Here is a 70763-nt window from a genome sequence, read left to right as displayed (position 1 = left end):
GAGTTTGACATGCAAGCGGCCGACCCAGGACCAACAGTGGTTTGAATGCTGGCATCCCATATGGTCCCCTGTGCCTGCCAGGAGTGATTTCTTTTTTTTTTTTTTTTTTTTTTGGTTTTTGGGCCACACCCGTTTGACGCTCAGGGGTTACTCCTGGCTATGTGCTCAGAAATCGCCCCTGGCTTGGGGGGACCATATGGGACACTGGGGGATCGAACCGCGGTCCGTTCCTTGGCTAGCGCTTGTAAGGCAGACACCTTACCTCTAGCGCCACCTTCCCGGCCCCCAGGAGTGATTTCTTTTTTTTTTTTTTTTTTTTTTGGTTTTTGGGTCACACCCGGCACGCTCAGGGGTTACTCCTGGCTCTATGCTCAGAAATCGTCCCTGGTAGGCATGGGGGACCATATGGGATACCGGGATTCGAACCACTGTCCTTCTGCATGGAAGGCAAACGCCTTACCTCCATGCTATCTCGCCGGCCCCAAGGAGTGATTTCTGACTAGAGAGCTAGAAGTAACCCCTGAGCGCTGCCAGGTGTGACCCACAAACAAACAAAAAAAAATCAAATTCTTGAGGGCGCAGCTGTAGAGCATTTGCCTTGCACATGGCTGACCTATCCCCCGGCATCCCATATAATCCCCCAAACCAGGAACAATTTTTGAACTTGAGCCAGGAGTAACCCCTGAGTGTCACTGAGTGTGGCCCCCCAATAGAATCAAATTCTTCACAAAACTAAACACTGCTTCTTTTTGGACTGAGGGCACGTGCCAGTGGTGCTTTGGCTACTCAGCACAATATTTAGGGGACCAGGTAGTGCCAGGGATCAAACTATTTTGAAAGTCATTTCTTGGTGAATTCAAATACAAAAACATTAAAAATCTACATATAGGGGCTGGAGAGATAGCACAGCAGTAGAGAGTTTGACTTTCACACAGCCGACCCAGGACTGATGGTAGTTTGAATCCAGGCACTCCATATGGTCCCAGAGCCTGCCAGGGGCAACTTCTGAATGCAGAGCCAGGAATAGCCCCTAAGCGCAGAAGGGTATGACCCAAAAACAAAAGCAAAAATAAATAATAGAAATAGAAATAAATAGAAAGTCTGTCTCGAGTACGGGTGTGGGTGGGGTGAGGAGGAGGGAGATCTGGGACATTGGTGATAGGAATGTTGCACTGGTGAAAGGGAGGTGTTCTTTACATGACTGAAATCATACAACTACAATCATATTTGTGATCATGGTGTTTAAATAAAAATAATTAAAAATAAATAAATAAAATCTAAATTTAAAGACCTCTCTTCTTAGTTACATATAAATTCATCCTATTTATTCTTCTCAACTAAAAAGCTAAGTGTTTGGAACAATAGAAATGTTTTGCCTTACACACAGCCATCCCAGGTTCTGTCCTCAACACCATTTATGGTACCTTGAGCCCACCAGGAGTAATTCCTGAGTACAAAGCCAGGAGTAACCCAAAACCCAATCTCCTCACCAAAAAAGTAATAGGGCCAGCGAGCCAGTACAGAGATCCAGTCACTTGCCTGGCAGGCAGTTGACTCTACTTTAATCCTCAGCACCCTGAGCTGAGCACTGACTATGGTCAATGATGGATTTACCCTCACTCCTCCAAAATGGCAAGTAAACAGTATGTGACAGGAAGCTGAGAAAGGGCCCAGAGTCTCAGGAATGTGCTCCATTTTGTGTGATCATCTCATTTCTTTTTGTTACTGACCCTCAGTCCTGCCCCAGTGCTTAGCAACACATAAGACTGAATGTCCTGGGAGGCAGAACTGTAGTATAGCAAGTAGTGTGCTTGCCTTGCATGTGGCAGACCTGGCTTTCATCTCTGGCATCCCATATGGTCCCCTGAGCCCACCAGGGGTGATTCCTGAGTCCAGACCCAGGAGTAAGCACTGAACACTGTTGACTGTGGGGAAAAAAAAAAAGATGAAATGTTTCCTTCCACAGAAGGGTCCAGTAACTCCTGACAGAATCTAAGTGGAAGTGAGGATGGCCCCATTTTTTCATCCTTCCTCCTGCATGAGGACCAAAACAGGGCAAGAGATATTTCTGTCCAAGGAACCTCTGAACTATTCTGGACTGTTACTGAAGAGAAATGAGTCTAGATGTGATAAGAAATAAAAGCCCTGAACCTAATCTGAGACAGAAGTTTTCCCACTCCTTCTGGGAAGATACCAGGTCAGTCCTGGACCCAAGGCTCAGCAACATTCTCATAAAATGAATTCAAGGAAAACCCCTTCAAGGAAGCGAATTTCCGGCTCACTTCACCATCGGTCACTTGAGCCATGAAGAGGCTGTGCCAGACTCTTCTTGCCTCTGGTCAAAACAGTGACTATAGAATCTTGAATTTTTTCCCTTACAGTGGAGAAAAAACTCCTGGGGCCAATGGGGGTCCTAAGCCTCTTTCCCCCTGGCAAACTTGACAGAAAGTGTCACATCTGATCCGAGTCACTCTTCAGACTTGTTTGGGCCCTGACCTTGAGGCCTCTGTTGCAGCATCTGAGCTGTGGGTTGATACCTAGAGAACAGCTCTGTGGCCCACCTTGGGCAGAGTGATTCCAAATTTATAAAGGGAGCCCATGGTGTCTGCTCATTTCAGCCTCAATACACAAGCAGCTTAGATTCCAGGCCCAAGCACTGTTCAGGTCTCTAGAGAGCCTGAAAACCCATCCAGTCTTTGGGTGTGCCAAAGATGAGGGTGTTTCTCCCGAGCTTTCAAAGCCCCAGGGAAGCTTCTGAAGCCCCGGCAAAAGGTTGAACAGCATCCCACCAATAGCTGTTGACCAAGACAGACTCACTTCAGCCTACTAGCTACCTTCCCTGATGAGGCTGGTTTTGGTTTATTTGGTTTTTGTTATGCTGGGTTTATACCCATTGTGCTCAAGGCTTACTCCTGGCTCTGAGCTCAGGAATCACTCACTCTTGGTGAGGCTCCGGGTGGCAGAGATTGAACATTTAATGTAAGTACTTTACCACCTAAACTGCCTCTCCAGCTTCTGTTTTCCTTTTCCTGAGGAGAAAGACAAACTCATTCATGAATCCTATATAGAAAACAAGGGCCTTGAGGAGTACCCACTGGGGCAGATAGCAGGAGGCCAGGCCACAGCCTGGGTGAACAGGACACATGGGGAACCCAGGTCCGAGGGTGAGTAGGGTGTCAGGGCAGAGATGTTCTGGGGTAAGGGCATGCTGACCTTCTGCCTGTGGGTACTCAGAACTGCAGCGAGCCAAGCTGGGCCCAAAGGCAATCCAAGATCAAGGTCCTCAGGCTGCTTCTGTGTGTGTGTCTATGTGGTGTCTGGGAGATTAAAAAAAAATGCCAGAAATAGCAGGAGCAATAGCACAGCAGGTAGGGAGTTTGCCTTGCATGCAGCCAACACCTGAGTTTGATCCCTGGCATCCCATATGGTCCCCCCACCCCCCCCCCGACTCTGCCAGGAGCAATTCCTGAGCGCAGAGCCAGGAGCCCCTGAATGCCTCCACGTGTGGTCCAAAACTAAAAAAGAAAAAGAAAGAAAGAAATGCCAGAAACAGCACTAGGAAGGCAATGGTGTAGTGAAATGTTTACACTTGCCTAATTAACACTTTGAACACACACACATAGGCACACGGTAGACTGCAGTTGTTCTGCTCACAAGATAATTACAGGGTTCGTAAAGGGTGTTGACTCAGGGTGTCACATGGGGCTGAGGGAGGATGTGGTCTGAGAAGGATGAGTCTGAATGTCCCACAGATGGGCTTGGGTCTCCATCCTGGGGTAGTGTGGAGTGTGGGATGGCACTGCCGGCTCATGTGCCCGGCTGCAGGTCAGAACAGCAGTTTGCATGGAGGCTCTTAGGAACCAGAGATCAGGTGGCCTATCCCACCCTCCAGCAGGCTTGGGAGCAGGAATGTCTGTGATGCCTCCCTAGACTAACCTCCAGGCCTAGAGCTGAAGGTCAGACTAGAGCCTCAAGGGACTGGGAGAAAGGGGAGCCTATTGGGTCCTGGACTCCGAGGTTCCAGCCTATGTGTAGAGTCAGGGCTCTGTGCTGTTCTCTCTCCTCCTCTCTTCAGGGTCGGGGAGAGAAAGAGGGCGCCTCAGCTACCACAACTGTGCCTCAGCCTCCATGTCCCACTCAGGCAAGACAGACAGTTTCACAGCCATGAGAATTAAAACTCATTGATTCTCCCCATTAGCGAGAGGCCATCAGAGCGCATTATAGCCAGGCACAGCCCCAGCCTCATGAATAATTAATGTCCACAAATGACAATGAGGAGGGGTGGGGTAGGGCGTCTGAAAGCCTGGGTCACCCCTGCCCCTCGGACTCCCACCCCAGGGAGCCATCGCCTGACCTGACCTCCCCTCCCCACTCCTCTATCCTCTCCTCCAAGAAACCCCCCTTGGAGACAAGTGACCCAGGCTTGGGAGCAGAGTCCCCACTAAAGCCAGGCCCCGCTAGGTACCCCAAATCCCATTCTAACATCTTTGTGGATGTTAGAGAGAACCCTCATTTTGTTAGATTCCTCTCTGGGTAGTTAGAAAAAGGCCACAGATTGTCATTACAGTTCCAAAGGTGTGTGTCTGACGTAGTTAGGCATCATCACCCCTTTCGAAACCTTGCCAGGCTACCCTGGGGCAGTGCCCATCCTGAGCAAAAAGTGCATGGACTTGCCTTGAGCCTGTTCAAGCCAGTGGCTTCAGCTCAAGAAATCTAGACTGTTTCTTTTGAGATGTTATGGCACTCCACCACTATCACCACCATTACCATCATCACACTGCCTCAGCCCCTCAAGTTCAGCCCCACCTCCAATCCACTCAACATTCCTCCACAGAGTCCTGAGCAGGGCAGAGACGGTCTGAGCACTTGCTCTTTGCTGAGGCTGCTCACCTTATGGCTCCCAGGTATGAAAATCATCCCCTCTTTCCCTCTCTCTGCCTCTCCGTTTCTCTAGGTGCTGCCCCATAACCTTTGCACCTGCTGCACCTGCTGCTGGCTTCTCCTCCCTCTCATCTCCAGGCTCCTGCTGTGCTAAGTTTCAAGCAAACAGTCTGTGAGGGTGCCCTGAGCCCCCTCAAACCAATTCCCCATCAGCCTCCCTCACACACTCTGCTTCCTTCTCCCACTCGGCTCTGAGGCACCATCCACTGTCCTGCACAGAGCAGCTGCGCCACAATCTCGTCATAAGCAATGAATTCCCAGGTTTCCCAGCTTTCCCCGGCTTCCCTCTCCCCACATGCCTCAACAGAGCTGATGACTGTGGGGACCTTATCTGAGCTGGGGGGCCACAGGCCAGGTCCCGTGGGTCTTGGGAAAAATCAGCCAGCAGCTGCACTGGGTTTTACAACACAGGTGTCGGGGATGTGGAGGGGTTCAGGGGTGGAGGTGTGAGTGCAAGAGTCCTGGGGGTGCTCTTGAGTTCACCCCATCTGGGTCCCAGGGGTGCTGCCCTGAGGCCCAGCCCCTTTTGCACTGTACTATTAGCCTGGGATGCTGGGCCAGGACCTGGTTGTGGGGTCGTCTGTAGGGCAGGGGATGGCACCCAGGTCCCTGAAGAGATGGACATAAGAGATCGGGTGAAGACACGCCCTGCCGTGCCCTGGGCCTCCTTCTGCTGCCCCACATGCCCCCCCAAACGCCCCGCTGAGTCTGCCCAGCTCTGGCAGAGAAGGAGTTAAGCTCCCGGCGTCTCAGCGTGAATGTGGAGCTATTAATACCCACAGCCAAGCCGGTCTGAGCAGACAGTCAGTGAGGAGCAGTAGGCAGAGCTAGAGGGCTGGCCCGGGCAGCCCTTCTTGGGGGCCAGCACCTGGTCCAGCTCCAGGTCCTCCCTCCGGGCCCACCGCTGCCTGCCCGCCTTCGGGGAGAACAAACTTTCTCTGGCAGGGAGCAAGGGGACAGACAGACTGATGGATGGGACATCTGTAAGTCGGACCCCTCAGTCTCATCTCTAAAGTGGAGAGACCGGTCTAGGGTCCGAGGGTCTGAGAGTCCGAGCGGCCACAGGCAGACCAGCGGCGGTGAGATCCACGCAGACCTCCACGGAGCCTGGGCTCTGCCCCGCCGAGGCAACGGGGAACCTCAGTGGAAAGGCACAGGTGGCGGGCGGGCGGGCGGAGGGCCCCGAGGCTCACAGGCTGCTGACCCTGGAGTGCCCAGGCTCCGGGCCCCCTGGCCAGGCTGAGGACAATGTGGCCGAGGTCAGTGCCGGCCACCCCTGCCCTGTCCTGGAGCTGCCCCCGGCCTGGCCCCTGGGCTGTGGGGCTGAAGACGTCCCCGCCTTCTGCTTCGTCTGCTTCCACAGAGAGGAAGAAGAGGAGGAGCCCCTGCAGAGGTCAGTGCTGGGGGTCGGGTGGGGACAGGACCCTAATGTCCTGGAGCTCCTGGCTCACCGGGATTCCTCCCACTTCTCCCACCCCCACCCCGCCCAGACTGACCGCCCTGTCCCTTTGCCCCAAGTGACCTGTCACTGTGCATTCAAGGCTGGAGTGATCGGGTGGTGCCCTGCTCACTTTACCTCACTCTGCTATCCTGTATGCACCTGGGAAACTCTGCCTAGCAATTTTTCCATTCCACAGAAATAGTTTCTCCTCCAGGAAGCTCTCCAGGAAGTCCCTGCCCCATCTAGAACTGAGGACTGCTTTTCCTTGTAGCCTCTCATTGACACTTATTAATATCCATCTTTATAAGTGAAAATATCTGTGTGTATACATGCCAATACATGTGTGTGGAAGATAAAAGGTTTGTGTTTTTGTTTGGTTGTGGGTATTTGGGAGTGAGTGTGTATGTCGAGATTGTGGGTCTGTGTGATAGTGGGCATTTGGGGTGTGTGTATATACTTGCGTGTGTGTCCAGATTGTGGGTCTGTGTGATTATAGACACCTGAGGTATGCATATACACCTCAGGTTGTAGGTTTGTTTGACTATGACACCTGAGGTATACATATAATATTGCGTGTGTGTGTGTGTGTGTGTGTGTGTGTGCGTGTGTGAGGATTGTGGGTTTATATGACTGTGGGTACTCAGGGTGTGTGTGTGTTTGTGGTTGTTGGGGTCTGTGTATACCGGGGTCTGTGTGTTGTTTGATTGGGGTGTCTATGTGATTGTGGAATTGTGTGTGTGTGTGTGTGTGTATGTGTGTGTTTGTGTGTGTGTAAGGGTCAGAGACCAGGCACTCACATGGGAACATACCCTCCCCCCACTGAGTTCAAACCTTTGGTCCTGGGTCTTTTATCTGTATCTCTCCCCACCCCCACCTATAAGGAGGTCTGGACTCTGCCAAGTACATTACCTGTGGTGACCACAGGCTCTGGAAATGGACAAAATGTGCTGGGGATCAGGGGTCACCCTGTTGTTGAGCAGCCCGCCTGAGTCAGCAGCCCTGGCCTGCATGAAGCCATATGGCTCTGCCCTGAATGGTCAATGGGACCCTGGGTCAGTCATTTTCTTCTATGGGCTTCTGGCTCCTTTCCAGGAGATGGAGGCTGATGGGGACCAAGTGCTCACAGACCCTAGGAGAGACATTCAGCAGGGATGGGGGCACAATGCTTGGAGTAGACAGAAAAGGCTGTGGAGCCCCAGGAATACTACCCGCCTGTCTGAGCCCACACCCCCTCCATGGGGTCATGCCAGCACCTGGGCTAAAGCAGAGACTCGGAGACTTGGAAAACGATGTTTCTTGTGTACAGATGGGGAAACTGCCGGCTGCAAAGGGAAAAAGGTCACAGACCAAGCCTCAAGGGGCCTTTGCCTCAGGACACATGTGGGAGACACATGGTCAGGGACAAAGTGCTGCCTGTTGGCCCAAGGGGCCTCTTGACCATCTAAGCAAAGTGCTCCTGAGCAAACCCCCAGGTGGCTGTAGTGAATGAAGGTGAGGAACCAACTCCAGAACCACCTGAGAGCCCTATTCCCCGAGAGCAAAGACACTTGCCAGGCCTGGTTGAGGCCGAGTCCAGAGCCCTATGGCAGGATTGTTGGTTCCATCAGGCCCAGGGCTGCAGGGCTGCATTGCATCTTGAGCTGGTTCTGATCTTTGGGTCAGACTCCAGAGAGTTCCCTGCCTGCCCCCATGCTCGGGTCCTGAGGATGCAGCCAGCGGGCTTGGGCTCTTTAAGGCCTGGGCCCAGGACATAGCCAGGCTGGCCAGAGACAGTGACCATAGGTGCCAGGTGGTGAAGCTAAAAATACTGAGTGATGTGGACGTCCAGGCTGTGCTTTCGGGGTGGGGGTAGGGGGTGGAGTGGAAAGACAGTTCTGGACCTGTGCCGCCCTGGAGGATGGGCAGGGAGGCCTGCGAGTGTCACCTTGGGGGCTCAGAGGGGATGCCTCTCCCCTGCTGCTTTCCTTACCCCTGGGGCCTGGGGACACACTCTGCCCTTTGGCTTCTGCACATACTCTCAGAGATAGGTGGTTATGAACACTTTTAGGGGCCCCAGGGGCAATCGGGGCATTAGAGCATTTGAGGTGTCAACCCTTTCAGGCCCCAGAGATGAACAAGGCAGGGCTCATCCCTGGAGCTGTGTGAGTGTGGGGTGCTGACTTTGCCCTCCCCACACTGGTCCACTCTCAACAGAGTGCCCAGCACAGAGTGGCTGCTGGCCTGGGAAGATTCTGGCGCATCTGCTTGAGCTGAATTTCCTCAGCAAGAGCGGCTTCTGGTATTGCTCAGCCCCACCCACAAAGGGTTCTTTGGAGTATGAATTAGGGTGAAATGAGCTGCTGTAACAACCAAGTCCAGGAATAGTGACTAAGCACAGGGCAGAGGGTTCAATAGCCTTCAACTGCCCAGGACTTGATGTAAAACTGAAGGAAACCAGGAACCCAAGGGTCAGCCCCACTGCAGGGACCCAGACTGGTCCCCAGAGGCTTGCAGGAGCTTCCACCAGGGAAACAGAATACTGAGGTGCAGGCACCACAGTCTCCTCCAGAGGTTGTGATGTAGAAGCCTCTGTGTAAGGGAGACCTTGTGTACATGCATTATTCACTCATTCATTTGTTCTTTCAGACTCAGTGAGCACTATGGGCTGAGCTGGTTCGTTGGTATGCATGAGAGTCAGAGATTCCGTACCAACAAATGGAAACCAGAAGCAGAGGGGGGTGGGGAGAAGGTGCCCTTTACACAAGGGAAGGTTCACTTAAGACTAAAAGGAGGGGCTCTGGACATGTAGTTAAAGATCCAGTCAAAAGAAAGGAGAGGGGGCAGGGCAAGCCAGAGAGCACAAGGGACAAGCCTCAGGGCCCCTAAAAGTGGGGGATGGGGAGACATAGGCGCTGGCTCCTCCTGGGCTCTTTGGGGGGTTTGGAGAGCATTATGTCATTGGAGGGCCTGAGAGATAGCATGGAGGTAGGGAGTTTGCCTTGCATGCAGAAGGACGGTGGTTCAAATCCCGGCATTCCATACGATACCCCAGCCTGCCAGGAGCGATTTCTGAGCATCAAGCAGGAGTAATCCTGAGCACTGCCGGGTGTGACCCAAAAAAAACAAAATAAAACAAAAATATTTATTAAAAAAAATCATGTCATTTGGGCCGGCGATGTGGCACAAGAGGTAAGGTGTCTGCCTTGCAAGCACTAGCCAAGGAAGGACTGTGGTTTGATCCCCTGGCGTCCCATATGGTCCCCCCAAGCCAGGGGCAATTTCTGAGCGCTTAGCCAGGAGTAACCCCTGAGCATCAAATGGGTGTGGCCCAAAAAAACAAACAAAAAAAATCATGTCATTGGACAACCCAGAGGCGATCTCTGGCAGCGGCAAACATATATGGATATGAGGTGAGGACATGGGGTGCTAGTGCCCCTTGGTGTACATGGTGGTCAGTTCAGGGTTCTCCCAAGTGGGCCATACTAGCTGGTCCCAGGGTCTCAGAGCAGGATTGGGATAGAGGCCTTGGGGGCCATGGAGGATGCTTTCTGCTGGATGCTTGGGGCAGCCTGGTAGGGGCATTGTGGGGGACATCTAGCTCGTCTTACATGAAGTGATCCCCAGCTTAGACATGGGTCACCCTGGAGGACAGTCAAGAGTGAGCTCTGAGCTCTGCAGGTGTGGGCTCCCCACAATGGAGATGTCCAGGGGTGCCAGTGTCATAAATTTGAGAAACTGGGTGAGAGGAACAGGGTGTGGGCTGTGATAGAGAGGAGATGTGGTGGGAACGGGACCACCTGGCATTTTCCTCGGAGAAGCCCCAGAGACATCCCAGGGAGGACCTGGCATTCAACTGCAGTACCCAGGGGCCTCCCTTGGCTGGTGATGAGTGTGGGTGATGCTGTAGGAAGTGGGTGTGCCATGAGGCTGTGCAGCTCAGGGGAACAGACAGCAAGCTGGAGCCAGCAGCCAGCGCCCCACAGTTAAGGGAAGACTTGCCAGGCTGAGCCAGCAAAGGCGAAAAGGACAAGTCAGATGTTTCCAGATGTTTCGAGAAGGGCCAGAGTTGAAACTGGTGAGGCGGAGATGAAGCTAAAAGGGCCGGACTAAGTTGTTTAAGACCCAAAAAAAAAAAAAAAGGTTGTGCGGTGGGACCTCCGAGCTAGAACAGAAGGAAAGCATCCTAGCACCCATCCCAGCACCTATCCAAGAGCCCATCCCAGCACTGCAAATGATTCCTGAGCTCCGCCAGAAGAGTCTCCTGAACACAGAGCCACGGGTAAACCCTGGGCACCTCTAGATGTGGCCCAGAAACCACCCACCTTTGGCCAGAGCCAAAGACCAGTGGGGAAAGCACTTGCCTTGTACTACCCCCACACTCTCCATCCCTTCCCATAGACAGAGGTAAGGAAAGTCTGGCAGGCCACCCCCCAGAGGGTCTTTCTGTGACTAGTGCCTGCCCCACCCAGGCCCTCCCAGCACTGACCCTTCTCTGCTCTTTCAGTTCCTCTTGGTTCATTTTCATGTTCTTCTTGCTTGTTTTGTTTCCTCCAAATTACCTTTTTTTAAAAGTCCTTCTGGGGCCACACCCAGTGCTGCTTTGAGCTACCCTAGTGCGGTGCTTGGAACCACTTCTGATGGTACTCAGAGAGCTGCACAATACTAGAATGGAATGAAGGAATCCCCTAGGCAAAGCCTGTACCCGTCCTCAGAGCCATAGCCCCCACCCCCAGGTTTTAAAAATTCAATATTAAGGCGGGTGATTTCTATAGTTATTCATAGCTGAGTCTTTGGTACAATATTCCCAGCTCCAGTCCCACCACCAGCGCCCACTTCCCTCCATCAATACAAGTTGTTCTTTTCTGCACACATAAGTTTTTGCTTTTTGTTTTAGGATCACATTAGCTAAGGAGAAAAGAGCTACAAAAGTTAGCATCTGGGATTACCACAATTCTGGATATTAAACCCCCACTGAGCCTTAACCTTCTCAGCACCAGCTGTTTTAGTTTTGTCCCGGGGGAGCCTGGTTTCACCATCCCCATCCCACCCCCATGTTGCTACAATGAGATGGGGGCAATTTCAACATACTTGCTGTGGTACTCAATGGTGACTTTTTTTCTGTGGGTTCTCACATGCAGTTTGGGGTGATCATTAGGGTGTACCATGCTCATTCATACAGTGCTTATGGACTCCAACTCTAGCTGCAGTGCTCACACACACTGGTGAATGCGTTGGCTCCCACAGCAGAGCTCACACATAGTACATTTGGGACCACCAGGGACTCAACTCATGGCTTCTTGCTTGCAGGCAGGTGCTTTGACTCTCAAGTTACCTCTGATCCTCCTGTGCTTTAGTTTTTGGGTCCTACCTGGGGGTGCTCAGAGTTTACTTCTGACTCTGCACTAAGGGGTCAGTCCTGGTGGGGCTTGGAGGACCATGTGTTGCTGGATATTGAAATCAGGCCAGAATTGTGCAAGACAAGCGCCCTACCTGTTATACTCTTATTCTGGACCTCTCCTGTCATTTTTTGTTTTGCTTTTGGCCCACACACAGTGGTACTCAGGGGTTACTCCTGGTTCTGTGCTCAGATATCATCCCCTGGCAGGCTCAAGGGACCTATGGAATGCCAAGGATCAAACCTGGGTCCATCCCAGGTAACCCTATCAGTGTGATTTATTCTTTTCTTTTGTTGGGGGGGGGATCACACCCAGCAGCTCTCAGGGGTTACTCCTGGCTCTAAACTCAGAAATTGTTCCTGGCAGGCTCGAGGAACCATATGAGATGCTGGGATTTGAACCACTGTCCTTCTGCATGCAAGGCAAATGCCTTACCTTCATGCTATCTCTCCGGTCGCCGACTGTGCTACTTTCTATTCTTGAATCAAAGCATATTTTTTTTTAGTTTTCTTTTCTTTCTTTCCTTCTTTTTTTCTTTCTTCTCTTTCTTTCTTTCTTTCTTCCTTTCTCTCTTTCTTTCTTTTTTTTGGGGGGGTTATCCCTGGCTCTGCACTCAGAAATCACTCCTGGCAGTCTCAGAGGACCATATGGGATGCCTACAATCAAACCCCAGTTGGCCGCGCACAAGACCAACACCCTACTGCTGTGTTATCTCTCCGGCCCAGCAAAGCATTTTTTTTTAAATATTTTTCTTATCTTGAGATAAATCTTTTTTTTATTTGTTTTTTTGGGGGGCACATTCAACAGTGATCAGGGGTTATTTCTGGTTCTGTGCTTAGTAATTACTCCTGACAGGCTCAGGGGACTACAGAATGCTGGGGATCGAACCCAAGTCGGCCAAGTACAAGGCAAATACCCAACCACTGTCCTAGTGCTATTACTCTGGCCTCTGAAATGAATCTTTCTACCTGAGTTTAGGTTTTAGAGAACTGTGCTTCCCTGTGAAATTTACACTTTACTCATGATACAGGACAATTTCTGTCTCCCAGAAATCCCCCCAAGAAATCCCCCACCTCTGCAGCCATCACAGAAGACAACCCCTAAGTGTCCCTAACTCTGAGATCTAAGCATATCTCGAGGCCCGAGACATTTGTAAACAGTCTAATAGAAGAGGCGAAACAGAAGCAAACAGAAGAGCAGCATTTGGAGGTCACAGCATAGGCAGGGGGAGAGAAACATTAAAAATAGAAATATCATCACTAAATTTGGAAATTCCAGAAAACATGACAACAGTGAAACAAAAACTAGCAGTCTGAGGCAGCGCATTGGAGGGTTCAGATGGCCAGAGCAGTCTCAGCATAGGGCCACTGAGTTCCAACCCAGCACTACAGAGTCCCCAGCATGGCCAGAAGCACCCCCCTAAGGTGGGGGTCACACCTAATAGTGGTCAGGTCTACTTCCAGCCTGGAGCTTGGGGGTTGCTCCTGGCAGTTCCCAGGGGCCCATGCTGGGCAGAATGGAACCCAGGGCTCCTGCATGCCAAGCTGCTGTCCAGTGTGTTCAGCCACTCTTAGGTACTACTGTGAAAGCAAAACAACCAGAATGAACGGAAATAGGACCGAAGCACTCTTGGATCAGAGAATGAGCTCAAGGTCAGGGTCTTCCATGAGGAGGTGGAGGATACTCAGCAAAGCAGAGAGAACTTGACCTTGATGCAGATCAAAGCAAACCTTGAGGCCCAGAGCAAAAACGGTTCTCGGCAGAGTCCTGTGGGCATATCTTTGGGTGGGGGTGCTAGTATGCCCACTACGCTCTTCATTGATTGGGGAAGAACTTGATCTTGGTCCAGCATAGCAGCAGGTGGCAAAGGTGCTGAGGCTAGAGTGATCATCACGGTGATACAGGTGCAATTGGTTGAGAGATAAGTACATTGGGGCTTTGAGGTCAACCCCAGGAATACTCAGCTGCTCAGGGGTCCCTCCCATCAATGCTCCCCCATGGTGCCAGGGAATCAGACCAGGCTTCGCTGCATGCACAGCAGATGACGTATTGCCTGGATTATCTCCCAGCCTGTCCAGAGCCTTTAGTGTGGAGGTGACAGTGGGATGTTGTTGTGTTAAGCCTTTAGGATGGAGCTGGATGGAGATGGATGGATGGAGGGACCTCTCTCTGCCATCCCAGGACACGTGGCTATATCACCCTCCAAACATTGGGTCATCAGGTTCAGGTAGAGGCAAGTAAATCATCTACACAGGTTCCAGGAAATATCAGCTTTATTTGCCCTGGCCAACATGAGTGGCCTAACTAATATTATAACTATTTATGCTGGTTTCTTTTTTTTTTTTCTTTTTTTTTTTGGTTTCTGGGCCACACCCAGTGACGCTCAGGGGTTACTCCTGGCTATGCGCTCAGAAGTCACTCCTGGCTTGGGGGACCATATGGGACACCAGGGGATCAAACCGAGGTCCATCCAAGGCTAGCGCAGGCAAGGCAGGCACCTTACCTCTCGTGCCACCGCCCAGCCCCTACGCTGGTTTTTTATTCAGCCCTGCATTATACCTTGTTTTTTTTTTTTTTTTTGGTTTTTTTTTTTTTTTTTTTTGGTTTTTGGGCCACACCCGGTAATGCTCAGGGGTTACTCCTGGCTATGTGCTCAGAAGTTGCTCCTGGCTTGGGGGACCATATGGGACACCGGGGGATCGAACCGCGGTCCGTCCAAGGCTAGCGCAGGCAAGGCAGGCACCTTACCTTTAGCGCCACCGCCCGGCCCCGCATTATACCTTGTATCTCAGCCCTCTCCTTCTGCTTTCTCCTCCATGCTGTATCCAGGCAAATTCCCTTCTCTTCCGGTTAAAGGCCTTATCTAACCTTTCCAAGACCCCTCCCAGAAATGGGAGGGTCTTTCTTGTAGGTAAGGTTACACAAAGAATAGGTGTAGGGTTACAGGATGTCACTTTATGTAAGTTTTAAGTGTGTGGCATTTTGAATCATCACCAATGACATCCCATCATGGCCATCACTAAAAGTGTAGTTACGACACAGTAGTCCCCTCTGGCCCCCCATAAGCCCATCTCCCTCCAGTGATGCTCCCATCCTGAGGCTTGATCTTGCTTTATTTATTTGTGAGTTTGCTTTGCTTTTTTGTTTTGTTTTGTTTTGTTTTGTTCTGGGTTGGAGCCATACTTAGCAGTGCTCAGAAGTTATTTCTAGCTCTGCACTCAGGAATCACACACTTGGTGGTGCTTGGGGGTCCCTATGGAATACCAGAGATCAAATCCCATGTAAGACAAAGTTTTTAGATTTTTTTGGGAGGTCACACCTGAGAGCACTCAGGGGCTACTCCTGGCTCTACACTCAGAAATCGCCCCCGGCAGGCTCGGGGGACCATATGGTATGCCAGGATTCGAACCACCGTCCTTCTGCATGCAAGGCAAATGCCCTACCAGTGTGCTATTCTCTCCGGCCCCACATTTAAGACAAAGTGGTCCGTGCTGTTCTATTGCTTCAGCCCGGGACACACATATCTTTTCTTTTTCTTTTTCTTTTTTTTTTTTTTTTTTTTTGGTTTTTGGGCCACACCCATTTGATGCTCAGGGTTTACTCCTGGCTATGTGCTCAGAAATCGCCCCTTGCTTGGGGGGACCATATGGTGGGACACTGGGGAATCGAACCTCGGTCCATCCTACGCTAGCACTTGCAAGGCAGACACCTTACCTCTAGCGCCACCTTCCCGCCCCCCTTTTTTTACACATATCTTTTCTTTTTTCTTTTCTTTTCTTTTCTTTTCTTCTCTTCTCTTCTCTTCTCTCTCTCTCTCTCTCTCTCTCTCTCTCTCTCTCTCTCTCTGTGTGTGTGTGTGTGTGTGTGTGTGTGGTTTTTGGGTCACACCGACAGTGCTCAGGGGTTATTCCTGGCTCCAGACTCAGAAATTGCTCCTGGCAGGCACGGGAGATCATATGGGACGCCGGGATTCGAACCGATGACCTCCTGTATGAAAGGCAAATGCCTTACCTCCATGCTATCTCTCTGGCCCCTACACATATCTTTTCAAAGCAAAACTTCTAGTTATTTGACTAGAACCATAGAAGTAGAGAAGTTGGTTCTAATCTGATACCTCTGACCTACCTGCTGTTCCCCGCACAGGACAAGGTGGGTCACCACCCTGCTAACAACCAGCAAGGAGGCTTCTCCTCTCCAAGCCCCAAGTTCCCATCTCCAAGCCCCAGCCATATCTGTGTTTCTGTGGACAGAGGTTTCTTGAAGGGAGGATCCAATGTGAGAAACAGGAAAGATGGGAAGCCTAGCAGAGAACAGTAGGAGGAATCTAGCTCTTGAGCAATTGAGTTGTGAAGAGAGCCATGAAAACAAAGCACGGGACGAGTCATTGGAATATTTCTTAGAGCAATCCGGCTTCCAGACTGACAGACCATCTGAGCGCCTGGCCAGAAGATCAAACTCACAGCACACCAGACCAGTGCCACTAAATTTCAGAACATAAGGACAAAAAGAAAAGTCAACCAGTAGGCTAAACATATTTCCCTCATATTGCAAAGTGCCCCAAATACCACAGCAAGTGAATCTCCTTCCCCAGAATAAGAAAATTCTAGGGACCAGAGCAGGTAGGGTGTTTGCCAAGCTGAATTTCAATCCTCAGCACCCTATATGGTCCCCTGAGCCCTGCCAGGAGTGATCCTGGTGCTCAGAGAGAGGAGTAAGTCCATAGCACCACTGGGGATGGCCTAAAACAAAAACAAAACTAAAATAAGAAAATTCTACAAGAACACAAAAGATCAGCAATCAGAACGAGGGGCTGGAACAATAGCACAGAGGGTAGAATGTTTATTTGCCTTGCATGCAGCCAATCCAGATTCAATTCCAGTATCCCATATGTTCCCTGTGCCTGCTAAGAGTGATTTCTGAATGCAGAGCCAAGAGTAACTCTGAACACTATCAGGTGTGGCCAAAACAGAAGAATCATAATGACCAAAAAAAAAAATTGTAATGGCATTGAGGGCTGGAGATAGTACAGCAGATAGGGCACTTGCTTTATTCCTGGCTGACCTGGATTTGAACTTCAGCACCCATATGGTACCCTGTGCCTTGCCAGGAGTGTTCTCTGAGCACAGAGCTGAGAGTAAGCCCTGAGCATGATTGGGTGTGGCCCAAAACCAAAAAGAATCCTAATAGCATCCTTCTTCTCAACAGCAAACTTGGAAACCAGATTTCTTTCTTTCATATTTTTCAGAATATGAAAGAACTCATTATCTTCAGTCATGATGTCTAGAGCTCACTAAGCCATTCATAGATTGAGGGTAGAAAATACCTTTTCTGGGGCCGGAGCAGTGGCACAAGTGGTAGAGTGTTTGCCTTGCATATGCTAACCTAGGTTGAACCAAGGTTCGATCCCCCAGTGTCCCATATAGTCCCACAACCCAGGAGCAATTTCTGAGCACATAGCCAGGAGTGACCCTTGAGCGTCACCGGGTGGGCCCAAAAAGGAAAAAAATATACCTTTTCTGGCAGTGGCTAAGAGAAAAGGGCTCTGTTATGCCTACTGAGGGGAAGGAACTCTGGAAAGCACTATGCAGGCTCCTTACAATCTCAAACCAGGGCTGAGAAGTATCATGGCTGGGAGAACACTTCTCTTGCATGAAGCAGACCCTGACTCCATCTCTAGGACCCTGATAACCCTCTGAAGCTCCCAGAAGTGTTCCTAGGTAGAGTGCAGAGCCAAGAGTGAGCTCTGAGCACAGTCCAGCTCTGACCAAAAACCAAAAAGAAAAAAATAAATAACAAAATCAAACTAAAAGCTCAGATGCTCTGGCAATGCCATCCTAGATATTTATCCAAGAAAGATAATAAAAAAAAAACTGATTTGAAAATATCTCAGCAAAACTTTGTTCATGGCGGCACAATCCACAAGGTTCGAAAAACAATCTGATGTTTCATGGGTGCTGCCGGGGAAAAAAAGCTTTGCTAAACACACCCCAGGCACTGCCATTCTGCTGCTAAAAAAGATCAAATCTTGCCTTTTGCAACAGCATGGGTAAATTTGAGGCACTTGTGCTAAGTGAAATGATCAGAAGTGAAAGACAATTGCTGGAAGGTTTCTCTCATGGATGGCATAAAAATAACCAGAGCAAACAAGTTAGCAAATTTAAAACAAAAATAACTCTGAGACTCTGTGAAAATCCTGATGCTTACTAGAGGGGAGGAAAAGGTGAGGGGAAAAAGGGAGGTGTCAATGTACTTTTAGAAATGGCCCTAGAAATCGGAGATGAATTTAGTGAGACACAGCAGTGTGAAGTTCTGCTCCCCAAATTTATGTAGTATTGTCAAGCCATTTAAGTCAATGCAATTTTATATTTAAAAATTGATATATGAGGGCTGGGAGCTATAGCACAACAGGGAGGGCATTTACCTTGCAAGCAGCTGACCTGGGTTTGATCCTCAGCATTCCATATGATCCTCCAAGCCTGCTAAGAGTAATTCCTGAGTACAGAGCCATGAGTAACCCCTGAACACCACTGAGTATGCCCCCCAAAATTGATAGATGGTTGTCAGAGAGATAGTGCAGGGATTAAGGTTCTGCCTTGCATGCAGCTGACTTTGGTTAATCCCTGGCACTGCACATGAACCCCCCAAACAACCAGGAGTAATCCCTAAGCATTACTAGATATGGTCCCCACCCCCCCAAAAAAAAAAGAAATTGAAAGAAAAGAAAAACCTGAAACATGGTTATTGATATAATGACACATGAGTTAACCCAGGTTTGATACCCAGCACCCTGTATGTCCTCTGAGCCTACCAGGAGTGACTCCTGAGCACAGAGCCCAGGAGTAAACCCTGAGCACTGTCAGGTGTGACCCCACAAGCAAACAAACAAACAAAAATATATATATAAATAATAAGATTCACTGTGAATGGGGCTGGAGTGGTGACGCAAGCAGTAAGGTGTCTGCCTTGGGTGCATTAGCCTAGGACAGAACGAGGTTTGATCCCCCAGCGTCCCATATGGTCCCCCACAAGCCAGAAGCAATTTCTGAGTGCATAGCCAGGAGTCAGCCCTGAGCATCACCTGGTGTAGCCAGAAAACAAAACAAAACAAAAAGATCCACTGTGAAAAGGAGAAGAGCTGGCTGTAAAGCTTATCTTTCACATATTGCTGTGAATAATACACACCCCAGATGCCTCCCCATCCTACAAATGCACATCACACATATATGACACACAGGTACACCACACACACACAGCTCACACCCCACACACCCCACTCACATCTGCACACCCACACTGACCCCACACTGCCGGGAGGCAAGGCGCGCTGATGCAGGAGCTGTGGAGGTGGGATGTGTCACCTAGATCTGCAGAGAGGAGGCAGGAAGGAGACATGGGGCTGCCATGCTCTGGGTACCCAATTTTGCACTGCATCTACAGGAGTGACTCTGACACGACACACGGGGCACAGACCTCTGGAGCATCTGTTCAGGAGTCTGAGGGCTGTGAGATCCATCTGGAAATAGCTGAGGACAGGGGAATTTGAAGGTAGCTCCTATTTTTATTTTGTGGAGGGGGTCCCTAACAGTGAGTGCTCAGGAGAGTTGGGGGCCAGCAATTCAATGCAAAGACTGTGGGACAAAGTGCTGCTGAAGCCTGCAGAATTGAGTTCCTGGGGGTTCTGAGCTCCTGGGGACACCCCAGATTCTGAGTTCCTGGGAGTTCTGAGCTTCTGAGGACCACCTGGTGGTTTGGGGGGTTTCCAGGCCAAACATGCTGGCGATGGCTGAGAGTTTGCATCATGAATGAACTCTTGTTTTTGACTCTTGTCGAAATTTTCTCTGCCTCGATCACTGTGTGACTCTTTTCTCTCTTCTGTGGCCTGTGAGTCTTTGTGGCCCCTGTCTTTGCTTTGCCTACACTGAACTGTCCTTGCATCCATGGGACAAATCCTCTTGATCATGGCATATTAGCCTTTTGATATGCTGTTGAATTTGCTTGCTTAGAGTTTGCCCAGGTCTGTGTATTGATGTCATCAGGGATATCATTGGTGACCTCTCCATGTGCTGTGTGTGACGCCTCAGAGCAGGGAACAAATTCCCATTTCCTCATCATTTGGAAGATATCTTGAGGAGTCTTCCTTGATGGGTTGGTAGAACTCCCGAATCCCATCTGGACTGGATGTTTGTCCTGGAGAAGGGGATCCCTGCACAGGCAGGGAACCACATCAGAGTTTCAACCCCAGAAGGTGCAGCCCCCAGCCTGCACTCTGCAGAAGAGGGGGGCCTCTGGGGCTGTGATTTGCTGCAGGACTGGGATACATTCCCTCCTATAAAGGGAAGCTGGGAAGGGGCTGCTGGCCTGCTGCCTTCCAGCCTTAGGGTTCTGTAGTTCCACCTGAAGCATCTCTGGAACTACCAAACATAGGACAGTTGGGGGCACTGCTCAGAGAGTGGGGGCAAGCAGGCTGGGGCATGGCATGCTGATAAGCACCCCTTCCTTCCTTGGGTTTCGAGGGAGGTGAGGTCTGGTGGGGATCCTCCAAACAGCAGAGAGAAGCAGTGGCTATGGGGAGTGGCTGAAGGAATGGGGACCATGCAGGGGGTGGCAGCAAAATGGGGACCCCTGAGCATTAGAAAGTGATGGGAGCAGCTAGTTGTTGATAAGAGTTGCTGTATGCAGTTTTTGAAGGTAGATTAAAACATGTCTGAGTTGAAGAAAGGCTGATTCAAAACTGTCCCCGTTCTTCACCCCACAGTTAATGTATTTTTGGGCCACACTCAGCAGTGATCAGGAGTTGTTCCTGGCTCTGCACTCAGAAATCATTCCTGGCAGGTGGACCATATGGGATCAAACCCAGGTGAGCCATGTGCAAGGCAAACACTCTACCTGCTGTGCTATCACACTGGTCCCCTCAGTTAATTTTTATTAAGTCACCATAAAATACAGAATTTAAAAGTTGTTGATAGTCTCAGTCATACAGTGTTCCAACACCCATCCCAGAGTTCATTTCCCACCACCATCGATGTCCCAGTTTCCCTCCTGTTTCCCCCACTCTGCCTCTATAGCAGTTTTCTCTCTTTTCTCTCTTTCTCTCTTCTTTCTTTCTTTCTTTCTTCCTTTCTTTCTTTCTTTCTTTCTTCCTTTCTTTCTTTCTTTCTTCCTTTCTTTCTTTCTTTCTTTCTTTCTTTCTTCTTTCTTTCTTTCTTTCTTTCTTCCTTCTTCCTTCCTTCCTTCCTTCCTTCCTTTCTTTCTTTCTTTCTTTTCTTTCTTTCTTTCTTTCTTTCTTTCTTTCTTTCTTTCTTTCTTTCTTTCTTTCTTTCTTTTTCTTTCTCTCTTTATTTTTCTTTCTTTCTTTCTTCTTTCTTTCTTTCTTTCTTTCTTCCTTCCTTCCTTCCTTCCTTCCTTCCTTCCTTCCTTTCTTTCTTCTTTCTTTCTTCTTGCTTGCTTTCTTTCTTTTTCTCTCTGGCATTGTGGTTTGCAATACTGTTACAGATGGGCTATCATGCACACCACTTTTTTATTTTTATTTATTTATTTATTTATTTTTGGTTTTTGGGTCACACTTGGCAGCACTCAGGGGTTACTCCTGGCTCTATGTTCAGAAATCGCTCCTGGCAGGCTCAGGGGACCATATGGGATGCCGGAATTCAAGCCACCGTCCTTCTGCATGCAAGGCAAACGTCCTACCTCCATGTTATCTCTCCGGTTCCTTGCACATCACTTTTATCTTCTTTCAGCCCCAATTCCTGTCCTTTGTGATCATTGTCACAATGGCCCCTTCTCTGTCCTAACTGAACTCTACCACATCACTTCTGTGCTTTGCCTGCTCAAAATTTAAGTGCCTGGGGCTGGCACAGCTGGCAGCTACACCAGGAAAGGAGACTTGAAAAGGTCTGCAGAGCAAGGGGTAGTCTAATTTTCTTAGTTGGCCAGACCAGGCGCACCTAGCAGTCTGCATTGCAAACAACTGACCGCCAGAGGGCGCACTGCGCCCACACATGCTTGGGTCTGGCTCAGGTGAGCGGCTTCAGAAATCGTCGGAAATTGGAAGGATGAGGTTCAGATTTTTCAGGCACAGGACCAGGGTTCAGCGGTCTTGACCGGATTACACAGCAGTTTTGTGACCCAGTTAGATCCGCGGAAAAACAAAAACATGCTCCGCTCTGTGTGTGTGTGTGTGTGTGTGTGTGTGTGTGTGTGTGTGTGTGTGTGTTTACAGAGCCCTTTCTTTTTTAAAAAAAAAATTATTTATTTATTTATTTGGTTTTTGGGTTACAGCAGGCGGTGCTTAGGGATTACTCCTGGCCTCTAAGCTCAGAAATCGCTCCTGGCAGGCTTGGGGGACCATATGGGATGCCAAGGATCGAATCTAGGTCCATCCTAAGTCAGCTGTGTGCAAGACAAACACCCTACTGCTGTGCTTCTCTCTGGCCCTTCTATTTCTCTCTCTCTCTCTCTCTCTCTCTCTCTCTCTCTCTCTCTCTCTCTCTCTGTCTCTCTCTGTCTCTCTCTCTCTCTCTCTGTCTGTCTCTCTGTCTCTCTCTCTCTCTCTCTGTCTGTCTCTCTGTCTCTCTCTCTCTGTCTCTCTCTTCTCTCTCTCTCTCTGTCTCTGTCTCTGTCTCTCTCTCTCTCTCTCTCTCTCTCTCTCTCTCTCTCTCTCTCTCTCCACTATCCCGCTGCCCCTCAGACAGTCCTGCCCAGACCAAATCCAGAAGATAAAACTGAGGCTGGTTCTGGGGATTGGGGTGATCAGAGGCTGGGGCAGACACCTCTCCCCAGTGTCCCCTCCCCATTCTTGCTCAGTCCTGGTTCTGCACATCTGGGACACTTGCAGGGGCCCCACTTCCATCCACTCAGGGCTCCAAGACCATGGAGGGGAAAACATGGAGGAAGGAGCCAAAAATGAAGAAATGAGATCTGACTCTTCAGGAGAAAGTGGGGGGGGGCAGAGAGCAGCTGTCATGGAATTCCATGGTCTGGGTGTCCCCCACAAAGCACACACACTCATGTCCACATACGCAAGACACAGTCAGACATTTACATACAGACACACATGTATGTGTACAGACACACACATACAGACACACTCACAGGCATTGTACACATTCTCAAGACACATGTATAACACACATTTATATAGACTCTCGGTCACAGACTCACAGATTCACAGACACACAGACAGACTCAAAGATATACAAGATACACACACAGACTTCTACACACAGGCCAGACAACATTCACAAACACAACTCAGACTCACACACACACACAGGCCCTGTCACAGGGAGCGATGCAGTCCCGCCCCCCCCCTCAATTCCCCCCAGTCTCCTTTCCTTGGCTGCTAGTGGTGCCCAAATGCCCCTTGGCCTTCTATGGCCACCCTAGCCAGAGTTTCCTGGGCACGCTGCTCTTTCCTGCTCCCCCAGATCCCCTACCCTCCTGCCAGTAGTCACTAGGCCCATGTGTCCTGTCCCCATCCATGGAGGTTCCTCCAGCACCTTTGAGCGTCCCTGTGAAGAATGTTCCTCCAACCTGTTGGCCACACCTTTATTTCTTCCCCTGGGACTCTCAGACCTAACGCCTCTTCTGTCCCAGGCGGGAGCAGGAGGGGAGGTCAAGTCAGCCCTGCACCCTCAGAACACGGATGATCAGACATGAGCATACACAAGTATTTAGATGGCTGTGAAGGCTCAGGGCCGGGGGCCGTGTGGAATCTTGTGGGGTGGCACCTTCATTCTTTTGTCACAGTGAATTTTGGGCTTTACGCTGCACATCCCAGTGTTGGGGTACTTAGCTTGGTGCCCACCCCGGGCTGTGTGGTGCTGGGTAGAACTCAGCTGCTTCCCAGCCCCAGCTCTTGGTAAGTCTGTAGTTTTCTTCTTTGAGCCACACCTGGTGATGTTCAGGGTTTACTCCGGGTTCTGCATTCAGGAGTCACTCCTCGTTGTGGACTCTAGGGGATGCCAAGGATCGAACCCAAGCTGGCTACAAGCAAGGCAAACGCCTTACCCACCACAATATTGCTCTGGCCCTTTACTTTGCACTTCTTTTTCTTTATATTTTTAAATTGTTGTTGTTGTTGTTGTTTGGGCCACATCTGGTGACACTCAGGGTTTACTTCTGGCTATGTGCTCAGAAATAGCACCTGGCTTGGGGCATTAGATGGGACGCTGGGGGATTGAACCGTGGTCTGTCCTAGGCTAGCGCCGGCAAGGCAGATACCTTACCGCTTGCGCCACTGCTCCAGCCCCTACTTTGCAATTCTTTTTTTTTTTTTTTTTTTTTTTTTTGTGGTTTTTGGGTCACACCCGGCAGTGCTCAGGGGAAACTCCTGGCTCCATGCTCAGAAATTGCTCCTGGCAGGCATGGGGGACCATATGGGACTCCGGGATATGAACCGATGACCTCCTGCATGAAAGGCAAACGCCTTACCTCCATGCTATCTCTCCGGCCCCTACTTTGCAATTCTTAACAGCTTCTTCATGGCGTCACAAGCCCTGCCCTGGGAGAAGATGATGTGTCCTGTGTCTGGAGGGAACTGGCTGCAAGAGCTCCCTGGTGGGTACAGTGGGCCCCAACTCCTGTGAGAGTCTCTGCATCCCCAGTGCCCAGGAGCAGGGCAGAAGAAGCAAGAGAGGAGCTGCTAAGGCTTAGATCTGGGGCAGAGACTCCTTCCAGCTCTGAGCCCAAGGTCCCACACTCCCTACAAGTCTTCCCAGCTTGTAGAGCTCCCATCTAGAACTCAGAACCAATCACTAGACGAAATGAGCCAGGGGAAGCCCATGGACCTGGACACTGGTGGCCTGCAGGTGACTGACCTGGAACTGAGAGAGAAAACACTGTCTCCACTCACAACACACGTACACAACACACAACACAGATACTACACACACACACAGCCTCCATAGATCCATACACACAGATGCCACACACCCTACACTCCTTACAGACACACACCACACTCACAGACATCACACACCATCACACCCATCACACACACACCACACACACACCACAGACACACACTACACAGACAGATCCCACCACACACCCCTACATCCCTGCCGCCCACCGCACCCCCCCCACCCTATCACTGTTCGCCAGCAGAGGCTCCCGTGAGCTGGTCCAGCCCTTCCTCTGGGGACTCCACACCCGAATCTGGGCCGAGTCTCCCAGCATGCAACCAGCCTTGTGGATTTTCCTCCGGGTACGGGCAGCAGTCTCCATGCCCACCTGTTACTGAGACTGTCCCTAAGTCTGGGGGTCCCCGGGGCAGGGTTCAGTCTCCACCCCCAGCCCCTCCCCAGGTTCCCAGAGGAAGCTGTGCCAGGTGACCTAGAATCACGGGGCTTTCAAAGTGACCCCTGGATGGGTTCCCTCAGGAACTTGGTACCAGGGGCCCAAGGGTTTCTGCAGGTGTAGGGTGGCCACAGCACCCTCAGACTGTAGCGAGTTTGGGCACAGCCTACAGCCCTGCCCCTGCGCCCTAACCTGAGGGCTAGATCCAGCCCTCCCCGACTCCTGCTCAGCCCAGCTTCCAACTCCCACAGGCTCCTCCCCACCTAATTAATCCACTTAATTAGGCTATGAGCCCAGCTCCACCGCCTGCCTCCCTGGCTCCCAAGGGGTCCCCAGCACCTGGGTCTTCTGCAAGCTCTCCCCACCTGCCCCACTCAGCAAAAGCCCTAGAACAGCGAGCTGGGGTGGCGGGGAGCTGACAGGGCGAGTGTAGGGTGAGGAGGGGCTGTGAGGGCGGTGAGAGAAGGCCTGAGCTGAGGGGCCTCTGGGTTTCAAGCCCCAGCAGCATGTGAAACTTTTACATCACCTTCACCCCACTTCATCACATGAAGCAGCTCCATACCCCTGCAAGGAAACATACATATCCGCTGGTTAGAGTTGGAGCTGGGACCTGCACAGTAACTGGGGACCCTGAGTGAACTCTGGAGGGTCAGGCAAGACTCCAGTTGAGGGCCAGCTAGGACAGACCATTGGCCATACAATTTCAAGGGACAATCGGCAGGAAGGTCACAGACAGCCCCTAAAACTGGCCTTGTCCTTATAGAATCTCCCTGCTCTCAGGTCCCATGCTTCAGTCTTCCCTCTTGGGGAGAGCGGGTCACGTGGCTGTGCCTAGCACACTTGGGGCATTGGGAGACTCACCTGAGAAGCGTGAGGACATGAAGGCCAGAGTGGGGGGCTCACTGGTGGTCCCTAAGGGAGCAAGCCAGGGAAGTTGACCAGCTGGCAGTGTAGGCTGTTGAACACTGGAGCACAGATCCTGGGAGGAGGGAAAGGGTTGTTCCAAGGAGCTCAGGAACTGGGAGGGAAGAAGGACCCTGTGCTGGGGTGCTGTGGTCGGAAGCACTTGTGCTCAGAACCAGCACTTGTGGTAAGCTTGGTGTCCTGCACCCCAACCAGAGTGGACACCCCTAATGTTGTCAGGCTGGCTATATTGACTCCCAGATTCTTAGAGTCTTTAAAAAGGTGAATGAAGGGGCAGGAGTGGTGGCATAGCGGTAAGGAGTTTGCCTTGCACACAATTGACCTAGGATGGACCATGGTTCAAGGCCAGGAGTTTCATATGGTCCCCCAAGCCAAGAGCAATCGATATCTGAGCGCATAGCCAGGAGTAACCCCTGAGTTAACCCACACCACTGAGTGTGGCCCAAAATACAAAAAAAAAAAAAGAATAAACAAATAAATGTAGAAACAAAAGTAAATGAATGAATGAATGAATGAATGAATGAACAATCAAAGGAAAGGCTTGGCCAGGAACCCAGAGAACCTCCCAGAGAAAGGAGTCCAGGTACCCCAGCATCCCTCAGAGGTTGTCACATGTCCCCAGTACACCCCACTTAGGGGTCTGAAACTCTGGCAAGCTGAGGTCCCTCGGGGAACCCTCAGACCCTGGATGCAGAGGACAGAGTATGGGGTCAGAAAAGAGACACCTGAATTTCCTTGTTACATTGTGTATTGTTTTGGGGACCACCCCTGGCAGTGCTGGGGGTTGTTCCTGGCTCAGTGCTTGAATGTTACTCCTGGTGGGAGCTTGGGGACCAGTGGTGTTGAGCATGGAGTGGAGCCCCCATGTGCAGATCCTGCACTCATGCCTATGAGCATCTCCTTAGCCTGCCCTGCATTTTAGCCACCTTGAAAATTCATATTTGGGCCCGGAGAGATAGCACAGCGGCGTTTGCCTTGCAAGCAGCCGATCCAGGACCAAAGGTGGTTGGTTCAAATCCCGGTGTCCCATATGGTCCCCTGTGCCTGCCAGGAGCTATTTCTGAGCAGACAGCCAGGAGTAACCCCTGAGCACTGCCGGGTGTGGCCCAAAAAACCAAAAAAAAAAAAAAAAAAAAAGAAAATTCACATTTACAACTAGAGCAAAGTGGGCCATGGGAGATGATGGGGCCCAGTCATCGACCTCTGTAGGGGGATGTGGGGTTACCTAGAGATTCCAGAGTCTGCAGACATGGCTTGATCCAGAAGCTCAGATGAAGTGCATGCACTTGGGTCCCCACACCACAGTCTGCCATTGGCTTGTTTGGGGGGTTCTCTCTGGTACATATAGATCCAGACTCATGGTGCAAAGAAAAGGAAGTGGGGCTCTTACCATCTTGGCAGTGACTCTGCCTAGAGATCCATATGGATCTGGGGACTGTGTCACCAGCCCCCAGGCTAAAAGAGAGCCCTGCCATGGAAACCCTAATGAGAGCAAGTAGTGACAAAGAGTAGGGATCCCCATAGGAAATGGGGACTGGCTGGTATTGTTCACTTGGTGGGGGATATGTGGAACTTCTGCCGGGTACAGGGACACTGTGGGGGATACTTTCAGTCCCCTACATCTGCCTGCATAGAAAGGCACCTTCTCCCCAATTCAGGCCTTGGGGCATCTCTGGACAGCCCCACTGCAGATTTCACTGGGGTTGGTCTTTAGCCTTAGGTTCAAGGACCATGAAACTTAGGGTCTGACCTCTAGAGGCTGCCCAGTGAGGTCCACATAGATAATGGGAGTGTCCCCTGATTTGTGGGCCCCAGTCCATGAGTCAACTGTTCCCAGAGCCTGGGAATACTGAGGTCTGTGCCTCTCTGAGCCTCACATATGGAACAAGGTTGTGGGACTGTTCATTACCCATCTGTCTGAACCCAGCTCTCTCCCCTTCCCTGGCATCCCCAGGGATGAAATGGGCCAGTGGGCTGAGCTCCACATACAGAATGTCTGGATAAAGGTCCTGGTATAGCATAGTCCCCTAAAAATGCTGAGGTTCCCAAAGTGCTTCCTGCGGGGCCCGGAGAGATAGCACAGTGGTGTTTGCCTTACAATCAGCCGATCCAGGACCTAAGGTGGTTGGTTCGAATCCCGGTGTCCCATATGGTCCCCCGTGCCTGCCAGGAGCTATTTCTGAGAAGACAGCCAGGAGTAACTCCTGAGCAACTCCGGGTGTGGCCCAAAAACAAAAACAAAAAAAAAAAAAAAAAAAAAAAAAGTGCTTCCTGCCCCCTGGCAATAAGCATAGGGGAGGGAACCAGCTTAGGCATCACCCCACTTTCCCAGAGAAACAGTCACAGCAGGTCAATGAACTTAGAGACTAAGCATTCAGGGATTTGGGCCATGGCTGTGACTGGGCATCCCATGGGGTTGTGGCTCTCACACACAGCTGGGGTCATACTTAGGGGTCCTGGGTAGGCCTCATGCCTTTACCAGGCCTTTAGCCTCTGAACTGCTCCCCCCAGAGGTCCCAAGAAACCAAGATGACAGAAGCCTGCTCAGACCTCAAACATTTAAAAATGCTTCCACAGAGCAAGTTGTCATCGTTTTGGAAAAAGTCAGAAAAGCACAAATCTGTACATTTATACTACTATGCTCCTCCTATTGGTGCCTGCTGCTTTCATGAAAAGAAAAAAAAGAGAAGGAAAAAAGAAAAGGCAAAAAATGGCCCATCATCTGTCTCACCCCCCAACATTGCAGGGCCCTCCTTCGCCCGCTTGAGCCTTCTTACACACCACCATGGGGGGCCAGTTGCCTTCAAACAACTCGAGTCCAGCTCAGTGGCTCTGGAGGCCCACGGCAGGCTTGGCCTCTCCCCACAGGTGCTCCCCTTCATCGGAGTTCCTGTTGGCAGTGGTCAGAGGCCTCTGAGCTGCGGGAAGTGGGGCACGGTGGGGACAGGAACACTGCTTCGGGCTTTAGAGAGATTCTACTGGTGAAGATGAGATGATACGGCAGGCACTGGGCAGCGGGCAGCCACTCCTGCGCTTTCTGATCTCCATGGATCCTAGTGGAAGTCCTGGTTTCCAGAGGCTCCTGACTGTCTTCTGGCTTTGCCCCAAATTCCATCATCTAAAGGCCCTGCCTGTCCTGGATCATCTTTCTGAACTACTCACCAAACACCAGGGCTGGCATCTAGTTTGCGTTCTCCTGGTTAATGTGATTCTGACCACTTCTGAAAGGCAGGGTTGTCATGGTCAGAAAGACAAACCACGTCTCTGTCACACTGGGACATCAGAGCATCGTGGGACATAGAACTGACAGTGGAAATCGCTTCCCCCAACACCTCATCTCCCCCAGCTAAAACACTGCTTTTCCTGTCCCACCCAGTGCGCCCTACCCAGACTGCCCAGACTGCAGTGTCCCCATGTGGAGATTCCAGTGTCAGCCAAGCCTGACCAATTCCTCCCCTTCTTCCCAGAAGCATCAGAAACTTCTGATACATCAATCAGAACTTAATGCAATCCAAGGGTGGTGAGGTCCCTGTTCTGGGTTCCAGCCTTCTGTACTTCCCTGTACAAGAGTGGCCATGGACACCACCATCCCACCCCCCCCCACCCCCAGCTCCTGCCACCACAGAAGAGGACTCTGGGCCGAAAAATCTCAGTGGAGATCTCATTTCTTCTGTTACTATGGAAATTATGGCCAAGTTTCATCTTTGGGTTCTGCTATCCAAATAGCCCATCACGACCTTCTGTGTGTATTGCCATGGAGACAAACTTTGAGCCTGCAAGAGAGGAACATCCCTGGATGTCAAGGAAAGAGCTGCAGCAACACAGCCACTGATTAGATTTCTCTCCTTAGATATTGTGTTAACTCCATCCTCCAGGAACCAGGCTGAGAGGGAAAGTCAGGAGGGACCACCAGTATACAAATACAACAGGTCAACACAGGTAGGGAAGGAAGGAAGGAAGGAAGGAAGGAAGGAAGGAAGGAAGGAAGGAAGGAAGGAAGGAAGGAAGGAAGGAAGGAAGGAAGGAAGGAGGGAAGGAGGGAAGGAGGGAAGGAGGGAAGGAGGGAAGGAGGAAGGAGGGAAGGAGGGAGGGAGGGAAGGAGGGAGGGAGGGAGGGAGGGAGGGAGGGAGGGAGGGAGGGAGGGAGGGAGGGAGGAAGCTAGAAGTCTTATACTACAATGTCCTGTTAAAAGGTTTCAGTTCTGGAAATAGCACTAAATTTAAGTCCTTTGATTTGCACACAGCTAACTGGGGCTCAATCCCTGGCACCCATATGGTCTCCCAAGCTCCACCAGGAATGACCTGTGGGCGCAGTCTGGAATAAGCCCTGAGCCCCACCAGGTATGGCCCCAAACTAACAATGGTTCCAAGAAAACCAGTGGGATTTCCTGTCCCAGCCTGCCTATCACAGAGGTCCCTTGTCTTCCAGGAACAGGATGCTTTGATCAATGCCTAAGATTGGCCCCAGGGGAGTAAAGGAGGCTTCCCCCACCTCCTTACATAAGAGACACCCTGCATTTGGAGACATGGGGGTGTACCTTTACGGCCGGCCTCAAGGGACAAAGTCCCTCCAGCAAGGGCCGCTCCAGCTCCACTGCCCTTGACAGCAAGACCAGAACAAATCCCATCCATCTGGTCACCCACACCCATAGCTGTCTCCTCTCAGGACTCCATAAGTCACCTGGACTGTGGCAGTCCTAACACACAGCCCATGGGTTCCACCAAGGCAGCACTCCTCTGGCCTGTGCCCTCTTTCTAAATGCATCTTCATCTTTTCTGGACTGACTCAAGTTCACTTTGTTAGTCCATCAGATTCTTCCAGTTGGGCTGACTCAGAGCCACTTTGATCGGGTCTGTTGCCACCAGGTCTCCTCCCCTTCTAGGCTGGTTCCCAAACTCAGAGAATCCATAGTCCTGGCAGCAGCCAGGACTTGTTTTGGTTTTTAGCCACATCCAATAGTGCTCAGAAGTTACTCCTGGCTCTACTCTCAGAAATGACTCCTGGGAGCATTGGGGGAACATATAGGGTGCTAGGGATCAAGCACAGGTCAGCAAACGCTTTACCAGTTGTGCTATGTCTCTGGCCCCAAGAGTTAAGCTTTTTGTTTGTTTGTTTGGTTGGTTGGTTGGTTTTGGGGCCACACCTGGCCGCACTCAGGGGTTACTCCTGGATCTATGCTAAGAAATTGCTCCTGGCAGGCACGGGGATCATATTGGATGTTGGGAATCGAACCAACATCGTGGTCCTGGGTTGGTCGCTTGCAAGGCAACCGCCCTACCATTATGCTATCTCTCTGGCCCAGCAGTTAAGTTTTATGCTGTGACCCTTTTATTTATTTATGGGGGAAGGGGTGTCATACAGGTGACGCTCAGAGGTTACTCCTGGCTATGTGCTCAGAAATCGCTCCTGGCTCGGGGGACCATATGGGATGTCAGGGGATTGAATCGTGGTCTGTCCTGGGTCAGCAGCATGCAAGGCAAATGCCCTACCACTGCTCCATCACTCTGATCCCTGCTGTGACCTTTTTGGGGATGATTACTTGCCACCTGGCAGAACTCAGGGGACATTGGATTTGATTGTCCACAATGCACTTTGGTAAACTTGTGCTAGTTTTGTGTTTACTTGTAAATTCCTGGCCCAGAGAACAGAGAAGGTCTGTGTGGGAGGTGGCCTTGAGCTGCATTAGCTGTGATCATCCTGGCTGGGGTGTTTCAAGGCCTGATTATACCCTCTCCCTGTCTGGGGGGGTGGGGGTGGATTCCTGTCCTCTTCTGAAGAGATCCAAGTCTTGTAAATCCCAACACTCTGGGGCTCAATTGTTAGATGCAGGATGACACACAACTCTCACATCTTCCATCTCCAGTCTCCTCTGCCTGCCTGTTCAACCCCCCTGCCCCCATTAGTTTCTGTGGGGCAATAAACCTCTACAGGAGAGAAAACACTTGTGTGTTGATTAGCAGAGAGGAAGGGGGCAAGAGAGAGAAGGTATCAGAGGAGGTGTTAGTAGAGGTGCTGGTGCTAAGGTGGGTGAGGGGTAAACTAGTTTTTTTCCAGCTATTTTTTTCTTTTGGGGCCAGACCCAATGGTGCTCAGTATCTTACTCCTGACCATGTTCAAGGATTACTCCTGGCAGGGTGTGCCAAGTTGGCTGTGCACAAGGCAAGTTCCTATGTGCTCCAGTCCCAAAGTCTTCCTGTTTTCATGGAGGCACTAGGATTTACAACACTGTTCATTGAATTTTGCTGATGCCCCAAGGCTCCTTCCTGCTGTAGAACTATCCAGAGAGACTACTGTAGCCTCAGGTGCAATTGGGGGTGTCTCCTGTTCATTCACTTAGATTTCCAGGATTTTTTCCTGAAAAGGGGTGATAGGCTAAGTAGTTTGGAAACTTCTGTTTTATAGAGCAGATACTGCCTTGCTTATAGCTGAGGAAGTAGAGGTCCTAGAATACTGGATGAGGTCCAGGTTGGGAGGACTGAGATTTCAAAAGGGGAACTACAGAAAGGTCCTAAAGTTGGAGGGCTTTGGGTTTTTGTTGTTGTTCATTTTGGGTTGACAAGACCTGCATAGGAGTTTGGGAATTGCTTCCAACAGAGTTCAGTGTCATGGACTCTAGTATGTGACTCCAGCCCTCAGATCATCTCTCTGGCCTCTGCAGCTTTGAATGCAGGGTAAGGAGGTTCAGATTTTACCCTGGAGGTAGCCAGAAACCCTGTGTAGAGAAGGACTTTAGTCCTCCTTGTGCTTCATAGCATTGATGGTCACAGGACTCAAATTCAAGAAAAAGGTAGGGAAAGGGAGTACAGTTGAGAACCAAGGCAGTTTCTTGTTCCTATTCTTTTTTTTTTTTTTTTTAAGGCCATACCCAGAGATGCTCAGAGGTTTCTCTAGGCTCTGCACTCAGGGGTTACTTCTGGAGAGGGGACCAAATGAGGGTGCTAGGAATTATACCCACTGAATTTTCTCTCTGGTCTTATGAAGCCCTGTTTCTTTTTTTTTTGTTTTGTTTTTTTTTTGTTTGTTTGTTTGTTTTTGTTTTTGGGCCACACCCTGTGACGCTCAGGGGTTACTTCTGGCTATGCGCTCAGAAGTTGCTCCTGGCTTCTTGGGGGACCATACGGGACACCGGGGGATCGAACCGCGGTCCGTCCTAGGCTAGAGCAGGCAAGGCAGGCACCTTACCTCCAGCGCCACCGCCCGGCCCTGAAGCCCTGTTTCTTATGAAGAAACTGACCTCCATGACCAGATGCTCCCCCAGTAGACAGGCCAGCCTATATCCAATTGATTGCTTTCTGATTTGGAGAACTACTTTTCTTTTGTTTCTGAAGTACCAGGGATGGGAGGCAAGTTCTCTACTGCTGAGGGAATTACTTTCCAACATTCCAGTGCTAGATTTTATGTCACACACTGGATTCTCTCTTCTGGAAGAAAGGTCTTGCCACCCCCAGCCCACTGTGCTCCTGTGGTCCCTCTCCACCACTTGCTGGATCCTCATGTACTTTGTGGGTACCTGACTTTTCCATCTCTAGCTCTAAAAATCCTAGAAACAGTCAGGGCAGCTGTGGGCAACAATGCTGTTGTTCAGGGCAAGAAAACCTAAATAAAGAGAAGAATCAGGCAGGAAAGTGTAGCTAGGTTGGGGCTAGCTAGTGTGGCTGGAATTCTTGATGCCGCTGTTAAAGGCCTGGAAGACTGAGTTATCACCTCCCAACTTTATCCTCATTCAGGACCCCAATTTCCAGCTTCAAACCCAGGGTAGTGCCTTCCCCCAAGCTGCTCCCTCTGCCAAAAGCGCCCTTTCTTTCCTTGCGTGCCTTCTGTGGGCCCTGTTGGCTTCTGCACAGAAGTGCAGCCTTATTTACAGCGGGGTTACCATTGCAACCTGGGTGCATGCGACCCCCTAATCCCAGGCTCCTCGGTGCAGAGTTAGCTGTGGGTTAGATGCAGCAGATGGACAAAGGAAAGGATGCAAAACACACACACACAAATACACACACACACACACACACACACACACACACACACACACACATACACACACACCCCCATTGAGGCTCTTAGCTGTTTCCCTCCTTGAAAGTTGACTCCACCCTCATTCCCCCAGAACAGACTGGGACAGTCTGGGGCAGTCCGGTCCCTCAGGGTTCGAGAGTCTGGGCAGGTGACACTCTCGCAGACTCCCTCGAGTCCTCTGTAACCTCGTTCTCGTCCCCTCGCGGGCACTGACCTAATTAATAGAAGCGGGGGATGGAGGAGGGACGGGGAAACTCGTGGGCGCTAGGACCCAGCACGGCCGGAAGACGGGCCGGCCGCGGGAGGGGGGGACCGCGAGCCGGGCTCCGCGGGCGCGTGGAGAGATTCGGCGGCACCACTGCGCGCGGCGCGAGGGCGCGTGCGCGAGCGCGTGCGTCTCCGCGGGGGCGCGCGCGGGGCGGACAAAGGGGCGGGCGGCGGGGGCGCGCGCCGTGGGCGGAGCCTCGAGCCGGCGGGCAGGTGCGCGCGGGCCGGAGGGCGGAGCCGCGAGGCCGCGATGGAGCCGAGCCCGGGCGGGCGCCGGGGCCGGGGCTGGGGCCCGAGCAGCAGGCGGAGCGCGAGCCGGAGCCGCAATCCGAACCCGGAGCAGGCCGGGCTCCGGCGGTGCAGCTGCAGCGCCCGGCTGCTGGCCGCGGTGGCCACGGAGCCCCCCAGCGGCTGAGGGGCTTCCTCCGGGACGGGGCATCGCGGGGACCCCCAACGCATCCAGGACCCTGAGACGCCCCCCAGGAGATCGGGGGACCCCTGCAGCTCCAGCGCAGCGACTTCCCATCCGTCTTGAGGTGCCGAGGAGATCCCCCCATTTTCCGAGATCTAGCACGCAGCGGACCCCCCTAGGGATTGGGGGGACCCCCGCCCAAGCTGCTGATCCTTGCAACTGCACACCTCAAGCCCACGAACGCCCCTTGGTCCCCGGCATCCACCCAGCCCTCCCTCCGCTTGTGCAGACGGGCGGAGAACCCGAGCCTAGGGACCCGCACCCTCACCAGGCCTCCGATCGGGGCGCCCCGGCAGAGCCCCCCGCGGCAAGGTTTGCACCCCGGCTCGTGGAAACGGCGCCCTGAGCCCCCCCGGGCCGGGCAGACGGCCCCGACACGGCGCCGAGACCCCCCGCCGCGTCGTCCCCGCGGCCCCAGCCCAGGTAAGCCGTCCGATCGAGCGTCCGTCCGGCTGCAGGTGGGGAATTTGGGGTGCGCGGCCCCCGCCGGCGTCGCCATGGAGCCCGGGCTGAAGGACGTCTCTTTGTGTCTCGCTGGAGGAGCCGCCCCCTCCTCCTCTGCCTCCCCCCCCCACCCGCCCCGGGGTTCGGGCTCGGCTCCCAGACCTCCCCCCACAACGAGGGGAGGCGAACCCCCATCACTGAGAAGGGGCGGAGGGGAGCAGTCCCCCCAAATTTTGAGCTGGACCTATTCGGCCTCGGTCCTTAAAGTGTATGTGCTCTCCCTCCAGGACCCCCCGGGGTTTTGGGGGTGCCCATTGGTGGGGGCTGCAGTCTGCACGAGGATGTCTTTGTCTGAAGAGGGGAGAAGGGGTGTGTGTGTGTGTGAGAGAGAGAGAGGATGCTCAGATGCTCTGGCTTCAAGGCTGAATGGGGGTCTCCACCCCAACAAGCCCCAGGGTGGGTCAAGCCCTTCCCAGAGGGACGCTAGTTTGGGGGGCCAAGGAGCCCTTGAAGTCAGGCCACCTTGTCCCCTTGTGTGAGGGACACACCTTGGAGAATCCCATGTCCTGACCTAGGGCCACGCCTCTGGTCCGACCAGTGAGTCTCCAATACCTAACAGACACTGACCCAGACACCCTGACCCTGGGAGGGGGGCATTCTCCGCCTTCTCCCCCTGATCCCCCAACTTGCCAGGCAGCTCCCACCCCTGCCAGCACCTTGCAAGATGACAGCACTTGGGAGGCTGTGCCCTGAAATTCAGATTGATTTTCTGAATGAGGATGGCCTGGGCCATCTGCTCTGGGGTGTCTGCGTGTCCCCACCCCCATTCTCAGTGATGTTGAGCGGTTCCAGCAGGAGACTTGGTGCCTTTCCTCATCCGAAGACCTTAATGGGCTCTAGGCTCCCTCTCCCCTCGCCCAACCTGGCCCCTTCCTCCCTCTCTGGCTCTTCCCAGGCCCACCTAGTCTTGCCGTGGGCCAGTTGAGGTCGGCCTGATTGGGCCCAGTTGACCAGTTTTCATCCCATTCCTGAGGCACCCAGCTGTGCTTCTGCTGCACAGTGGGGGGACCTGGAACCAAGCAGTTTCTCTTCTGGGTCTTCCCAGTATCATGTCCCCACATCCATGGGGATGCCCAAGCAGTGGAGCATCCCCCTTCAGTCCTGCTGCCAGTCACCTTGGGCAGCAGTGGGGACCTCCCAGTAGCCACTGCAGGGTGTGCTGGTCTCTCTCTTTCCAGCTGTGGAGAAGCTTCTAGGTGGCCCCTGACTCTCCCAAGGATTTCAGGCTGGGGTGGGATGGGGAGACACCCAGCTCAGGGAGCTAAAGGGAGAGAGACAGGGCTGAGGGACAGTGGCCTGGCTGTGACAAGCCAGGAGGTAGCAGGAAACTGGAGAAGGCCGCCTCACCCCTGGAGTCCAGGCTCAGCGGACCTATGTTCCCCCCCCCCCCACTCCCTCTCCTGTCGCTTGTCCCACCCCAACCTGCCAGGCTCCCTGCACCTCTTCTAGGTCCATAGCACAAGGGAACAACAGCAAGTGTCTTGACCTCCATGGCTTCATCCTTGCTCCCCAAACCTGGCACCCCTCTGCTTGACCCTGCCCCCAGACCTGCACCTGGCTGGCCTTGCTGGTTCCACTGCTGGCGCCCCCCCCCACCCCAGCACAACAGTGGCGTGTCCTCCACGTGCTTGGCCGCGCCTCTCACAGCTCCGCCTGGCCCCAACCCAGCCTCCCAGCACATGTTGTTCTGGTGCTGCCTTTGTTGCAGTTTCACATACAAATACTGATTCTTGCATCCTTTGGAAATAGCACATGATGTGGTAACTTCAGGCCAAAGCCACAGAATGACCTTTAGACAGATGCTCATCTCCAGCTTCCCCGGCCCCTCCTGGCCTGCCCGCCTTTGTGGGAGCTGAGGCCCCTCACTAGGCATCTGAGCTGACCTTCCTCCATGTGGGTTGTGCATCTGGCGCTCCCCGCCTGTCCTTGGCCAAATTAGAACATCCACGTGCTGTCCCCATAGGCTGCTGGGTTGGTTATCATGGGCAACTCTCCGTCCTTTGGCCTGTACCCCTTGGCCTGCCCTGTGCTAGGCCCTTGTCTCCAAGGGTCCCTTCTAATGGGACCATTTGCTTTGGAGCAAAAATCCACAGATGTAGGTCCAGGTCTTGCTTACACAACTGGGTGGGGGTATGACCTGGCTCTCTGGGCCTTGGTTTACTTGTGTGTCCACAGAGGAAGTGGGTAAAATTGTCTCTGAGATGTTTCATTGTTCTTTTGAGGCTGTGTATGTGTGTTGGGGTCAGACCTGGCAATGCTCAGGGGTTACTTCTGGCTCTGCTCTCAGGAATTACTGTTGGCTTTGCTCTGGGGACCCTGTGGAATGCTGGGGATGCTGGGACTGAACTCAAGTCAGCTGCGTACAGGCAAGCGCCCTCCCACCGTAGTATCACTCTGGTGCCTTGACCTGACTAGTCCAAATGCTAGTCCATTAGACATTTTGGCCAAGCAGGAGGTAAACCTAGGAACTGGCTTCTCTCAAGAACATTGACCATCTGGACCCTGTAAGGAAACATGGGTGACAGCACGGTGTCCCAGCACCAGGCATGGCTTGGGAATGGAATGTGCTGCCTTTCCAGGTTGTTTTGTAGGAGCATGAGGTCAGCAGACTCAGCAAAGCCCTGGACATTGCTGGGCTTAGCTGCTGTGTGACCTTGGGCAAGGTGCTATGTCTCTCTGAGAAGAGGTAACCTGCACAGAAACTAGGACCACACCTGCCTCAGGCCTCAGTGGTTTAAGTGAGTGACACCAGGGAGGAGCTGGACAGACCTGGCTGGAAAGTGTCCCAGAGCTGCTGGCTCTCGGCCAATGGGGCCTGGCCAGGGAACTGCTGACCCCAGGAGAGTGGATGTTGAGAGGTAGCTCTGCACAAAACTTAAGGGCCGGAAGCGTGTCCCTGGGTGCTCTTGTGATAGAGGGTGTCCCTGTGACTGTGGGGTATGGGTAACCCTATGACCATAGGTGACCCTATGACCACAGATGTCCCTGTGTCTGTGGGGTTGCCTCCTGATCATGGGTGACTCTGACCATGGGTATCCCTGTGATCTGGTCTGTGCCGGGTGTGGGTGGCAGTTCCAGCCAGTGCAGAGCCATTCTGTGTGCTTCCGAGTTCTTGGGGGTCCTTTAGCGTGGACTCAGGGTCTTCCCAAACCCCACTCTCTGAGTTCTTCAGAGTTGGATGGTTTGGTCCAGAGAAACCAGCTAAAAAAAAAAAAAAAAAAAAAAAAACTTTTCTGGGCAGGAATGCAGGCTTAACTCAGCCTGCCTTGGACCCCTGGACTTCTGGGGCAGCCAAAGGTCAGGCTCTGCACCTGTTTTCTTGTCTAGGCCCTATGGGGGATGGGAACCCCAACAGATCTAGTCCAAGACCACCAGGTGGTTCCTCCCTTGCTGCCCTTTCCTAGGCTTTGTGGGGCCATGAGGAGCCCCAGAGAAGCCACTTTGAGCAGTCCCTGGGGGACAGAGTGTTTGAGGGGTGCAGTTGAGGACACAGACGGGCTTTAGCAGAGAAGGTTCCACTGGCTTCTATATGTGGAGCTGGGTCTCCTCCTCCCTTTACTGATCCTCACAGCAGGACAGGGCCCTACAGCAAGACACCCCCCCCCAATTGCATCTGCTGCCTGAGGGAAGGTTCTGTGAGCACTGCCGGCCTGACCCTGGACACCTCCAAGGCATCTAGACCCCACTGGGACTGAAAGAGAAGAGCTGAGGGGGGAAGGGCTGCAGAGTCAGCAGGGCCCTGAGTAGAGGGCAGCTTGCAAGTGCTGGGGTTCAGGGTCGATTCCCTCAATCCAGCTCAGCCTTCCTGCCCCACACTCTGTCCAGGAGCCTCTCACTGAGCCCTAGGAATCTTCCCTCCTCCCCCAGCGGCTCCAGCCAGCCCTTCCTTCATGGTTTCACAGGATGCTTCAGGGCCCAGCACGTGGCACCCCTTTGTCTCAGCCACATTCACCCAATATGCCTGCACAACCCCCACCCTGTTCCCCCAGAATCACTTCCAGCCCAATCAGTCCTGCCTACTGTTCCCCAGGCCACGTTTAAGGGTTCCTGTCTCCCCACCCTGCCCAGATTCCCTCACCTCCCAGTTTTCCTGACCTGGCCCTAGCCTGGAAGCACATGAGGGCGGGGCTGTGGATTCCTAAGTGCTCAGGGTCTCTGCAAAGCTCCCTAACCCTATGTTTCAGGGTCACAGGTCCTGGTTAGAGGCATGTGAGGCAGTGTCCAGCTCACTGGTCAGGCACCAGTGTCCAACTCACTGTGGACAGGGGAGAGGCGAGGTCCCCAGAATCCAGCCCAGACCTCTAGGAACAAGGGAGGGACAGGGTCACCCTTCCTGAGCCTGCGTGTCTCCATCTTCGATGCCATGCCCTGCCAAAGGCAGGTGAGCCCAGTTCTTGTCACTGCTCTCTAGTCTGTTCTCTAGTCTGCTCTCTGCTCTCTCTCTCTCCCACCCCTGCCTTCTGCTGTCATCTGCTGTCACTCTGCCCTTGCTGTCATCCCTGACTCTGCCTCTTCCCTGCTGTCTCACTCCTGCTCTCTGCCTCACCCCTGCTCATTGTCTCAACCCTGCCTTCTGTCCCACCCCTGCCCTCTGCTATCACCTGCTGTCATTCTGCTCTCTGCCTCACCCCTCCTCTCTGTCACAACCCTGCCTTCTGTCCCACCCTTGCCCTCTGCTGTCACCCCAGCTCACCAAGATACACAGCCCTTAGGTCCCATAGCCCCCTCCCCCCGGGTCTGTCCTTAGGCTGGGCAGGGCACAGCTTCTCTGGGAGGGGCCAGAGAACCAGTGCCAGCTCTGGCACAGCTGCAGACGTGTCATGGGCTATTAATACCACTGAGGACAGGCCTGAGGAGGAGCAGGGGCACCAGCTGGGTGGGAAGACAGAGGTAGACCCAGGCTAGAGGCCCAGATGCCACAGGTGTTGCAGGTTGGGTAGCAGCAGGGCAGGAGGTGTTTCACAGTTTATGCAGCTTGGGTGAGGGCTCATCCTCTCAGGACTTTGCCCTGGGAAGTGGGGAGCAGGGCAGAAATCTTTGGCATCCTGTGGCCCCAGGGGTGAGGCCCCACTTGGGTACAGAAACCTGGGTACAGGTGGATGGAGCCACACGGTAGAGCTGGCACATGGCTTCTTGGCTCAGCCCACAGATGGGCAGACTGAGGCTGGGCAGGGCATTCCACCTAAGGGGTTAAGCGGGCACTGTGCCACTATGAGGGCACCCTCTTCCCCTCAGGAACCCAAGAAGAAAGTGTTTACATCACAGGAGAGAGGAGGACTGTTTTTGGAGACTTTTCAGCGAGCCCTGAACCCTGATTCTGGGTGTGGTGGTGATGAGGGGTGTGGGAGCTTGTTTCTGGGGGTGGTTCTGAGCCTCCAGACTACGTGATGTGAGAGCCTGGATGGTCTGGATGGCTCAGGGGGTGTCTAGAAGATGGTCAGGGATCCTAGGTCAGCAGCTGTGGCAGGAGTTTTAGGGACAAGGGCTAGGCTTGAGGAGCCCTAATCACAATAGGCAGTAAGTGCCCCAGAGTGAAAAAAGCCTGCAGGGAAGAGGGGTAAGACATATGGGGTACCTGGGACCAGGAGTAAAGATTCCCATCAAGGGGGATGGGACAGGGTTCCCCAGGTCCCCACTTCCTGAGCATAGCCTGATCATAGGAATTCAGGGCCCTGGCTGGGCCTCTCTTCCCCTCCACCCTTGGATGCTGACCTAGGTGGAGGGGACCCCAAGTTTCCTCTGGCTGTTACCTAGCACAGCTTCCCAGGGGCTCATTCATGCACTCACCGCTCTGTGCCCGCTGAGCAGTCCCTCCTGAATTACATAATATCCGGAAAGGACAGATGCACTCTCCAGGGGAAGAGAGTAGGGTGAAGGAAGGAGAGTGTAATGGTGTGGCCTGAGAAGCCCAGAGGAAAGAGCATGTGTGCAGGAGTTCTGGGACAAAGGACACAGCCCCGGTGGGAGTAGCAGGAAGCCCCTAGATTCTGGAGCAGAGGTGGGGAGAGGAGACGTCAGGGGGTGAGTTAGGAGCAAGAGGGGGCCCACGCGAGGGAGAACGCCATCCACTTGGGTTGTGCCAGGAATAGACTGACAGGAAGTTCTGTAGCAGAGAGATGGTGGTTCAGCGGTGGGAGGCCGGTGCCTTCTCCAGAATCGCAGACACCAGCAAAGCATGCCAGCCATTTCCCCAGGTCCCATGGGCCAGTGCAACTGAGGCCCAAGAAGGCACAGGGGGCTGGTGGCTGCTGTTCTCATCTTAGAATGTCATCTCTGAGGGGCATGGGGCACTCAGCAGGTCCCAGACACAGGCATCTGCAACAGGCTGGTGTGGACAAACAAAGGATGTCTGGCTGACTAGGCAGCAAAGCCAGATATGACCCAGACCTTTCCCAGGGTCTCCTACCCCTAACCAGTGAGTGGAGGAAAATGGGGTGCTGAGGTGTTTGGAGGCATCTAGTACTTACAGACCTTCATCACAGTACCTCGTTCCAGCTGTCCTGTTTTGTTCTTCCAATTCTCATACTGTGCCTATTCTACACAAGAGCGCAGTTGGGGAAGGAGAACATATTGCCTATCAGGACCTCAACACCATCTGCTTTGTCAATGTTTGTGGGGTCTTGCAGAGTAGCCCATGAGTTGGGGGTACTGTTAATCTATTGCAGCTTTCCAGCTTTAGAAATGAGGAGTTGTTGGGGTTGGAGCGATAGTACAGCAGTTAGGGGGCTTGCCTTGCACACGACCAACCTGAATTCAATCCCCAACATCCCATAAGGTCCTCCAAGCCCTCCACAAATGATTCCTGAGTACAGAGTAATGCCTGAGCATCACCAGGTGTAGCCCTCCAAAACAAAAACAAAGTACAAAAGAAATGGGGACTTGGATTCTCTCCCCTCCTTCTGCTGGCCTCAGGCACTCAGTGTGGCCCAGGCCGGGTGCTGTCCACCCCCTGGTGCTGAAGGCAGGAGGCCCCAGAACTACTAACTGACCAGCAGGACCAGAGTCTAGACTGTACCCTACAAAGGAGTGGGGCTGCTATAAGCGCACTCAGAAGGACCAGCCAAGAAAACAATTTTCTAGCGCTATTTTAAGGCTTTTGTGGCTTAACTTTTGGACACTGGAATGACCATGCCCAGATATAAATCCTGCCACTTCCAGTCTTGAGCCAATGGCTACAGTCATGAGTAGCTAAGGTAGGTGGTGTGGGACACTTGGTATATCCCCTAGGTATCCTGAATGTCAATCCTTCCTCTCCTCAACTTCCCTCTCACAGCTCCTCCCGCCCACCCCCAAGGATCCCCTCGCTGTGGAGCTGTTGAAGAGAGCCAGCACCTGCCTCAGTCACCCCAGACTGGCCCATCCCGCAACTAATTCACCCTATTTCTTAGTATTTCCCTGCTCTCTCCTTGCCACCAGTGTCGGCATCGGTGAAATGGGGCTGTGATACCTCCAATAGGTCCCCCAGAACCTAGCCTGCAGGGTCACAGTCAAGAAAACCAAGATAGGAGCCAGAGTGATAGCACAGTGGGTAGGGTGTTTGCCTTGTACATGGCATCTGAGTTTTGATAGCTGCCATCCCATATGGTCTCCCAAACCTGCCAGGAAGAATTTCTAAGCACAGAGCCAAGAGTAACCACTGAGTACCACTGGGTATGGTGGCCCCAAAACAAAATAGAGGGCCAGAGAGATAGCACAGCAGGTAAAGTATTTGCCTTACCCATGGTTGATCTGGGTTTGATCCCCAGCCTCCCATAGAGTCTCCTGAGCACCACCAGGAGTGATTCCTAAGAGCAAAGCTAGAAGTACCACCTAAGCATCACTGGGTACCCCCCCCAAAATGAAGAAATCAAGATATAAAAAGGTACAACTTCCCAAGCACGTAAGGAATTATTCACCCAGAATTTGTCACACTCCAGAAGCTAGGAATAGCAGATGATTAAGGACGGGACTTCCTTTCATGGATTGTTTACTGGTCGCTGATCTCATTAAGGCCTCTTCAGGTATTCCCCCTCAGAAGCCACCCTGCTTTCCACTCCAGGACCCTCTGTAGAAATCTGGCCAGGTTCTTCCTGTCCACCTGGTCTCCGGGTTCTCACTCTATCTGCCTTCCAGGCCTGTGGGCTGTCATAATACATCACTCTCACCGCTGTCCTACCTGCTTCCATCAGGAAACATTAACTCAACTCAAAATGACTTAAGTCCAAAAGGTCCACCAGTGCATAGACACTCAGCACACTTGACTTCGAATGAGCCCAAATGCCCCCAGCACCCTACTCTGCTCAATCCCGAACTGCTGCCTTCTCTGCCAGTCTCCCCTTCTGGGAGCAGGGACATCCTAAGTGGTTCCACAGGTCCCCTGAAGCTGTCACAGTGACCAGCTGGTGACCCACCCTTTAACATGGTAGAGGTGCCTCCTTGGCCTTCTCCCAGCCAGGAAGTCATATCTGGCAGGTAGAACACACCTAGAATCTGCCAGAAGGGCTTGAGCCTGCTCAGATGGTCTCTCTGCCTTTGAGTATAGGTGTTTGGAGGCAGTGAGGGCAGAATGTGGGGTACAGGGCTTGGACTCCATTCCCAGGCTGAGAGGAAGATGCTCCAGCTTCTCATTTTACAGAGAAGCAGGTACCAGGCCCCCTCCCAATCCCCCAGCACCTGTAGTTACAACTGTGACTACCCAAGAACCTGCTCAGTGGCACCCCCAGCCAGGCTTTTGGAAGGCTCAAGGGTAGGCGTGTACTTGGGGTGGAGGGGACCAGAGTTGTCAGGTGAGCAAGGCCACCATTTTCCCATGGAGCCCCCAGAACCCCATATGCTTACTTCCCAGTCAGTCCACTTCCAGCTGCACTCTCTTCGTTAGTCGGCTTGTGCCTAGACTGTTCATTTGCTCTTGGGCACGCCACTTTGCAGTCTGTGCCTCAGTCTTTCCTTCTAAAATGTGGAGCTATAGCAGTAGTGGCCCCCTCCCAGACCCTTCTGTTTGCCAGTATCCCTTCTCTCAGGCCAGCCTCCTCTCTCTTCTGTGGCCACACGGTCACCTTTCTCCTGTGCTCTCACTGGGTTGATTTTCTCTGGCCACTCTGCCTTCTTCGCCTGCTGGACACAAGCTCTTTAGCCCAACAGCCTTCCACATTACAGGTTCACTTCTGGCCTACATACAATGCAAGATGAGCAGTTTGCCCATTATTGAGGGCCTCAGGTCATCTGCATTAAACCAGCACAAAGCAAAGGCAGAGACTTGCAAGACACCATCTGTCACCATCCTTTTGGCATTCCTTGGGACAAGCCTTCCCCATGCGTCATACCCTGGAGGAGAGAGGCCCCATGCCTGGGTGGAGCGTGATCCTCCAGCAATCGGTGCTGGCAACAGGACGCAGTCGGCCTCAGCCTTGGACTCCCATCAGCCGCTCCCATCAGAGAACAGGAAAGCCCCCTGCTATTGCTCTAGCCCCCGGTCTGCTTCTTGACTGCTCTGGAGTGACCCAGTGCGTAAGGGACCCTTTGTAGTGCCAGGGAGCAAACCTTACCCTTTTACTATCCTCTGGCTTCTCACCCCTGCTCTGGAGTGCTTTGTGAATGCAGTGATGGAGTCTGGGTGCTTGTGGACATGGAGAGTTTGGTCTGAGTGCTTGTGACATAGTGAGTGGGATTTTTAAAGGAGCCAAAGCCAACCTGAGCCACTACCAGCAGGAGATGGGGTTATTTAATCTCTATGCTCCCTTGTTGGGGAGTCCCCACCCACAGTTCTGACCTGCACACATGGATAAACCACAGCCACCACCCTGGGGACTCAGTGACACCTGTCTGGGTCACAGACAGAAACTGAGGGCCAATTTTCAATGTAGGGCACATGTAGTCCTGCATGTCCCATTGAGTGTCATGTCACACACACACACACAGTGACCCCACCCCTGCTGCTGGCAAGTGAGGGCTATGTAGTGGTTACTCTTCCTGGGACAGAGGAGGACAGGGACTATGATGGCACCCGGGGAAACAGAATTCTTTTCATTCCACTCATGTCCCATTTGGAAAAGGGGTGCCAGGGCCTACCCCTTCTGGCTCTTGCAGGGCTGCTGGAAGGCATCCACTTAGCTGCAGCTTCTGATCATTTCCAACCTCAGAGCTTGTGGATCTGGATGCCATTCTGAGTGATAAGAATACACAGATAGGGCCCGGAGAAATAGCACAGCGGCGTTTGCCTTGCAAGCAGCCGATCCAGGACCAAAGGTGGTTGGTTCGAATCCCGGTGTCCCATAAGGTCCCCCGTGCCTGCCAAGAGCTATTTCTGAGTAGACAGCCAGGAGTAACCCCTGAGCACTGCCGGGTGTGGCCCAAAATCCCAAAAAAAAAGAATGCACAGATAAGGACCCCCAACTCAGCCCAGAGCTGGAACACATCCTGCATGTGTAAGGCCTCAGGTTTGCTCCTGACACTGCCATACCTGAGTGCCATGAAGAAGACCCTGAGAAAAGGAGCTTCCACTTTCTTTTTTTGTTCATTTTGGGGTACATCCCACAATGCTCAGGGCTTACTGCTGGCTCTGTGCTGAGGGATCACTCTTGGCGATGCTCAGGAAAGCTTATGTGGTGCCGGGGATTGAACCTGAGTCTACCACATTGCAAGAGATGGGCCCTCCCCCACTGTCCTATTACTCCAGCACCCAGGAGCTTCCAATCCCTGTCCCAGGTGTCACCTGTGGGTCCCTCTGCGGCCTGTGTCACCCCCTCGCTCTCTCAGGCATGGCTAAGGCTCTCCTAGAACAGCTCCAGCCTTGCCCTCTCTCCATGGTCCTGTCCTGCAGTAGAAGCTCACGCTGAAGAGGGCTGCGACTTGCTCAAGGTCACCCAGCTGAAAAGTGGCACACACCAGGATGCGGGCCAAGGCGAGGGTTGCGGAGCCCCAAGGCCCGCCTATCTCCATGGCTCCTGCTGCGTCTTCTGCTCTATAACTGGGTCAGGGGATGCGTTGGGGGAGGCTGGACAGGAGAAAGGGTGGCAATGGGGACCCCAGCGCTGGACCCTAGGAAGCAAGAGAAGGGATGAGGGAGGGCTGGGTTCAAGCTAAATCCTGCCAGGGTTGGGGGGGGGGGTGGATGGAGGGGACTCTGCCTGTTTAACAGGGTCAGATGGGGACACTGCGGAAGCTGTGTTCAACCTATTAACAGGGACCGCAAGAAAGGAGGGGAGGGGAGGAGAGCGCAAGGGGCAGCTGGGACAGTAACGATGTGAGGGGGTAAGAGGGCCCCTTAGCCAACCCAGTACCTGCTCATAGTGATGGGATGGCCCAAGCACAGGGGCGGCAGTCATCAGGGCCTGCCAGGACAGCCACAGATAGGAAGTTCTCCGCTCACAGGAGGCCCAGGGGTCACCTCAGTAGATGGGGGGCTGGTCCTGTGCTTCAGGAGGTGGCCTCACTCTCCATGGAGGGCCCTCGCCCCTCCCCACCCCACGGGAGATGTCCCAGAAGTGCCAGCCCAACCCAGCCTGCCTGGACCAGGTCTAGGGCCAGGTCATAGTTGACAGACATGAGACTTGGCCCCTCCCTCTGGGGGCTGTCAGCGCTCCATCTGGGCTCAGGCTGGTTGCCGTAGCAAGGGGAGACACAGACAGCATCTGGGAGACGCGTTGGGGAGCCTCTAGCTGGGCTCGCTTATGAATGAAGGGAAGGTGGCTGGGTGGGAGTGCCAGAGCCCCAGGAAGCGAGGCGTGAGGATGCGCAGATGGAGCTCAGGCTGGGGCGGGTGGGAGGCCAGGAAGCCCCTCCTCGGTGCAGTGCCTCGTGGGAGGCTGGGTCGTGCCAGCAGCCTGGAGAAGAGCTGCTCTCTACCTCCCTAAAAGGCTCCCCCATTGAAGGCTCCGAGGGTCCCACAGCCAGAGGGCCACTGCTCATGGCTGCCCGCAAGCGACAGGATTGGAGGCAGGCGGGCATGGTGCCGAGAGCAAGTTTTGGAATCTTCCTCAAGGCACTCACACACTCAATCGCACTTGCACGCGAACACACACACCTTTGGAATCTTCCTCAAGGCACTCACACACTCAAGCGCACTTGCACGCGAACACACACACACACACCTTTGGAATCTTCCTCAAGGCACTCACACACTCAAGCGCACTTGCACGCGAACACACACACACACACACACACACACACACCTTCCCTGAGTTCTGCCCTCCACATGGACCCCCATGGCCGTGGCACACAGGCTTCGCACCCCTGAGCAGTAGGTGCATCAGGACACCCATCCGTCCACTTGTGAACCCTTTTGGACAGGATGTGCTGAGGGCAGAGGAGACAGTGGTGCTGCAGCTGTGGGGACCTAAGGGGGACTGTTGGCATCTGGGGTGGCCCTGGTTGGGCTGTGACTGGCTGCCCCCTCCTCTTATCTTCTTTGCTGCCCCTGGAAGGACTCAACTCCTTCCTTCAGTGCCGCATGATAGACATGAGACTTGGCCTCTCCCTCTGGGGTCTGTCAGCGGCTCCATCTGAGCTCAGGTTGGGTGCTCCCAACTCCACTCCTTCATTCAGGCTGTTATTCCCAGCCATCCTGGGCTCAGTGCATGGCATGTCGGTGTGATAGACATTATCAGATACAAAATGAAACACCCAGGGGCCATAGAGATAGCACAGTGGAAGGGCATTTGCCTTACATGCAGCCAACCCGGGAGGGACCCGGTTCGATCCCTGGCATTCCATATGGTCCCCTAGCCTGCCAGGGGTGATTTCTGAGTGCAGAGCTAAGAGTGACCCCTAAGCACTGCTGGGTGTGGCCCAAAAACCAATCAATCAATAAAGCTTAAACATACAACTGCAATCATGTTTGTAATCACGGTGTTTAAATAAAGATAATTATAAAGCTTAAAATATTTTTAAAAAGAGAAGGTCCCTGGCACACAACAATAACAACAACAATAAAATGAAGCACCCAGAGACAGGCTGGGATGCAGGATATGCCTGAAGACAGTGGGGAGCACTGGGCCTGGCCCTGTGCTCTGGAGAAAGGGGGTGCCGCCTCCCCCCCCCATGGCCATCTTGGACTGTTTCCAGGCACCTTGGTGAACGGAAAGAAGGAGCAGGGCTGGGGGAATCTGACTGATGCCACACCCCATGTCAATCCCTCCACAGGGAGAAGATGAGCGTGGGCTGCCCGGAGCCAGAGCTGCCCCGTTCTCTGCCGTGCTGTGGGCCAGGGGCCCCCCCTGGACTGGGTGCAGGGGTGCCAGTCCTCACCGAGGACATGCAGGCGCTCACCCTACGCACACTGGCCGCCAGCGATGTCACCAAGCATTATGAGCTTGTGCGGGAGCTGGGCAAAGGCACCTACGGGAAGGTTGAGCTGGTGGCCTACAAGGGGACAGGTGAGTGATGTGGCAGGACACATGTGGGGACTGGAACCCACTAGGGGATGGGCAGGAGGGCACAGCTCGGACACATCAATGGAGGACTCATCCTGAGAGCCACAGTGTGGGGCACATGATTTCTGGGTCACTGACACTTCGGGGACAGCATTGGGGACAGTTGGAGTTCAGGAGGGGTCTGGTTGGGTCATGTGGATCTGGGCTCCAGGTTCACCAGAGTGGAGAGGGGACCTTGTTTCACCCTGGACACCATTGACAGATGGGTGAGAAAACCCCTCAATCAAAGCCAGGCAGCTATAGGGAGGGTCACAGAGGGGTACCCACTTCCAGAACCTTCTTACTTCACCACAAAGCTTGTTAACTCCCCGTGGAAGCTAATCATGGGGAGACCTGTCCAAGCTCACACCAGCTCTCCTGAGCTTTGCTACTTGCCTGCTGTGTGGCCTCTGGTGAAACACTTAACCTCTCGGGCCTAGATATCCCCCTGTGTAAAATGGGGTGGCCTGTGAGGGGTGCGTGTTCTGGGGAACTCATGTTACACAGCAGTGCCGCCCAGACAAATAGGGCTGGCGTTGTGCACGTGTGCTCTCGTTTCCATGTGTGTTTAGTTCCTCCTGAGTTTGTCATTAACAAGTGCTTTGGGGACACCTATCCATGGTGCTCTTCCCAGCCTCTGCTGGGACAGATCCTGGTGGTGCTCTCAGGATTGTGCTGTGCCATGGATCAAAGCGGAGCCTCCTCGGGCAAGCTGAGCACACTCACCCAGCTCCCTGCCAACAAGCATTTGTCAAGCAGCGCCACCTACCGACAATTCTGGAAGCCCTGCAGGGAATGAGCGGAAGTTCCTGCTGTGGGGAGGATGCGACTCTGGGTCCAGCAGGCCCATAACTTAAGCGAGGGAGGAAATGAATGAGTCAGAGGGAGAATGAGAGACGGTGGGGAAGGGCTCTGCTTTGCCAAATCCTGTCACTGGAACTCTAGGCCTCCCTTATAAGCCCTGTGTCTCACCTACCGATCCCCAAAAAATGGTATTAACAGCAGGGCCAAGAGACCCTGTCTGCCCCTCTGGTGCAGGGGAGTGGGGCACGTATCTCCAGTGCTACCCTCACCCCCTTGCAGGCATGAAGATGGCGCTGAAGTTCGTGAATAAGAGCAAAACGAAGCTCAAGAACTTCCTGCGCGAGGTGAGCATCACCAACAGCCTCTCCTCCAGCCCCTTCATCATCAAGGTGTTCGACGTGGTCTTTGAGACCGAGGACTGCTACGTGTTCGCCCAGGAATACGCACCCGCGGGGGACCTGTTCGACATCATCCCTCCTCAGGTACTTGAGGTTGCTGGCAGACAGGGGACGGGACAGAGCAGACAGCCTGGGGGTGTCCGACCCCTGAGTGACTTTGTTTGCAGCCCACTACCCAGAAAAGGGGGGGTGCATCCCAGCGGGAACCAGGGCTCCTGGCCTGTGATCACCAGAGCCAGGTTTGACTGGTACTAGATGGTCAAAGCCTCTCAGTGATGGCATGGAGATAGGGCGTTTGCCTTGCATGCAGAAGGACGGTGGTTCGAATCTCGGCATCCCATATGGTCCCCCGAGCCTGCCAGGAGCGATTTCTGAGCGTAGAGCCAGGAGTGACCCCTGAGCGCTGCTGGGTGTGACCCCCTCCCCCAAATAGTTGAGTTTTGGTGTAATCTTGAGCTTAAAATCAAGATGTAAGGTGGGCCGGAGAGATAGCATGGTGGTTCGAATCCCGGCATCCCATAGGGTCCCTCAAGCCTGCCAGGGGCGATTTCTGAGCGTATGGCCAGGAGTAGCTCCTGAGTGTTGCCGGGTGTCACTCCCCACCACCAAAAAAATAAAACAGCCTCTCAGAGCCTCGACCCGAGACACGGGCACCATAGTGGCCACTTGGGCCGGCAGCAGCTAGCCCGGGCGCCCCTCGGCACTGCGGGTCAGATGGGTCTGGAACTGGGTGCGGGGACTCAGTGGGGAGCCCGGAGGCCGCGCCTGGGAGCCGGGAGCTCGCTGGGCCTGGGTGTGGGGCGCCCCCGACCTCGGCCGCCTCTCTCCCTCCCTCCCCAGGTGGGGCTGCCCGAGGACACGGTGAAGCGCTGCGTGCAGCAGCTGGGCCTGGCGCTGGACTTCATGCACGGGCGGCAGCTGGTGCACCGCGACATCAAGCCCGAGAACGTGCTGCTGTTCGACCGCGAGTGCCGGCGCGTGAAGCTGGCCGACTTCGGCATGACGCGCCGCGTGGGCTGCCGCGTGAAGCGCGTGAGCGGCACCATCCCCTACACGGCGCCCGAGGTGTGCCAGGCGGGCCGCGCCGACGGCTTCGCGGTGGACACGGGCGTGGACGTGTGGGCCTTCGGCGTGCTCATCTTCTGCGTGCTCACCGGCAACTTCCCGTGGGAGGCGGCGTCGGGCGCCGACGCCTTCTTCGAGGAGTTCGTGCGCTGGCAGCGGGGCCGCCTGCCGGGGCTGCCGTCGCAGTGGCGCCGCTTCACCGAGCCGGCCCTGCGCATGTTCCAGCGGCTGCTGGCGCTCGAGCCCGAGCGGCGCGGGCCGGCCAAGGAGGTGTTCCGCTTCCTGCGCCACGAGCTCACGTCCGAGCTGCGCCGCCGGCCCTCGCACCGCGCGCGCAAGCCCCCCGGCGACCGCCTGCCCCCCGGGCCGCTCAAGCGGACGGTGCTCACCGAGAGCGGCGGCAGCCCCCGGCCGGCCCCCCCTGCCGTCGGGCCCGGGCCCGTGCCGGTGTCCGTGCCCGAGGCCGGCCTGGCGCCCCCGGGGGCCCCCAGCAGGACGGACGGACGCCCCGACAAGAGCAAAGGGCAGGTGGTGCTGGCCACGGCCATTGAGATCTGCGTGTGAGCCTGGGGGTGCCCCCAGTCGAGCACGGGGCTGCCCCAGGTGGGGCGGTGGTCCCCACCCCACCCCAAAGCCGCGCCCCCCGCGCGGGCGGGTAGAGGTAGATTGGGCCAGGACGCCCAGCCGCAGAGGGTCCCCCCCACCCAAAGACCTCCTGCCCCCTCCTGGAGGATAAGGGCTGGGTCCAGGGAGCCCCAGCGACTTGAGGATGCAGAGGCCTCGAACCAGGAGCAAGGGAGCTAGCTGCCAGAGCCCCTTGCACACACACACACACACCCCATCTCCCCGACCTTTGCCTCCCTGACTAGTTGCATCCCCCTTGATAGATTACGCAAGCACCTGCCCTCCTGGCCTGGGTACCCAGCCTGGGCAAGGTGGTGCGTGCTGGGTGTGGGCACTGAGGAAGGGCTGCGAGGAAGGGAGCTGAGAGCAGGGGTGCGGGCTGGACCTCTGAAAATGTAGCAGATGTCTGGATGAGCGAGCGAGCGTGTGTGCGTGTGCGTGTGCGTGTGCGTGTGTGTGTGTGTGTGTGTGTGTGTGTGTGTGTGTGTGAGTGAGAGTATGAGCTGGCAGGTTCCAGCACAGACCCCAGAAATCCTGTGACCCACACCCCATTCTGGGAGCAGAGCCCTTCAGGAAGGCCTTCTAAATGGTGTGTGCCGCGGCAGTCCTCCCTTCCTCCCTAGAGACTGTCCCACAGGACTGAAGGGCTCCAGTGTGGCCCTCATGCCCTAAGGCCTTGGGTGCTGAAACGTGGGGGGGGGGGCAGCACCCACTCCCTGGGGCACCTCTCTCCTCTGGCCCAGCCCACAAATAGCACCCCGGGCTTCCGTCAGGCCCAGAGAACTGAGTGAAATGTATCTCTTGGTTTTGCATTAGGGTCTATTTCCCTGGCTCCTGCGGCAGCTGTGTACGTAAGGGAGTGGGTGTTGGGGGGGACTGTGGGTGCAAGGGTCAGAGCTATCTCTCTGGAGCTATATGTGTCAGAGGCTGCATCCAGACTCCCTCAGCCACCACCCCCCTCCCAAACTCTCCCCAGGCAGCTGCAGAGGGGCCCAGGCCTCACCACCAGCCCTCAGGGAACCGGCAGGAGGCATCTGCAGGTTGGTTCAGCCCTCAACTTGAGAGGACCCCTGCCCCCTGCATTCCCTCACCACCTTGCCCTGTGGGAGGCCTGGGACCCTGCAATAACCACCACAGGGGGAGGCTGCCCCTCTGCCTGCCATGCCCACCCCTGCTCACCACACCTGCTGGGGTTCCAGGACTTGGAGAGGGCTCCTTGATGGTCAGGCTGACCGCCCACTTACCTAGAGCCCCTGGTCTCCTCTGATCCCTCATTCCCATGTGCATAAGGGCTATAGGTCCCCTGCCCTGCCCGGGTCCAGTTTACAAACAGCAAGTGGTTGCCCCAGGGCCTGGCCCCCACCCCCATGGAGACCCCTCTTGAGGTCCCTTCCCCCAAGTGGGTATTGGGACTCTTGACATGCCAGGTAAGTAGCAAACCCCTCCCCCACCAAGGCCCCATGTCCGAGAAGGCCCCCACACTGCCCAGGCCACTGGGGCTCACCCAGTCACCTCCCAACGGCAGTGTCTCCTCTTGCCTTAGGCCCCTGGACACCCCGTCTCCTGCAATAACAAGGACGTGAGGCTTGTAGCCCTCACCACGCCCCCCCTAAGATCCCGTGTGGGAGTCTCGCCCTCGCGTGTTGTAGTTCGTAGGGTGTCCGTCGTCAGGAAGGACCATAGCTGGCCCAGCCCCTGTTTGCAGAGACCTGAGTGAGCGCCCGGGCAGTGCCGAAGCAGGACTGTGCCCATCTGCTCCTTGGCACCACTGCCTGAGGCCAGGCCCCTCTGCCCCCTTAGGAGAGTTGGTCTCAGATGTTTACCTCACTTTATGTCACTGTCGAAGAAAAAAATAAATAGCAAAAAATTAGTAACACCGTAGATGTGAAGACTTAGAATACAGAACACATAAAAATCCCCCTCTTGCAATTCTGCTGTGAAGGTGTATGTATGTGTGCGTGTATGTCCCGCCCAGGGCTGGCCGGGACCTCCTGACCTTTGTCCCAGCCCCTGTGTGTCCCCCTCACTGCCCATGTCCATTAGTGCTTCCCAGAAGCCCCTCTGAGCAGGCCTGTGGGGCGTGGGGAGCCCCTGGGTGGGTGCCAGGGCCAAAGTTATGAAAGTGTCTCACACCTAGGCCTGCTGGACAGAGCCCCCAAGGCCACCTGCTTGGGTGGGACGGCCCTGGTGGCTGGCATTGGCCTCCAGACTGGCTCTGGCCCAGGGTGTGGGGGGACCCTGTTCCTTGTGTATTGCCACCCACACCGTGTGTTTGTAAATACTTTGGCATCCTTAGGCCCTGAGAAGGTTTTTAAATGTGTTATTTACTTCTCTAATCATGACAGTTGCTTATAAAATAAAAGTTTAGAAAAATTACCAGTGGTAATCCTGAGCACAGGTCTGGGAGAGGTGAGTGATCATTTCAGAAGCTGAAACTCAGGGTCAGAGTGATAGCCCAGCAGTAGGGCATTTGCCTTGCACACAGCCAACCTGGGACAGAACTGGGTTCGATCCCCAGCATCCTACATGGTCCCCCAAGCCTGCTAGGAGAGATTTCTGATTGCAGGGCCAGGAGTGCTGCTGGGTAAGGGTCCCCCCAAAAAACAAAGCTGCAAACTCGACCTTCTTGCAGGTGAAGTCTACAGTGTCTACACAGTGACTCAGGCCTTCTCTGCCCTCTGGGACCGTGGCTCAAAGGGATAAGGCTGTCCTGGAGCCTGAGTGCACCAGCAGGTTCCCTGAGCAGGTTTCCTGGAGGTAGAATGGTCCTGCACAGTTTGGGAGAGTACCCAAGAGCTGGGGATGGCACAGCCCCACTAGGAGACCCCCTGGACCCAGGCTGCAGGCAGAGATGCAGCACATGGACATGGTGAGGTATGGGGTAGGAGCAGGCCTGCTATGAATCAGCACCCGTTCTGCAAATATTGAATCACCTACTGTCAACAGAACTGTTCCACTGACTGTGAGTCCAAACACAGGACCATCCAGAATCTGTGCGCACCACCTACTCTGCTCCCCCTGGCAAGCAACCTGGCATACTGAGCCCTGCCTGGCCGTGTCTGTCACAGGGTCCCCTCGTTGGCTTCCCTGTGCCTCAGTCTTCATAAATGTTATCTGTCACTCTAGACTCCTATTATAGCCGCTATTCACCCCAACAAAACCAAAGTCTCTACTTCCCCCTCCCTCTTTGTGCTGCCTCTAGGACATACAGGATACCCTCTATGGGGGTGGGAGCAGCACCCTTGTCCATGAGTGCTCCCAGATCTCCCAGGAGCCCCTACCTTTAGGTTCCCTCTCAAATGGTCCCTCTATGGTCCCCAGCACTCTCTCCTGCAGTGCCACAGCTCTTCTCTCCCCCCCTAGGACCTCAATTCCAAAGAGCAGATGTGTTTGCAGAGCTCTTTTCTCCCTCCCTGCCCCCAGCCCAGCACAGGGCCTGGCACCTGGTGGGCACCATAATGATTTGTCAATTTCATGAATGAATGCCCGCTGCTATTTTAGGGACCAAGGACTCAGCAGTAAACCAGAAGAACAATCCCTATTTCCCCGAAGGGAAACAGACACTAAATTAGCTTGCCTAATTATCTATAAAATGGGGTGAGGGGAGGAAAAGAGAGGAAAAGATTAGATTCACTGAGATCAGATGGAAGGTCTTCAGATCAGAAACGCCCCCCCCCCCCACTGTTCACAGCAATGCCTGGTGCCATGGGAGATGAACTAAGCCCTTTCCTTAAATCATCCTCTGGGATTGTTAAAAGGAGAAAGAAGGGGTCGGCGTGGTGGCGCTAGAGGTAAGGTGTCTGCCTGCCAGCACTAGCCTAGTACGGACCGCGGTTTGATCCCCTGGCATCCCATATGGTCCCCCAAGCCAGGAGCGACTTCTGAGTGTATAGCCAGGAGTAACCCCTGAGCGTCACCGGTTGTGGCCCAAAAACCATATATTAAAAAAAAAAAAAAAAAAGGAGAAAGAAAATCCTCATCAGCATCCCACGGTAATGGTCCTATCCAGCTTTTTGTCTACCAATGAGTCAGGGAATTCCAGCATGTGCCACTAGGGGGCCAAGCTTGCTGCTGGGCATTGTGCAGACTCACCCACACTTCACAACAAGACCTACCGACCCGGAAGCACATCTGGCTTTCATTTAGCCTGTGATGCCTCCCTTGTTCCTGGTGGTCCTGCTTCAGTGACCACGACTTCTCTACCCTAACTGCATCACCATGAGGACGTGTGTCTCACTGCCATCTATCCACCCGATGCTGGAGATAGTGACGTGGGGTGGGGGGTGGAGGGTGGGGCGTTCCTTAGACCTTTCTCCCAATGCTCTTTGAGTCTCCTACAAATTCACCCCACTCTTTACCAGTGACAACTTAGCCTGAAAAGCCCAGAGCTAAGGAGGGAATCTCTCAAAGTTCCCTTCATGGCTTCTCAATGCTGCCAACCCAACTTACATCATGGAGGAAGTGCACCCCGTGACATCTCATTCTTAGAAAATGAATCCCCGGGCCGGAGAGATAGCACAGCGGCGTTTGCCTTGCAAGCAGCCAATCCAGGACCAAAGGTGGTTGGTTCGAATCCCGGCGTCCCATATGGTCCCCCGTGCCTGCCAGGAACTATTTCTGAGCAGACAGCCAGGAGTAACCCCTGAGCACTGCCTGGTGTGGCCCAAAAACCAAAAAAATAAAGAAAGTGAATCCCCACTCATCTGGTAGTTCACATGAGAAAAGTGATTGAGAGGTGCTGGGGGTGTGGTTTCATGGTCAAGCGCCTGCCTTGCGTGTTTGATTTATAGGTTTAATTCCCGGCATAACACTAGCCCCTGCACACTCATAGGTGCGATACTAATAGTTCCAGCATGCTCAGGCCTGAATACAGGGCTGCATTGGGCCAAAGGTGGCGCCAGTACCCCCAAATACTGCTTGGGAGCTGACCAAAGAATTTCCTTCTAAAGAACATAAGGAGACTAAGCAGGATCTATCTCAGGAAGCCGTTTCACTCTAAAGGCCCACAGAGAAACTAGGAAGGTCCCCACTTATCATGTATTTCTGGGCACCCAAGAGGTGTCAGGTCATTCCATTCACCGTGTGACAGGGGATTGAAGGGTCACTGAAAAGATGGAGGAACTGGAGAGAGCTAGAATCTTGCCTTGCAAGCTGCTGGCCCGTATTTGATCCCCGGCATCCCCCAGGCACCACTAGTCATTCTTGAATGCAGAATATTAAAGTAATCCCTGAAATACTTTAAAATAAAACTAATATGGGGGCCGGAGAGCTAGCATGGAGGTAAGGCATTTGCCTTGCATGCAGAAGGTCGGTGGTTCGAATCCTGGCATCCCATATGGTCCCCCTAGTCTTCCAGGATTGATCTCTGAGCATAGAGCCAGGAGTAACCCCTGAGCGCTGCCAGTGTGACCCCAAAACCAAAAAACAAACAAAAAATAATAAAATACAAATAATATTACACGAGTTGTAAAATAAAAATATATCCCTGGGTTGGTGAGCCCGCCCCAGGCACCATGTTTCTAATCCCTTAGGCGGATGGCTCTGATGTAGCAGGGTAGCGGAGGAGAAATAATATCAAGCCAGTGAGTTAAAGTTTCACTGGAGTTAGTCTGCTTTTTCCTCTTGACCTTTCTGCCTCATGGCCTCTCTCTGCCATGTGCTTTCTCTCCCAGTGGTCAGCAACCTGCGGCTCGAGAGCCACATGTGGCTCTTTACACTTTTTTTTTTTTTTTTTTTTTGGTTTTTGGGCCACACCCGGTAACGCTCAGGGGTTACTCCTGGCTATGCGCTCAGAAGTTGCTCCTGGCTTGGGGGACCATATGGGACACCGGGGGATCGAACCGCGTTCCGTCCAAGGCTAGCGCAGGCAAGGCAGGCACCTTACCTTTAGCGCCACCGCCCGGCCCCTCTTTACACTTTTAATTTGGCTCTTCTGTGTGTCGGGCAGCCGCTCCAGGAGTCAGGACTCTGCTCCTAGCCTCTGTCAGTGCGCACCCTGTGTGGTTCTCAAAGTAAATTTCACCCCATATTTTTCTTCTCTATTCTTTCCCCCTTTCCCTCCCCTTTGTCACCATTTCTATAATGACAAAGAACTATGTGCACTTGGCTGAGTAAAGCTCACAGGGGTCACATTCTTGCCTTGGCAGCAGAACTCAAAACACAAAGCTGTTGGTGGGAGGGGGACACAGGGACACGCCAGTGTCTTTAACAGACACACAGGCCATGCTGGTAAGGCAGGCAGGCACTCTCTGATGGCACTACAGCTGGGTCTCTAAGTTTCTTTATTGGAGTGGCAGTATTTAAGGTCACACCTACTGGTTTTACTCAGGGCTTACTCATGAACCTATGTTCAGGAACTATTTCTGGTGGTTCTCAGGGACTACATGGAATACCAGGGATCAAAAACAGTTAATACGGGGCCGGAGAGATAGCATGGAGGTAGGGCATTTGCCTTGCATGGAGAAGGACGGTGGTTCTAATCCCAGCATCCCATATGGTCCCCCTAGGCTGCCAGGAGTGATTTCTGAGCATAGAGCCAGGAGTAACCCCTGAGCGCTGCTGGATGTGACCCCAAAACAAAAAACCGTTAATACAGGGCTGGAGCGATAGGCCGATCCAGGACTGACCTTGGTTCAATCCTGGCATCCCAGATAGTCCCATGAGCCAGGAGTGATTTCTGAGCACAGAGCCAGGAATAACCCCTGAGCACTACTGGTTGTGACCTCCCCCAAAAAAAAACAAAGACAAAAATCCAAAAAGCAGTTAATACATGCAAGGCTAGCCCTACCCCTATCTCAGTCCCCTAGAACCCCAGATTTCTGATTGATAAGTTCAAGGGAAGCTGATTCCACCCCTTTGCTCTGTAGTTTGACCACACAGACCAGGTCTGGTTACTGAGCAGCTGGCTCAGACCCGGGCCAGTCAGACCATGCCGGTCTTTTTCTGCATTCTCGGGAGGGAACACCCTATCATGCATGTGGCAGTGATTTTGGTAAGCTCCAGTCTGCTGCTATCTGTCTCTGCTGCAAAGATTCTGGACAACATGATGGTTACAAGGAACAAAGAAAATGGCAGCCAGACACAAAAGATCCTGAGCACAGGGACCCATAACTGACTTCCATGTAAATGAGTTTGGGAGCTTAGAATGCAACTCAAGTGGTGGTGCAGCAACTTAACATGGGGGTAAGGCATTTGTCTTGCACTTGACTGACCCTGGTTTGATTCCCAGCACCCCATATAGTTCCTCAAACCCTACCAAGAGTGATCCCTGAGCATAGAACCAGGAGTAAGTTCTGTTGGTTTTTTGAGGGGGGGCTTGTTTGTTTGTTTGTTTGGTTTTGGTTTTTGGGTCACACCTGGCAGTGCTCAGGGGTTATTCCTGGCTTTATGCTCAGAAATCGCTCCTGGCAAGCACGGGGGACCATATGGGACGCAGGGATTTGAACCACGGACCTTCTGCATGAAAGGCAAACGCCTTACCTCCATGCTATCTCTCCGGCCCCAGGAGTAAGTTCTGAATACAAGTGTATGTGCTCCCCTTCTCCCAAAATAGAGACCTAACATGAGTGAGTCCCTTGGTTTGATCACTGGCATACATGTCCCTTATCCACCTAGTACCAACAGCTATAGCCCCTATAAAATAATACAAAATTACTATTAAACAGATGGATCCATATGTTAATCCATCCTCACAAATCCTTGTGAGGGGTCCCCCAAGTGTTACTCAGAAGATCTGGGGGTCCACACCAGAAATTCTTGGCCAACTGGGTCATTGATTCAGCACAAGGATTTGAGAATGTGATATTGTTCAGGCCCTGAGGTTCCAGGGATACCTGGATCCCCCAGAGGTGCTGGGGCATCAAGGCCACACCCGCTGATGTTGGTGAGACCATATGGCATCAGGACCAGGTGCAGGCCTGGCCCCATTCTACTATTTCCTGGTCCCTGACAAATCTTAGTGTGGTGCTGTCATATACTATATAGATGTCCCAGAGGGGCCAAAGTGATAACACAGTTAGTAGGGAGCTTGCCTTGCACACACCCAACCTAGTTTCAATCCTCAGCATCCCATATGGTCCCCCAGCATACTAGAAGTAGTTCTTATGTGCAGAGCCAGGAGTAACCCCTGAGCATTGCCTGGTATAGCCAAACAATTAAAAAAAAAAGTAGATGTAAAACTTGGGACCATCAAGGTTTTTAAAAAAAGAAATAGGGGCAGGAGAGATAGCATGGAGGTAAGGCATTTGCCTTTCATGCAGAAAGTCAGTGGTTCGAATCCTGGCATCCCATATGGTCCCCCTGAGCCTGCCAGGAGTGATTCCTGAGCATAGAGCCAGGAGTAAGCCCTGAGCGCTGCCAGGTGTGACCCAAAAACTAAAAATTAATTAATTAATTAAAATTAAAAAAGAAATAAAAAAGGGGGATGAGCAATGGCGCAGTGGTGGGGCATTTGCCTTGCACATGGCTGACCCAGGACAGACCTCAGTTCAATCCCCGGCATCCCATATGGTCCCCCTTAGCCAGGAGCAATTTCTGAACACATAGCCAGGAGTGACCCCTGAGCGTCACTGGATGTGGCCCAAAAATTAAAAATAAATAAATAAATAAAAAGGAAGAAATTGGGACCATCACTCAGTAGCAAACAGCAATTTTAGCTTAGGTGAAAAAAAAAAAACATAAAGATATCCCCAGAGGAGCCGGAGAGATAGCATGGAGGTAGAATGTTTGCCTTGCAGGCAGAAGGACGGTGGTTCAAATCCCAGCATCCCATATGGTCCTCCAAGCCTGCCAGGAGTGATTTCTGAGCGTAGAGCCAGGAGTAACCCCTAATTGAGCGCTGCTGGGTGTGACCCAAAAAACAAAAACCAAAACAAAACAAATCAAAAACAAAAAGATATCCCCAGAGGAAAAGAGTGATTGTACAGCAAGGAGGGCATCTGTCTTGGCTAATATCCTAAAGCTAATCTGGGTTTTATTCCCAGCATCCCACATCTCACCCAAGCGCTGAAAGGAGTGATTCCTTAATGCAGAGCCAGGAGTAAGCCTGAGCACTGCCAGATGCCTCCCCAAAACAAATAAACAAACAAACAAAGATCTCCCCAGAGAAAGCTAATCTATAAGAGCCCTGAAACTACCAGTCAGCGGGAGGCCTGAGCCACAAAAGGCAAGACCTTGGATCTCTGGAAATCACCAGAACTAGAAACTCACTTCTGCAGCTATGATCATGGCATAAGCGTTAGAATTCCTTTGGTGCAGACCAGAGAAAAGCAGTCAAAGCGACAGTTTAAAACTGACATGGGGGGCCAGAGAGATAGCACAGCGGCGTTTGCCTTGCAAGCAGCCGACACAGGACCTAAGGTGATTGGTTCAAATCCCGGTGTCCCCGTTCCTGCCAGAGCTATTTCTGAGCAGATAGCCAGGAGTAACCCCTGAGCACTGCCTGGTGTGGCCCAAAAGCAAAAACAAAAACAAACAAACAAAAAAAAACAGTAAAGAATACAAAATTAAGATTTTTCAGATTTTGGCGAATTTTCTTTAGGTGTGCCACACCCAGCAGTATAGATCACTTCTGGCTCTGCACTCAGGAATTATTTGTGGTGGGTTGGCGGAAGGGACCATGCTAGGGACTGAACCTGGGTCAGCCACATACAAAGCAAGCATCCTCTCCATTGTCCCATCACTCCAACCCAGAGAAGCTTGTGAGCTGCTGTTTAAAATCCCCCACCCTCTGCTCGACCATGCTGGAACCTTCTGTTTGCCTGTAAGTTGTTTTAGTGTGGAGAATAAGAAACACATCCTGGAGGGAGGGATTCCTTTGTTGTTGTTGTTGTTGTTGTTGTTGTTTTCAAATAAACAGAGGGGGAGCCAGTCCTGATGTCTGAGTGATTCCCAGGCCCCAGCATATTTTCAGAGCCTTGAAGACAAGGGACAACACCCCCAAAATATGGACTCATTTTCCACTCTACTTTCAGTGGTCGAGCAGCTGCCATGAACAAAAACCGTTCTCTCGATATCTGGCAAACAAATGCAGTATTGCCTCACGAATCAGTTGCTTCTCTGAGTTGTCCACAGTGTGTCTGGCAAGAAACTTCGAGAGCAAATTGCGGAGATGGGAGTGATTCCACTGGAGAATCTGGTTGTCATGAAGGAGGCTCTTGTTGAGGCAGAGGAAGAGGCTGCCGATGCAGAGATTGCCAGAAAGTTGAAAAAGGAAGAGAAGAAACGCTTGAAGAAGGAAAAGAAATGCTTGGCCACATCTGCCCTTGCCTCTTCAGAAAGTAGCACTCCCACGACCACTACCCCTGAGGAGTGTGAGGAGCCAAGAGAAAGGCCCAAAAGAAGAAAAAGACGGGCTGGAGATAGCATGGAGGTAAGGTGTTTGCCTTGCACGCAGAAGGAAGGTGGTTCGAATCCTGGCATCCCATATGGTCCCCTGAGCCTGCCAGGGGCGATTTCTGAGCATAGAACCAGGAGTAACCCCTGAGCGCTGCCAGGTGTGACCCAAAAACCAAAAAGAAAAAAAGAAAAAAATCAGGAGGTGCCTCAAGAGAATAGGATGGATGAAGAGCCCTCTATCTCTAAACCCAAGAAGAAAAAGGCATTTTCCAAGAAAGAGCAAATGAATAGTGAAGGGCCTGGAGAGATAGCACAGCGGTATTTGCCTTGCAAGCAGCCGATCCAGGACCAAAGGTGGTTGGTTCGAATCCCAGTGTCCCATATGGTCCCCCGTGCCTGCCTGGAGCTATTTCTGAGCAGACAGCCAGGAGTAACCCCTGAGCACTGCCGGGTGTGGCCCAAGAATAAAAAAAAAAAAAAAAAAGTTGCTCCTAGCAGGGTCTGGGGACCACATGGGATGCTAGGAATAGGATCACGGTCTGGCCCTACCACTGTGCTTTCTCTCTGGCCCCAAGAAAAAGAAGCAGAAAAGGAGCCAGTGAGAAGGATGAGCCCTGAAGAAGCTGGTTGCAGCAGTAAGTGCAGTGGCAGTGCCAAGAAAAAGAAAAAAAAATCACATAAACATGGGCCAGAGAGATAGCACAGCGGTAGGACATTTGCCTTGCAAGCAGCTGACCCAGGACCAATGGTGGTTCAAATCCCGGCATCCCATATGGTCCCCTGAGCCTTCCAGGAGTGATTTCTGAGCACAGAGCCAGGAGTAACCCCTGAGTGCCGCCAGATGTGGCCTAAAAACCAAAAACCAAAAAGCAAACAAACAAAAAAAGTCACAAAAAAAAATCTCAAGAAGACTAAAAGGACACTTCCCAGGGTGGTCGAAACCCTGTTTCCTGTACCCCCAATAAAGACAAATTAAAATTCCAAAATAAATAAATAAATAAACAGAGAGGGAGAGATGGGGAGAGAAAGAAGGGGGTAGGGGTGAGAGAGGGAGGCAGTGGAAGAGAGAGAGAAACGGGGGGGGGGGGGGGAGAAGAGAAGAGAAAAATGTAGGTCTCAGAGGCAAGCGGGGGAGAGGGCATGAGGGAGGGTAGGAAGGAAACCCGGGACATTGGTGGCGGGAAATGTGTACTGGTAAAGGATGTACCTTTTACGACTGAAACTCAATAGTGGACAACTTTTTTTTTTTTTTTTGGTTTTTGGTTTTTGGGCCATACCCGGCAGTGCTCAGGGGTTACTCCTGGCTATCTGCTCAGAAATAGCTCCTGGCAGGCACGGAGGACCATATGGGACACCGGGATTCGAACCAACCACCTTTGGTCCTGGATAGGCTGCTTGCAAGGCAAACGCCGCTGTGCTATCTCTCCGGGCCCAATAGTGGACAACTTTAACTGTAAAAAAAAAAAAAAAAAACTGTATTATGAGCAACCTTGTAACCATGGTGTTTTAAAAAAGTAATTTATTGGGGCGGAGAGATAGCATGGAGAGAGATAGCATGGAGGTAAGGTGTTTGCCTTTCATGCAGAAGGATGTGGTTCGAATCCCTGCATCCCATATGGTCCCCTGAGCCTGCCAGGAGCGATTTCTGAGCAAATAGGCAGGAGTAACTCCTGAGCACTGCTGGGTGTGGCCCAGAAACCAAAAAAAAAAAAAAAAAAAAAAAAAAGGAATTACACCTAATTACTTTTTAAATTATTATTTAAAAACTTCTTAATCATAGGCTGGAGAGATAGCATGGAGGTAGGGCGTTTGCCTTTCATGCAGGATGGTGGTTCGAATCCCTGCATCCCATATGGTCCCCCGAGTCTGCCAAGAGCGATTTCTGAGCATAGAGCCAGGAGGAACCCCTGAGTGCTGCAGGGTGTGACCTAAAAACCAAAAAATAAAATAAAAAAAGTAATTTATAAAAAAAATACTAAAAAAAATTGTCAAAGTAAAACAATAAAATAACCCTCCTCTTCTGAGAGAAGTATAAGTCATTTTGTCATTTAAATTCCTGTAGGGGCTGAAGAGAGGGTACAGGGGTTCAGGCATGTGCCTTGCATGAGACTAACCTTTTTCATTCCTGGGCACCACAGGGTCCCCTGAGGATCACTGGAGTCTCCTCCCTTATTGGCACATAGCAGGGCCCACTGGAATTGCTTCCTAAGCACCACTTTGGGTGCCCCAAAATAAAAATAAAAAAAAAATGAACTTGCTGATTAGGAGTCCATTTGAGGTGTCTGTTGGGGGCACTGTGGATACAGTTCAGACTAGGGCTCACTCATGCATAGGACAACTCATTGAACTTTTCACTGAAATTGCTCTGGTGAAGGGATAGGGTGGGGAATAGTCTGATATTCTAGGACCCCCTCTTCTGATGCCACTCTCTCTCTCTCTCTGTTTTTTCTTTGTTTTTATGTTTTGTTTTATTGTTTGTTTTTGTTTTGGGGCCACACCCATTGATGCTCAAGGGTTACTCCTGGCTATGCGCTCAGAAATTGCTCCTGGCTTGGAGGGACCATATGGGAGGCCAGGGGATCGAATCGCAGTCTGTCCTAGGCTAGCGCTTGCAAGGCAGATGCCTTACCTGTAGCGCCACTGCTCTGGCCCTTTTTCTTTGTTTTTAGACCACACCTAGCAATGTTCAGCACTTACTCCTGGTTCTGCACTCAAGAATTACTCCTGGTAGTACTTGAGGCACCATGTGGGATGACGGAGATCAAACTCTGATTCTATTTGTCTTTATCATAATATAAAATACGAATAATATGTTCTTTTTCATATCTTGGCAGACATTTCTTTTGTTTGTTATGGTCTGTAATGTATGTTATGCTATATTACGGTATGGAAATTAACTCTCTCTTTTTTTTTTTTTTTTTTTTGCCATTTTGAGCATTTCCTTTTGTGAAGGGGGTCATACCTAGTGGTGCTCTGGGGAACAGGCAGTGCTAGGAATCAGAGTTGGGGCTTCCAGAGACAAAGCAACACCTCAGGGCCTGGAGAGATAGCACAGCGGCATTTGCTTTGCAAACAGCTGATCCAGGACCAAAGGTGGTTGGTTCGAATCCCGGTGTCCCATATGCTCCCCCGTGCCTGCCAGGAGCTATTTCTGAGCAGACAGCCAGGAGTGACCCCTGAGCACTGCCGGGTGTGGCCCAAAAACCAAAAATAAATAAATAAATAAATAAATAAATAAATAAATAAATAAATAAATAAATAAATAAATAAAAAATAAAGCAACACCTCAGCCCATACTCATTTAATCTCATCCTGGAATATTTGTTTTTTGTGCCATAGCTGGTGTTTCCCAGGCCTTACTCCAGCTTGATGCTGGGGGTGGGGGGGTCACAGGAATATGTAGTAAAGGGAATCAAACCTAGGATTCCCTCATATGAAGAATATGCTCCAATCCATTAAGTTGCCTGTCTGCTGTATTTGGTTGAACCTCAAAACACTGTTTTATTTGTTTTGGTTTGTGTTTATCTATGGGAAATGGTTTATGTATTTAGATTGATATTTGCTTGTTGAGTTTTAAACAAAGGGGCCAGAGCAATAGCACAGAGAGTAGCATGTTTGCCTTGCATGCAGCTGATCTGGGTTCAACCCCAGGCATCCCATAAGCAATTGATTGGGTTGTGTGCATTTTTTTGTTGTTATTCTTTGGGGGGAGGCATCCAGAAGTGCTCAGGGCTTACTCTAGGTGCTCACGGGTATCGAAGATTGAGCTTGGGTTGCAAGACAAGCATCCTACCCACTATTAATCTCTCTGGCCCATGTTTTTTGGTCTTGGGGTTTTAGAGAAGGAGTGTTAGGTCACACCTGCTGGCAATCAACGGTTACTCCTGGCAGGTTTGAGGGATCTTATAGAATGTGGGGATCAAACCTGAATTGACCACATGCAAAGAAAATGTGGGCCCGGAGAGATAGCACAGTGGCGTTTGCCTTGCAAGCAGCCGATCCAGGACCAAAGGTGGTTGGTTCGAATCCCGGTGTCCCATATGGTCCCCCGTGCCTGCCAGGAGCTATTTCTGAGCAAACAGCCAGGAGTAACCCCTGAGCACTGCCGGGTGTGACCCCCCCCCCAAAAAAAAGAAAATGTACTATTGCTCCAGCCTCTGACCCCATGTTTTTATGTTCTTATAATTTGTTTGTTTGCTGTGTTTATCAGGCTTTATATAAAAATCATGCTGCCATAATAAGGTAAATTGGAAACTTCTCTGTTTTTTCTTTGTTTGTTTGTTTGTTTTTGGGCCACACCCAGTGATGCTCAGGAGTTACTCCTTGCTATGTGCTCAGAAATCACCGTGGCTTGGGGGATAATATGGGAAGCCGGGAGATTGAATCATGGTCCATCCTCGGTTAGCGTGCACAAGGCAAACATCCTACGCCTATGCTACCACTCCAGCTCCTTTTCATTTTTTTTTTCTTTGATCAAGAAGTGTTTCAGGGGCCAGAGAGATAGCATGGAGGTAAGGGCATTTGCCTTGCATGCAGAAGGATGGTGGTTCAAATCCCAGCATCCCATCTGGTCCCCCAAGCCTGCTAGGAGCGATTTCTGAGCATAGAGCCAGAAGTCACCCCTGTGCGCTGCCGGATGTGACCCAAAAAACAAACAAACAAACAAACAAACAAAAAGAAGTGTTTCAGTAACATTTTAATTTTTATTCTTTGAAGGCTAGCTAAATTCATTTTTAAAATCCAAAGTGCTTGGTGTAGAATTACTTATTAATTATAGAGTCCTGGATGGTGGTGGATGGTGATGGATAGATGGTGAGACCTTTCTTGGCCAGCCTGGACCAGGTGCCTGCATCCCCTTCCAGCCAGCGGTTCTGAGGGTTCAGAGTAGTGGTGAGGAAATGACTCACAGCAGTCAGAGTTCAGGAGACATCAGCTTTATTAATACAGATACTCCTCACTTAACGACCATCTCGCACTTACAACCATCTCTTCACAGTTATTTTATTTTATTTTAAATATCCTTTTCACTCTACAGTATAGTACTGTGGGTTTTGGTGCTTTAATGTACCTACTTTACTAACTTTATGTTCTGTAATACATTGCAGTACTGTTGTGTAAATTACACAACCTATGCAAATTAAAACAAGTGGAAGTTTTCAGTTTGATCTTTCTCGTTATTTTACTTATTCACAATACTGTATTGTCACGGACTATCTGGTAACCTCAAAGGACCCCCCTTGCATATCCATCTGACTCAACTTCCTGGACCGGGACAAAATGAAGATCACCTAATGTATCAGAGGACACATGGAACTGTAAAACCACCGGTCAGGCATACTGGAAGCTCACTTCCAGTTGAGACTGGATCATGATAACTAGATTTGTAGTAAATCACTCTTCTTGTAGAGCAGCCGGAGGGGGGTGCATAAAAAGGATTGTGTGCTAAAAAAAAATACTGTATTGTCAAGTACTATGCATATACTGTACTACAGTATACAGTACATGCAGTTCCTCACTTAATGACCAATTCGCTTAACGATCAAGTCAAATTCTGAAACAGAATTTGATCATTAAGCCAGGAGTATCTGTAATAAAGCCTTAGCCTACATGTGTGGCTTCTAAGCTAAACCTTTTAAGCAGACTCCATAAGCAGTTCTGCACTTAAACCTGTCCCTGATATTTCTCCATGCTGCCAGCTGAGGCTTCCCTTACTGAATTCTCTCCCCAATCCTCCTCCACCCCTCAGGTAACCCCTTAGTTACCTTCTATAGACCCCTCCCAGATGTGGGAGGGTCTGACCACCAGGTAATATTAACATTTAGTCTAGGGTGGGGTGACAGTTGGTGCCTTTACAAATAATCATATGCATGCAGGAAAGATATTTAGCAACAACTTAAGTCAGGAAATGAAGACTGAAGAGCCAAGAGCAAACAAAGGTATTTCTGTGACTTACCCATTCGGGTCTCTGACACTGCTGGGCTCCCTCGCAGGCCAGCAAGCTGCCTGCTCCTTCCAGAGAAGGAATCTGTGGGTGAGTGAAAGGTGAGAGTCTTGCTTTACTCTTCTCTGCCTCTTTCCTTCTCTTTGATGACCATGGCCCCACACTGCAGAATCTGCTGGATTTATTATTATTATTATTATTATTATTATTATTATTATTATTATTATTATTATTATTATTCTTTGGGTTTTAGATCACACTTCATGGTGCACAGGGGCTACTCTTAGCTTGGTGCCAGAGAGCCATTCTCTGTAGCATACAGACTCCAGCATACAAAGCATAATCTCCATTGAACAAACTTGAAGGGTCCCCAGCTGGTAAGACAGTTCTGGAGGGAGAGACACACATGACTGAAACTCAGCTCTCTGAGCAGCCTGGATGGGCAGGGTTGCATTGCTTTGTTGTATGGCAGGGTCCTGTGAGGCATCAGTGGAATCAATGGCTGCACCATATTTGCAGATGCTCCACACGTCCTTCCCACCCCAATCTCCAGACAGGACCCACATCTTCACGGGCAAGAGAAAGCCAGAGTAGGTCTGAGAGGAGCAGAGTTCAGTGAACACCTTCAACAGGATTTAGGACCTGGAGGTCTGAATTCACCTGATGGTACAGGCAAAAATAACTGAGGTACAGAGGTGTAATCTCACAATTGTGCATTTTATTTTACACAGAGGGGCCATTCCTTGCCCCAGGTCACACAAGGTAATAGTGCCAGAACCGGGTCCCACAGCCACTGGGACCCCCCTCCCCCCCCCCCCCCCCCCCCCCCCCCGTTCAGGTAGACATCCCCGCTCCTCCACTGCCACTGTGCCATCTGCTTCTTATACATGCATCCGCCCCTATGCCCAGCACCTCAGGTACCTGCCTCCGCATGAGTCACTCACCAGAGCTAAATGAAAGAACCACCTCCTGGGGGAGGCCCCAGGCGGCATCTCAGGTTCCATCTTAGTCATAACTGCTCTGCTCCCACCCCTCCCCCAGCACAGCCTTTGCATGCATACGCACACATGCATACCTGCATGCACCAAAAACATGCATCTGTGCACTCACAAAGAGGTATAGGCATGTTTATGCACACTGGAATGTACATACTGTGTACAAAGGGGTGTAAGCACACACATGCACACAGCTGCAAACAAACACATTTCAAGGGGGTGCACATGCATAGGGCAATTACATACACGTGTGCACAGATGTACATAGACAAACATGCCCATGTGCGCTCGCATTTGTGTGCACTATTCGCAGAGAAGGGGGACACACAGAGCTGCATGGATCACCTCAGTGCACTTAGGCACTTAGGCTACAGGTTAGTGAGCACCCATGGAGGGTCTCTGAAGCTGGGTCCTGCCACATAACTGGATTGCTTGGGGGTACCACCACTGTCCCCTCTTCCTTCACTCAGGTCTAAGCAGCCTCCAGCCAATGCATGAACAGGACCCATCATTTCCGGGCGTGCATTTGAATGGGCCTTGCTCTGGACAACGACAACCAAGGGTCAGCAAGTGGAAGCTGCTGCTCAGAGCTGTGCATAGGTCACAGCAGGAGGCCAGTCCGAGTCTGCCATGTCCAACATTCCCAGCATGGACACCACATCAGGGCTGAAATAAGGACCAAGGATAGTCCTGCCTTAACCCCAGCCTGCCCTGTCTCATTAGGACCTTGTGCCAGTATGGTATAGGGGTGCCAACTCTGCCAGCAGGGCTATGGGCTGCCCCTCCCCATGCCAGACTTATAGGTGACCCCTCCAGGACACCCCTATTCCCTGTGCCCCACTGGACCTCTCCCACCTCTCTCCCAATGAGTCCACACTGTCACATGCTTGCCATGACCTGAGGCCAGAGACATCCTCTCCCAAGCCTCCATTTTTTCCTACAAAATAGCACCAAGGACATCACAGGGGCTGCTGGAACTGCAGAGATGAGCTGGGCCATGCTGCAGCCCAATAGAAATGTTCTCTTGGGGGCTCATTGATTCAGCCATGTCTGTGTCTCTGTCTGTGTTGCTACAAGGCCTATGAGCAGAAGTGCCGTGCCCACCTGTCCATGGCCCATGTGCCCTCTCCCTGGGCCATGCTGCAGCCCAATAGAAATGTTCTCTTGGGGGCTCATTGATTCAGCCATGTCTGTGTCTCTGTCTGTGTTGCTACAAGGCCTATGAGCAGAAGTGCCGTGCCCACCTGTCCATGGCCCATGTGCCCTCTCCCTGAGTTATGGGATCAGGATCTGGCCATTGGGGCTGGACTGGGCCTAGATGGTCATAGCCAGCTCCACCTCGACCTCTGCCACTTCTCTGATAGTTGACCTTGTACAAGTCAGTTAAACTGACCTCACTAGGGGCCAGAGCGATAGCACAGAGGGTAGGGCGTTTGCCTTGCACACGGCCTACCCAGGTTCAATCCCATATGGTCCCCCAAAACTGCCAGGAGTGATTCCTAAGTGCAGAGCCAAGAGTAACCCCTATACACCCCTGAATATGACCCCAAAAAACAAAAACAAAAACAAACAACTCACTGCACTGCACCTTCTGTCATGCTGGTCAAGAGCACTAAAACCATAGTCTCCTTCTGCAGCGCTTAGGATACAACTCAGCTGGTATTTATAAAGCACAGAAGAAGGGCTGGCCAGCAAATCAAAGCCACAGAAGCAGCAGCTGTGTTATCAGCCTTTCTGTCAATATTTACCCACCCATTGGGGCTGAAGCAGGTACAGTGCATAGGATGTTAATCTTGCACACAGTCAGTTTGATCCTCGGCATCCCATATGGTACCCCAAGTACCACCAGAAATAATTCCTGAGCATCACTGGGTATGACCCAAATACAAATTAAAAAAAAAATACTTAGACACCAGCAGTATCCACCCACCTTGGGGACTCAGTCATGGTGCCTCCTTCCATGCTCAGGGGCTTGTG

The 70763-nt window shown here is 52.3% G+C and overlaps 1 protein-coding gene across 1 annotated transcript; it reads left to right on the top strand.

The window, feature by feature from the left end:
* The first annotated feature begins 34986 nt into the window (after positions 1-34986).
* On the top strand, positions 34987-51954 carry SBK1 (SH3 domain binding kinase 1). The gene is made up of 4 exons (XM_049787812.1): positions 34987-35155; positions 48356-48588; positions 49708-49910; positions 50667-51954. Exons 2-4 carry the CDS (start codon positions 48363-48365, stop codon positions 51453-51455), a joined length of 1218 nt encoding a protein of 405 aa, XP_049643769.1. The 5' UTR covers positions 34987-35155; positions 48356-48362; the 3' UTR covers positions 51456-51954.
* Positions 51955-70763: the final 18809 nt, after the last annotated feature.

The sequence above is a fragment of the Suncus etruscus genome, chromosome 15 (genome assembly GCF_024139225.1).
Source record: "Suncus etruscus isolate mSunEtr1 chromosome 15, mSunEtr1.pri.cur, whole genome shotgun sequence".
Taxonomy (NCBI): Eukaryota; Metazoa; Chordata; class Mammalia; order Eulipotyphla; family Soricidae; genus Suncus; species Suncus etruscus.
This window is presented reverse-complemented; position numbering and strand designations above follow the sequence as displayed.

Excerpts from the sequence above, each read along its gene's own strand:
- SBK1 (XM_049787812.1), top strand. The coding sequence starts at position 48,363 with ATGAGCGTGGGCTGCCCGGAGCCAGAGCTGCCCCGTTCTCTGCCGTGC. Across the intron at positions 48,589-49,707 it reads GGTGGCCTACAAGGGGACAG|GCATGAAGATGGCGCTGAAG; the intron begins GTGAGTGATGTG and ends ACCCCCTTGCAG. Across the intron at positions 49,911-50,666 it reads TCGACATCATCCCTCCTCAG|GTGGGGCTGCCCGAGGACAC; the intron begins GTACTTGAGGTT and ends CTCCCTCCCCAG.